Source organism: Coregonus clupeaformis, unplaced genomic scaffold (assembly GCF_020615455.1).
Source record: "Coregonus clupeaformis isolate EN_2021a unplaced genomic scaffold, ASM2061545v1 scaf0601, whole genome shotgun sequence".
Taxonomy (NCBI): Eukaryota; Metazoa; Chordata; class Actinopteri; order Salmoniformes; family Salmonidae; genus Coregonus; species Coregonus clupeaformis.
Genome location: NW_025534056.1, coordinates 39772 through 111860, shown reverse-complemented (window position 1 = coordinate 111860; position 72089 = coordinate 39772). Strand labels below are relative to the sequence as shown.

Genomic DNA, 72089 nt, shown 5'->3' with positions numbered 1-72089 from the left:
ACTGTTTCATCCTAACATCGTTGGTGCCGACGTGGATAACAATATCTCTATACTCTCTACACTCGCCAGTTTTAGCTTTAGCCAGCACCATCTTTAGATTAGCCTTAACGTCGGTAGCCCTGCCCCCTGGTAAACAGTGTATGATCGCTGGGTGATTCGTTTTAAGTCTAATACTGCGGGTAATGGAGTCGCCAATGACTAGGGTTTTCAATTTGTCAGAGCTAATGGTGGGAGCCTTCGGGCGTCTCAGACCCCGTAACGGGAGGAGTAGAGACTAGAGAAGACTCAGACTCAGACTCCGACTCGCTACATAATGGGGAAAACCGGTTGAAGGTTTCTGTCGGCTGAATGAGCGACACCGGTTGAGCATTCCAACAGTATTTCCCTCCAGAAGCCATGAGAAAGTTGTCCGGCTGCGGGGACTGTGCGGGGGGATTTATACTAACGTTACTGTCTGTACTTACTGGTGGCACAGACGCTGTTTCTTCCTTTCCTACACTGAGATTACCCTTGCCTAACGATTGCGTCTGAAGCTGGGCTTGTAGCACAGCTATTTTCGCCGTAAGGCGATCGTTCTCCTGTATATTATGAGTACAGCGACTGCAATTAGAAGACATCATGTTAATGTTACTACTTAGCTTCGGCTGTTGAAGATGTTGATGAACCATGTCCAGATAAAGCGTCCGGAGTGAAAAAGTTGAATAAGGGAAAAAAGTTGCGATGGAAAAAAGGAAAATAACGTAAAGTTGGCAGCTAAAACGCACAGGAAAATGACTCTTCTGTCTCGGGATAAACGTCCGGGGTGAAAAAGTTTAACGAAAAAAGATGAGTGAGGACAAAACTAAAAAGTTGGTAAATTTGTTGAACACAAAGATTGATTAAACGTTTATTAAAAGTAAAACGTGAATAGTTTGGCAGGTAGCCAAGTAGCAACAAACAGCACAGCAGCAGTACGGAGACAAGTCAACAACAAATTCAATCCCTTTTAGACAACTTCCTGGACAAAACATTTCACTGTAATAGTGAAGGTGTAAACTTGGCAGTAGAAAACCTGAATAGTATATTTAACCTCTCAGCTTCCCTATCAAATCTAAAAAATTCAAACAGAAAACCGGAGAAAATTAATAACAATGACAAATGGTTTGATGAAGAATGCAAAAACCTAAGAAAGAAATTGAGAAACATATCCAACCAAAAACATAGACCCAGAAAACCTGAGCCTACGCCTTCACTATGGTGAATCACTAAAACAATACAGAAATACACTATGGAAAAATAAGGAACAGCACGTCAGAAATCAGCTCAATGTAATTGAAGAATCCATAAACTCTAACCACTTCTGGGAAAATTGGAAAACACTAAACAAACAACAACACAAAGAGGTATCTATCCAAAACGGAGATGTATGGGTAAACCACTTCTCCAATCTTTTTGGCCTTATAACAAAGAACAAACAGCAAAAACATATAAATGATCAAATACAAATCTTAGAATCAACTATTAAAGACTACCAGAACCCACTGGATTCTCCAATTACATTGAATGAACTACAGTACAAAATACAAACCCTCCAACCCAAAAAGGCCTGTGGTGTTGATGGTATCCTCAATGAAGTGATAAAATATACAGACGACAAATTCCAATTGACTATACTTAAACTCTTTGACATCATCCTCAGCTCTGGCATCTTCCCCAATATTTGGAACCAAGGACTGATCACCCCAATCCACAAAAGTGGAGACAAATTTGACCCCAATAACTACCGTAGGATATACGTCAACAGCAACCTTGGGAAAATCCTCTGCATTATCATTAACAGCAGACTCGTACATTTCCTCAGAGAAAACAATGTACAGAGCAAATGTCAAATTGGCTTTTTACCAAATTACCGTACGACAGACCACGTATTCACCCTGCACACCCTAATTGACTGACAAACAAACAAAACAAAGGCAAAGTCTTCTCATGCTTTGTTGATTTCAAAAAAGCTTTTGACTCAGGGTCTGCTATACAAATTTATGGAAAGTGGTGTTGGGGGAAAAACACAACATTATAAAATCCATGTACATAAACAACAAGTGTGCGGTTAAAATAGGCAAAAAACACACACATTTCTTTCCACAGGGCCGTGGGGTGAGACAGGGATGGAGCTTAAGCTAACATGGAGTTCAAGGTCACAGGCAGCCTCTGGAACTGCCGTTCTGCTGCCAACAAGGCAGAGTTCATCTCAGCCTATGCTACCCTCCAGTCCCTCGACTTCTTGGCGCTGACGGAAACATGGATTACCACTGAAAACATTGCTACTCCTACTGCTCTCTCCTCGTCTGACCATGTGTTCTCGCATACCCCGAGAGCATCTGGTCAGCGGGGTGGTGGCACAGGAATCCTCATCTCTCCCAAGTGGACATTCTCTATTTTTCCCCTGACCCATCTGTCTATCTCCTCATTTGAATTCCATGCTGTCACAGTCACTAGCCCATTTAAGCTTAATATCCTTGTCATTTATCGCCCTCCAGGTTCCCTTGGAGAGTTCATCAATGAGCTTGACGCCTTGATAAGTTCCTTTCCTGAGGATGACTCACCCCTCACAGTTCTGGGGGACTTCAACCTCCCTACGTCTACATTTGACTCATTTCTCTCTGCCTCCTTCTTTCCACTCCTCTCCTCTTTTGACCTCACCCTCTCACCGTCCCCCTACTCACAAGGCAGGCAATACGCTTGACCTCATCTTTACTAGATGCTGTTCTTCTACTAATCTCACTGCAACTCCCCTCCATGTCTCCGACCACTACTTTGTATCCTTTTCTCTCTCGCTCTCCTCCAACACTACTCACTCTGCCCCTACTCAGATGGTAATGCGCCGTCGCAACCTTTGCTCTTTCTCTCCCGCTACTCTCTCCTCTTCCATCCTATCATCTCTTCCCTCTGCTCAATCCTTCTCCCTCCAATCTCCTGATTCTGCCTCCTCAATCCTCCTCTCCTCCCTTTCTGCATCCTTTGACTCTCTATGTCCCCTATCCTCCCGGCCGGCTCGGTCCTCCCCTCCAGCTCCGTGGCTTGATGACTCATTGCGAGCTCACAGAACAGGGCTCCGGGCAGCCGAGCGGAAATTGAGGAAAACTAGACTCCCTGCGGACCTGGCATCTTTTCACTCCCTCCTCTCTACATTTTCTTCATCTGTTTCTGCTGCTAAGGCCACTTTCTACCACTCTAAATTCCAAGCATCTGCCTCTAACCCTAGGAAGCTCTTTGCCACCTTCTCCTCCCTGCTGAATCCTCCTCCCCCTCCACCACCCTCCTCCCTCTCTGTGGATGACTTTGTCAACCATTTTGAAAAGAAGGTTGACGACATCCAATCCTCGTTTGTTAAGTCAAATGACACTGCTGGTCCTGCTCACACTGCCCTACCCTATGCTTTGACTTCTTTCTCCCCTCTCTCTCCAGATAAAATCTTGCGACTTGTGACGGCTGGCCGCCCAACAACCTGCCCGCTTGACCATATCCCCTCCTCTCTTCTCCAGACCATCTCCGGTGACCTTCTCCCTTACCTCACCTCGCTGATCAACTCATCCTTGACCGCTGGCTATGTCCCTTCCGTCTTCAAGAGAGCGAGAGTTGCACCCCTTCTCAAAAAACCAACACTCGATCCCTCTGATGTCAACAACTACAGACCAGTATCCCTTCTTTCTTTTCTCTCCAAAACTACTTTAGCCAACTCTCTTGCTATCTCTCTCAGAACGACCTTCTTGATCCAAACCAGTCAGGTTTCAAGACTGGTCATTCAACTGAGACTGCTCTTCTCTGTGTCACGGAGGCTCTCCGCACTGCTAAAGCTAACTCTCTCTCCTCTGCTCTTGTCCTTCTAGACCTGTCTGCTGTCTTTGATACTGTGAACCATCAGATCCTCCTCTCCACCCTCTCCGAGCTGGGCATCTCCGGCGCGGCTCACTCTTGGATTGCGTCCTACCTGCCCGGTCGCTCCTACCAAGTGGCGTGGCGAGAAGCTGTCTCCGCACCACGTGCTCTCACCACTGGTGTCCCCCAGGGCTCAGTTCTAGGCCCTCTCCTATTCTCGCTATACACCAAGTCACTTGGCTCTGTCATATCCTCACATGGCCTCTCCTATCATTGCTACGCAGACGACACACAACTAATCTTCTCCTTTCCCCCTTCAGATAACCAGGTGGCGAATCGCATCTCTGCATGTCTGGCAGACATATCAGTATGGATGACGGATCACCACCTCAAGCTGAACCTTGGCAAGACGGAGCTGCTCTTCCTCCCGGGGAAGGACTGCCGGTTCCATGATCTCGCCATCACGGTTGACAACTCCATTGTGTCCTCCTCCCAGAGTGCGAAGAGCCTTGGCGTGACCCTGGACAACACCCTGTCGTTCTCCGCTAACATCAAGGCGGTGACCCGATCCTGCAGGTTCATGCTCTACAACATTCAGAGAGTACGACCCTGCCTTACACAGGAAGCGGCACAGGTCCTAATCCAGGCACTTGTCATCTCCCGTCTGGATTACTGCAACTCGCTGTTGGCTGGGCTCCCTGCCTGTGTCATTAAACCCCTACAACTCATCCAGAATGCCGCAGCCCGTCTGGTGTTCAACCTTCCCAAGTTCTCTCACGTCACCCCGCTCCTCCGCACACTCCACTGGCTTCCAGTTGAAGCTCGCATCTGCTACAAGACCATGGTGCTTGCCTACGGAGCTGTGAGGGGAACGGCACCTCCGTACCTTCAGGCTCTGATCAGTCCCTACACCCAAACAAGGGCATTGCGTTCATCCACCTCTGGCCTGCTGGCTCCCCTATGTCTGCGGAAGCATAGTTCCCGCTCAGCCCATTCAAAACTGTTCGCTGCTCTGGCACCCCAATGGTGGAACAAGCTCCCTCACGACGCTAGGACAGCGGAGTCACTCACCACCTTCCGGAGACATTTGAAACCCCACCTCTTTAAGGAATACCTGGGAAAGGATAAAGTAATCCTTCTACCCCCCCCTTACCCCAAACAGAAACAGACCCCACAGAGCCCCAGGAGCGCAACACAATTAGACACAACGAAATCATGAGAAAACTAAAAGACAATTACTTGACACATCAGAAAGAATTAACAAATAAAAATGAGCAAACTAGAATTCTATTTGGCCCTAAACAGAGAGTACACAGTGACAGAATACCTGACCACTGTGACTGACCCAAACTTAAGGAAAGCTTTGACTATGTACAGACTCAGTGAGCATAGCCTTGCTATCCAGAGAAGACAGGCTATGTGCCCACTGCCCACAAAATGAGGTGGAAACTGATCTGCAATTCCTAACCTCCTGCCAAATGTCTGACCATATGTCTGACCCCCAACTCTCTACCTCTACCTCATTTTGTGGGCAGTGAGGTGGGGTAGAGAGAGGTAGAGATAGAGAGGTAGAGATAGAGATGTGGAGTAGAGATGTGGGGTAGAGAGGTTGGGGTAGAGAGAGGTAGAGATAGAGAGGTAGAGATAGAGAGGTAGAGGTAGAGATGTGGGGTAGAGAGGTGGGGGTAGAGAGAGGTAGAGATAGAGAGGTAGAGATAGAGAGGTAGAGGTAGAGATGTGGGGTAGAGATGTGGGGTAGAGAGAGGTAGATGCAGAGAGGTGGGGTAGAGGTAGAGAGATGGATAGAGGTAGAGATGTGGTGTAGAGAGAGGTGGAGTTAGAGTGGTGGGGGTAGAGAGAGGTAGGGGTGGTGTAGAGAGAGGTGGAGTTAGAGTGGTGGGGGTTGAAAGAGGTAGGGGTGGTGTAGAGAGAGGTGGAGTTAGAGTGGTGGGGGTGGAGCTCGCATCCGTTACAAGACCATGGTGCTTGCCTATGGAGCAGTGAGGGGAACGGCACCTCCGTACCTTCGGGCTCTGATCAGTCCCTACACCCAAACGAGGGCATTGCGTTCATCCACCTCTGGCCTGCTGGCTCCCCTTCCTCTGCGGAAGCATAGTTCCCGCTCAGCCCAGTCAAAACTGTTCGCTGCTCTGGCACCCCAATGGTGGAACAAGCTCCCTCACGACGCCAGGACAGCGGAGTCACTCACCACCTTCCGGAGACATTTGAAACCCCACCTCTTTAAGGAATACCTGGGATAGGATAAAGTAATCCTTCTACCCCCCCAAAAAAAATAAAATAATAAAAAAATAAAAAAATAAAGTGTAAAGTGGTTATCCCACTGGCTATAGGGTGAATGCACCAATTTGTAAGTCGCTCTGGATAAGAGCGTCTGCTAAATGACGTAAATGTGCCCTTGAGCAAGGCACTTAACCCTAATTGCTCCTGTAAGTCGCTCTGGATAAGAGCGTCTGCTAAATGACTAAAATGTAAATGTAAAATGTAGGGGTGGTGTAGATAGAGGTGGAGTTAGAGTGGTGGGGGTAGAGAGAGGTAGGGGTGGTGTAGAGAGAGGTGGAGTTAGAGTGGTGGGGGTTGAGAGAGGTAGGGGTTTAGCCAGTTTGTGTGGAAAGCAGGGTAGGGAGAGCGGAAGAGGTGCTGGAAGAGGTGGGGGTAGGGCTGTGGGGGTAGAGAGGAGAGGTAGAGAGGAGAGGTAGAGAGAGGTAGAGGTGGGGGTAGGGCGGTGGGGGGTAGAGAGGTGGAGGTAGAGAGGAGAGGTAGAGAGGTGGAGGTAGAGAGGAGAGGTAGAGAGGTGGGGGTAGAGAGGAGAGGTAGAGAGGTGGGGTAGAGAGGAGGGGGTAGGGCTGTGGGGGTAGAGAGGTGGGGGTAGAGAGGAGAGGTAGAGAGGTGGGGTAGAGAGAGGTAGAGGTGGGGTTTAGAGCCAGTCTGTGTGGAAAGCAGGGTAATTGTTTCCTGATGTCATGTTCCTGCTCTGTGCCTGCTTCTCTAAATAATGGGCCCTTTTTGTTCCAAATAATGGCTTTTCCATTCCTCTGCCCCGATCTGACTGTGGCTGGAGTACATTCTAGCAGAGAGTGTGTGTGTGTGTGTGTGTGTGTGTGTGTGTGTGTGTGTAGCAGATTAGCATGGCGCTAAAGATGCTGATCAGACTCATGTTTCAGCTGCTGCTTCAATTTTCCACTCAGTCTCCCAGTCAGACAGCCCTCTGAATGACTAAAGTCTGGAGAATTTAGAAACTGATAGGTTTCTTCTAACACAAGGCTAGCCTATCACAGTACTGCTACTGCTAGGTTACTGCTAACAAGGCTAGCCTATCACAGTACTGCTACTGCTAGGTTACTGCTAACAAGGCTAGCCTATCACAGTACTGCTACTGCTAGGTTACTGCTAACAAGGCTAGCCTATCACAGTACTGCTACTGCTAGGTTACTGCTAATAAGGCTAGCCTATCACAGTACTGCTACTGCTAGGTTACTGCTAACAAGGCTAGCCTATCACAGTACTGCTACTGCTAGGTTACTGCTAACAAGGCTAGCCTATCACAGTACTGCTACTGCTAGGTTACTGCTAACAAGGCTAGCCTATCACAGTACTGCTACTGCTAGGTTACTGCTAACAAGGCTAGCCTATCACAGTACTGCTACTGCTAGGTTACTGCTAACAAGGCTAGCCTATCACAGTATTGCTACAGTGGCTCCACCAGGTCCATTTAGATGGAATTGTTCTGAGCAGACCAGTGGCTCCACCAGGTCCATTTAGATTGTATTGTTCTGAGCAGAGCAGAGGCTCCACCAGGTCCATTTAGATTGTATTGTTCTGAGCAGACCAGTGGCTCCACCAGGTCCATTTAGATTGTATTGTTCTGAGCAGACCAGTGGCTCCACCAGGTCCATTTAGATGGAATTGCTGAGAACGTCAGGTCCATTTAGATTGTATTGTTCTGAGCAGACCAGTGGCTCCACCAGGTCCATTTAGATGGAATTGTTCTGAGCAGACCAGTGGCTCCACCAGGTCCATTTAGATTGTATTGTTCTGAGCAGACCAGAGGCTCCACCAGGTCCATTTAGATTGTATTGTTCTGAGCAGACCAGTGGCTCCACCAGGTTAGATTGTTCTGATGTTTCTCTGGGTCTGACTGAGTTCAGTCATGACTACATGACTGCGTCTCCTGGCTAGATAGTGGTTAGACCAGACCGGCGTGGGAAGAAGAAGTGAAACACATTCAGTCACTGACTCCTCAGCATCTGGGCTGTGCAATTTAGACAGACAGACACTAATTACATAGAACTCTCTAAAGCCACAAGAAGCTCAGAGCAAACTGAAGGAAACAGCAGTGACATTGAACTTGTTGATGATTCCTGACTGACGGCCATGATGCTGGGGATCAGCTCCTGTAACAGAAAAGGACAAAAGACAGACAGAAACATACAGGATACCGAGACAGAAGATGTCTGACTGAGTTCCCCAGGGAATAGGGGGCCATTCGGGATTTGGTTCCCCAGGGAATAGGGGGCCATTCGGGACCCAGCCTTGGTTCCCCAGGGAATAGGGGGCCATTCGGGACCCAGCCTTGGTTCCCCAGGGAATAGGGGGCCATTCAGGATGCAGCCTTGGTTCCCCAGGGAATAGGGTGCCATTCGGGATTTGGTTCCCCAGGGAATAGGGTGCCATTCGGGATTTGGTTCCCCAGGGAATAGGGTGCCATTCGGGATTTGGTTCCCCAGGGAATAGGGTGCCATTCGGGATTTGGTTCCCCAGGGAATAGGGGGCCATTCGGGACCCATCCTTGGTTCCCCAGGGAATAGGGGGCCATTCGGGACCCATCCTTGGTTCCCCAGGGAATAGGGTGCCATTCAGGACCCAGCCTTGGTTCCCCAGGGAATAGGGGGCCATTCGGGATTTGGTTCCCCAGGGAATAGGGGGCCATTCGGGACCCAGCCTTGGTTCCCCAGGGAATAGGGGGCCATTCGGGATTTGGTTCCCCAGGGAATAGGGTGCCATTAGGGACCCAGCCTTGTTTTTTTTTTTAGTCATTTAGCAGACGCTCTTATCCAGAGCGACTTACAGGAGCAATTAGGGTTAAGTGCCTTGCTCAAGGGCACATCGACAGATTTTTCACCTAGTTGGCTCGGGGATTAGAACCAGCGACCTTTCGGTTACTGGCACAACGTTCTTACCCACTAAGCTACCTGCCGCCCTGGTTCCCCAGGTACCTGGCGCTGGTGAGACGTCCAGTCCATCCAGTCTATTCCTTGTTTATTTAACCTTCCTCTAAAGACGGGCCACAGTAGCCAGAAGGTTTAAAACCCAGAGCAGTCTGACCTCTCACCCCCTCCACTGACCACCCCACCCCCTCCACTGACCACCCCACCCCCTCCACTGACCCTCTCACCCCCTCCACTGACCACCCCACCCCCTCCACTGACCACCCCACCCCCCTCCACTGACCACCCCACCCCCTCCACTGACCCCCCCCACTGACCACCCCACCCCCTCCACTGACCCTCCCACCCCCTCCACTGACCACCCCACCCCCTCCACTGACCACCCCACCCCCCTCCACTGACCACCCCACCCCCTCCACTGACCCCCCCCACTGACCCCACACCCGCTCCACTGACCCCCCACACACATACACACCCACACCCCCTCCACTTGTCCCCTCGTCAACACAATTTGAAGGAATGTAATGTTTTTTTCAGTGCATTTACTGGTGCATCGTCCTTGCCTGTTGTCCTGTGGCTAACACAGTTGGCTCTTAAGACGATGTCATAGACTTAACAGGCTGTTGCAGGGACAATGTGGTTCCACTGAGCTCTCTTCTCTCCACAATCCTTCTCTTATTCTTCTCTACAAAGGCTGTCTTTATCCCTGGACATCATGTCAGATATGCTCTCATTGTCCCTATAGACACCAAATCAAACAGATATCACTGTGGTTCATCACAAACGCAAATATGACCCTCAATTGAAAATAAAACAATTGAAATGATGTAATTTCCATTTATCACTGTTGCCACTATCAGTGTCTCTTATAGATGGATTAGCCGACAACGTCACAAAAAGCGATGCGCACTCTTCAATGAGGCAGAAGTCTGTGAGTTGTTGGATATTCTGGATAGCCAGATAGTTACCAACAATGACAAGAAACTGCCATGTACACAAATTGTGACTCGTTTCAGCTAGTTGTATCTTATTCTTGATACCATGTCTTGTTTTGAGGTGTTTTGACTGATTTCATGTCCATGCTAATATGGCTAAATTTCGCTAGCTAGCTAACCAACAACTGGAACAATGTATTTGAGAGACAACAAGCGCTCATTGTGCAAATATATTTATGTTGTCAATAAACATTGGAGACTAAATATAGTTGACATGTTGTTAATAATCAAAGCCAACCCCGTCTGTTTTGACACGCATCGGTTCTGTTGCAACAACCAACCCGTCTATAATGGGACATTGACCAAGAACCACAGTGGCTGTGCTGCTGTCACACTATAGGACTATAGTTTAGTCTATAGGACTATAGTTTAGTCTATAGGACTATAGTTTAGTCTATAGGACTATAGTTTAGTCTATAGGACTATAGTTAAGTCTATAGGACTATAGTTTAGTCTATAGGACTATAGTTTAGTCTATAGGACTATAGTTTAGTCTATAGGACTATAGTTAAGTCTATAGGACTATAGTTAAGTCTATAGTTTTTGTGTCTTCAGCATTTAACCCAACCCATCTGAATCAGAGAGGTGCGGGGGCCTGCCTCGCTTGTGCTTTCCTACTGGTGTCCATAGACCCAGTCGCTATTCGATAGAACGTCACTTATGCCCCTTTTTCATGACGATGCTAGCAGCCTCTTCAGCGAGTGCTAGCTAGCTAGCTACCGACAGGAACACTAAGGTAGCCAAGACCAACAACACAAACTAACAGACTATACAGGTGCAAGTAGTGAGTGGAGTTATACACGGACTGTACTAACCACAGCAGGTTGGAGGCATCTTCATTGGGGAGGACGGACTCGTGGTAATGGCTGGAGCGGAATGGTATCGAATACATCAGACACATGGTTTCCATGGTTTCCAGGTGTTTGATGCCATTCCATGGTTTCCAGGTGTTTGATGCCATTCCATGGTTTCCAGGTGTTTGATGCCATTCCATGGTTTCCAGGTGTCTGATGCCATTCCATGGTTTCCAGGTGTTTGATGCCATTCCATTTGCTCCATTCCAGACATTATTATGAGCCATCCTCCCCTCAGCAGCCTCCAGGCCTAAAGTTAATCTGTTTTAAATAATTGTCCAATGCATGCTGTCTTTAACACCAGCTAATGAGGTTATACTGAAACGCAAACAGAACACAACTAAAGAGCTTCAGCTAGGTAATGAGTGTTTTTACAGACATATCTCATGTTGCTCATGTTCAAAATACTTTACACATTTCTGATGGCTCCCCCATCCTCCCTGATGGTTGTTTAATATAGGCCTAGCCATTGTGTTCAAAGCAAACTTTATTAGGAAAGCATGAAGATATTTGTTCTCGCCTGCTTACTTAAAAGGAAAATGTACATTTTAAACAAAGTAGGCTTTGCATGAGCAGCTGTTCTGCCTTTAATTAATTTTCAATTTGACTAGCTATGACGACGCGCCATGTGATGCCCATTATCATCACGGTAGACCTAACTTTTGCGCGCCAATACAACGCAATTAAAAATAATCTTCTTATATATTCTGTATATATAACCTTAGCCTATAACATCACAAAGAAAAACAGAACTACCTAAATTAGAACATATAGGAACCTAATTGGTAAAGAATACAACCGCGTGTCTCTCACCCTCTCTCTTTACAAGTAAAACAAAAATAGTGTTTTCAATGATGCACTCAAGAAAAAAAAGTGTGTGTGTGACGTCATGTGCAGACAGCGGTCCAGTCCTGTCGAGTGGCACGCAGGACTCTGAGACGCCAGAGAGAAGGCTGCAAGTAAAGACAGAGTCACCATAACTATGCAATCAGAAAAACACACTCCTCTCCATGGACTGTAAAATGAAAATATTACACATCCTTGACTTGGATTGGAAGAAACAACACATGCGACTCTGACGACCACCTGAATAACGGAATTGACTTTTTTGGAGTTTGGGGAGGCTCACGAAATAATATTTTGGCGTTTCAAGCAACAGTTTGTATATAATCGCTGAGACAGAACGACTGTAAGTAGGAATGCATTTCTTATCTCGAACATAAAACATTTAATCTCCAACAAGTAGCCTATAGATATACACGAGATGAGTCTGTTTTTCCTTCTCCCTTGCGCACCTTCAGCTGCATCTTCAGGTGTATATGAAACCGTAGGTTGGTTGTTTTCAAAAGTCGAACTAGTACGTTACCGGCCACGTATTATCCTTCACAATCAATTCAGACACCTCTTTAACGGTAGTAACCTCCGATTTCGTGTTCCTGGTCAACGTCTATTTAATATGTCTATATCGCACGACAGGAAACCGTGCGGCTGAATCACCTTGTTGCGCCAAAGCGCCTGTGTAATGCGTGGTAAAACTGTTAACTTTTACATTAGTTCAATCTATGAATCTTCGTTTTTCCACGAAAAAAACATTACATTAGATGAAACATGGGCTTTGGAAATTGGGAATAAATGTTACCTGGGTTGATCGATTTGGGCAGCTTTTTTCACTTTTTCTTCAATGACTCCCTGGTAGGCCTATCATTCAGAATAAAACACCTGTGTTATGTATTCCTCCAGGCTCTATGCTGTCCTGTAGTTCTTACAGATTATTTCAGTCCTTTGCTTAAACATTGGCTGGGACAGATTGCTAGTCGTCAAACATTCCAGCAGTTTTTTGGCATTTCCCCAAAGCATACGCCTTAGTGTACTCTATCTCTGGCTCTGAGAGGGCTGTGTTCAATGCTGGGTGCCGGGCTGAGGTCCCAAGTCATAACAACGTTTTGGACATTTGACTAAATTACTCAGGTTTTTACACTTTGTTTTGCTTTAAATCAGAATCAGAACTACCTTTTATTCGCCAATACATGAACATGTGCCATGAATTTGATATGGTGCTGACAATGCCTTATAATAAACAGAATTTAGAAAATAGGATTTGTGAGATACTGTCGTCTAATACTTACACTACATGAGCAACATTATGTGGACACCTGCTCGTCCAACATCTCGTTCCAAAATCATGGGCATTTAATATGGAGTTATTCCCCTTTTGGTGCTATAACAGCCTCCACTCTTCTGGGAAGGCTTTCCACTAGATGTTGGAACATTGCTGCGGGGGACTTGCTTCCATTCAGCCACAAGAGCATTAGTCGAGCACTGATGTTGGGCGATTAGGCCTGGCTCACAGTCGGCATTCCAATTAATCCGAAAGGTGTTAGATGGGGTTGAGGTCAGGGCTCTGTGCAGGCCAGTCAAGTTCTCCCACACCAATTTCGACAAACCATTTCTGTATGGACCTCCCTTTGTGCACGGGGGCATTGTCATGCTGAAACAGGAAAGGGCCTTTCCCAAACTGTTGCCACAAAGTTGGAACCACAGAATTGTCTAGAATGTCATTGTATGTTGTAACTTTAAGGTTTCCCTTCACTGGAACTAAGGGGCCTAGCCCGAATGACGAAAAACTGCCCCAGACCATTATTCCTCCTCCACCAAACTTTACAGTTGGCACTATGAATTGGGGCAGGTAGCATTCTCCTGGCATCTGCCAAACCCAGATTCGTCCGTCGGACTGACAGATGATGAAGCGTGATTCATCACTCCAGAGAACGCGTTTCCACTGATCCAGAGTCCAATGGCGTTGAGCTTTACAACACACAATCCGACGCATGGCATATTCGTTTGTAGGCCAAACCGTTCGGACGCCACAAATGATTTTGTGAGAAGACTCACGGTGTGACAAACACCGCTCTAGCTCTGTCACCTTTCACCACAGATGCAGAAGGGCGCCACAGGCGGATGCGGTGTGTTGAGATGCATCCCATGCAAACAAACAGATATCTCTAGTTGAAACTGATGGATTTTGGTGGGGATTATTTTTTATTATGCTAATTAGATTTCCGCGGGGGCGCAGGACAACAACCTTAGCGGGCTAAGTGAAAAAATGTGCCCTCTGAAAATTAATCTGTAATCGGCTTTATAGACGACAGCTGGACCTAGTGGAAAACACTGCATGGGCTTCATCATGTCAACACAATGGGCATCATAGTAAGAAAGCCCTGGAAGGGGCTTCACCATGTCAACACTGTGTGGCATCATAGTAAGAAAGCCCTGGAAGGGGCTTCACCATGTCAACACTGTGTGGCATCATAGTAAGAAAGCCCTGGAAGGGGCTTCACCATGTCAACACCGTGTGGCATCATAGTAAGAAAGCCCTGGAAGGGGCTTCACCATGTCAACACTGTGTGGCATCATAGTAAGAAAGCCCTGGAAGGGGCTTCACCATGTCAACACCGTGTGGCATCATAGTAAGAAAGCCCTGGAAGGGGCTTCACTATATAGGGAACAGGGTGCCATTTGGGACTCACAACTTTGTTTTTCTCTTTTCTGAATGTGTCAAATAATGAGTAGTGATACTGATGGTTGGTGCTGTCAAACCAATCAGATTGGAAGAGCCTGCACCGGCAAGAGCCTGCACCGGCCGGTAGGTCAGGTGGAGTGTAGATCAGTAACAGGAGAGTGATGCCCTGTCCTGTCTCAGCCTCAACCCCTTTGCCCTAGCCCAGGGCTGGCTTTATGTTAATTGGACTAGTAAACATGGAAAACCCCTCACTCTGTCTGGTGTATTAAAATACACATTTCCCACATCTCCCATTTCCCACTCTCCCACACCGAATAACCTGGAGCCACAGGGCTCTTCTCACAGGCTCCATTTTCCTACGCGGGAGCATATGTTGACCTGGCTACATGTACAATAAACAGCACAGCAGCTTTCCGGCATGTTATGTTATTTCTCTAAGATATATCCATCCAACTCATACAGACAGACCTTGGCCACATTCCTGTGATATTATCTCTGGCAGTTCCCATAGCAACTCATCTATGGCTGAATCCAGTCGGGATAGGAAGTGAGGATGACTTCCACCATTTTTATTAGTTATTATTAAAAGTCTCATCAAGGGAGAATATGATTTCTATTTAAGTGTGTATTTCTGTGAATGTTGTGAACGTCAGGGTTTTGTCCCTATATAAAACGATGGAACTGACTCACTCCCTCTGCTAAGGGTCAGTCACATGTTGCAGAGCACGTCTGTTGTTGTCCAGGGTAACCATGATCTATTGGTCAGGACCAGGGCTGATGAAAACGTGCGTCATGGCTGTGTGGCAAGGGCTGATGATGATGCCTTCAGCATTAATCCTTTACCAAATAGTAGGCAAAACAAACTCATTTTCATGATTTCACTAATATCATGAAAATCAAATAGAAATTTACATTTCCCAAAGAAAATGAAGTTTACTAGCTTGTTTTGAAATAAGTAATGGTAGTGACTGGTTATAGTTATAGTAGTGGTAGTGACTGGTTATAGTTATAGTTATAGTAGTAGTAGTAGTGACTGTTTATAGTAGTGGTAGTGTCTACAGTAGTAATGGTAGTGACTGGTTATATTTATAGTAGTGGTAGTGACTGGTTATAGTAATGGTAGTGACTGGTTATAGTTATAGTAATGGTAGTGTCTACATTAGTAATGGTAGTGACTGGTTATAGTTATAGTAGTGGTAGTGACTACAGTAGTAATGGTAGTGACTGGTTATAGTTATAGTAGTGGTAGTGTCTGCAGTAGTAATGGTAGTGACTGGTTATAGTTATAGTAATGGTAGTGTCTACATTAGTAATGGTAGTGACTGGTTATAGTTATAGTAGTGGTAGTGACTGGTTATAGTTATAGTAGTGGTAGTGACTGGTTATAGTTATAGTAGTGGTAGTGACTGGTTATAGTTATAGTAATGGTAGTGACTGGTTATAGTTATAGTAGTGGTAGTGTCTGCAGTAGTAATGGTAGTGACTGGTTATAGTAGTGGTAGTGACTGGTTATAGTAGTGGTAGTGACTGGTTATAGTTATAGTAGTGGTAGTGACTGGTTATAGTAGTGGTAGTGACTGGTTATAGTTATAGTAATGGTAGTGACTGGTTATAGTTATAGTAGTGGTAGTGACTGGTTATAGTAATGGTAGTGACTGGTTATAGTTATAGTAGTGGTAGTGATTGGTTATAGTTATAGTAGTGGTAGTGACTGGTTATAGTTATAGTAATGGTAGTGACTGGTTATAGTTATAGTAGTGGTAGTGACTGGTTATAGTTATAGTAGTGGTAGTGACTGGTTATAGTTATAGTAGTGACTGGTTATAGTTATAGTAGTGGTAGTGACTGGTTATAGTTATAGTAGTGGTAGTGACTGGTTATAGTTATAGTAGTGGTAGTGACTGGTTATAGTTATAGTAGTGACTGGTTATAGTTATAGTAGTGGTAGTGACTGGTTATAGTTATAGTAATGGTAGTGTCTACATTAGTAATGGTAGTGACTGGTTATAGTTATAGTAGTGGTAGTGACTACAGTAGTAATGGTAGTGACTGGTTATAGTTATAGTAGTGGTAGTGTCTGCAGTAGTAATGGTAGTGACTGGTTATAGTTATAGTAATGGTAGTGTCTACATTAGTAATGGTAGTGACTGGTTATAGTTATAGTAGTGGTAGTGACTGGTTATAGTTATAGTAGTGGTAGTGACTGGTTATAGTTATAGTAGTGGTAGTGACTGGTTATAGTTATAGTAATGGTAGTGACTGGTTATAGTTATAGTAGTGGTAGTGTCTGCAGTAGTAATGGTAGTGACTGGTTATAGTAGTGGTAGTGACTGGTTATAGTAGTGGTAGTGACTGGTTATAGTTATAGTAGTGGTAGTGACTGGTTATAGTAGTGGTAGTGACTGGTTATAGTTATAGTAATGGTAGTGACTGGTTATAGTTATAGTAGTGGTAGTGACTGGTTATAGTAGTGGTAGTGACTGGTTATAGTAATGGTAGTGGTAGTGATTGGTTATAGTTATAGTAGTGGTAGTGACTGGTTATAGTTATAGTAATGGTAGTGACTGGTTATAGTTATAGTAATGGTAGTGACTGGTTATAGTTATAGTAGTGGTAGTGACTGGTTATAGTTATAGTAGTGGTAGTGATTGGTTATAGTTATAGTAGTGGTAGTGACTGGTTATAGTTATAGTAATGGTAGTGACTGGTTATAGTTATAGTAGTGGTAGTGACTGGTTATAGTTATAGTAGTGGTAGTGACTGGTTATAGTTATAGTAGTGACTGGTTATAGTTATAGTAGTGGTAGTGACTGGTTATAGTTATAGTAGTGGTAGTGACTGGTTATAGTAGTGGTAGTGACTGGTTATAGTAGTGGTAGTGACTGGTTATAGTTATAGTAGTGGTAGTGACTGGTTATAGTTATAGTAATGGTAGTGACTGGTTATAGTTATAGTAGTGGTAGTGACTGGTTATAGTTATAGTAGTGGTAGTGACTGGTTATAGTTATAGTAGTGGTAGTGACTGGTTATAGTTATAGTAGTGGTAGTGTCTACTTAGTAATGGTAGTGACTGGTTGTAGTTGAAAAAAGTAGGTCGATGGAAAAATGTAATGGTTGATTGATTGGATGGGGTAGCCGGAACATGGGAAAGTTGGCAAAGCTGTCATCAAGGCAAAGGGTGGCTATTTGAAGAATCTCAAATATAAAATATATTTTGATTTTTCTTTTAACACTTTTGGTTACCACATGATTCCATATGTGTTATTTCATAGTTGTGATGTCTTCACTATTATTCTACAATGTAGAAATAATGAAAAAACCTTGAATGAGTAGGTGTGTCCAAACTTCTGACTGGTACTGTGTGTGTGTGTGTGTGTGTATATATATATATATATATAGTACCAGTTTATATTTTAGATTTTTTAAAGTAGCCACCCTTTGCCTTGATGACAGCTTTGCACACTCTTGGCATTATCTCAACCAGCTTCACCTGGAGTGCTTTTCCAACAGTCTTGAAGGAGTTCCCACATATGCTGAGCATATGTTTATATTTTTCATTTTAGTCATTTAGCAGACACTCTCATCCAGTTAGTGAGTTATTTTTTTATTTAATTTTTTCATACTGGCCCCCCGTGGGAATCGAACCCACAACCCTTGCGTTGTAAGCATCCTTGCTCTACCAACTGAGCTACATGTTGGCAGCTTTTCCTTCACTCTGCGGTCCAACTCATCCCAAACCATCTCAATTGGGTTGAGGTTGGGTGATTGTGGTGTCGAAAAGAGAACACACAGAAGGCTGTTGTATAAAACACCTGTCTCTGGATTACATCTTGGAGAAGCGTCCATCCATGTATACGGGTAAGAGATTCTAGCTAGCTACATTTTCAAATAGTACACGTTTCTAATTTTGTCAGAAAGTCATTTTCCTTTCAAGTTAAAGTGTACTGTTAGCTAGCTAGCTAATGTTTGCTGGCTGGCTCGCTAGCTAACATTACGTGTATGATCTGTGTAGTAATATTATTTGAATCTCAGAGCCATTTGCATTGCTAGTTATATCCTAATGTTAGCTAGCTAACATTGAACCTGGTTGGTTAGCTGCCTGCAGATTCATGCAGGGTAGTAACGTCATGAGTTGGGATTATGGTTCATTATTTAGCTAGCTAGCTACATGTCTAAACAAAAGACTCCACTATGCAAGTAACCATTTCAACAGAATGTTAATGATGTCACTGCGACAACTGTCGATAGACGTAGCTGGTAAATTCGCTCTGGCTATCTACTCTGAATTCAGAGCACTCTCGTCTGTGTGTGCCAGAGCGCAGAATAACTGATGAATTTACGAACGCTCAATACCTGTTGAATATGGACGGTGTCAGTAAATGTTGGCAAAGAGTGCACTCTGGCACTTAAATATATGAACACACCCGCAGTGTGGTTGTTTAGCACATGGCCTTACATGTGAATCCTTAAAGAGATGGGTGGGGCTAAAGCGTAAAAGGGTGTGAACGATGCTGAATGGGTGTAAACAAAGAAGAGCTCTCCAGCAGGTACCAAAACATTCAAGTGCCATTTTCTCAAAGGTGAGGTTACAAGTTTATCAACTTTCAAAGCAGAATTACTTTCACATTGTTCCTCAACTATAGTGTATGATATTCAATTTTCTAGCTCTGAGTCTCTACTTTTATCCAATATAAAAAAACACAATTTCAAATGTTGCTACATAAGATGGAGCCGGTCGGTCACATTTTGTTACATTACAGCCTTATTCTAAAATGGATGTTTTTTTTGTTTTTTTCATCAATCTACACATAATTCCCCAAAATGACAAAGTGAAAACAGTTTTTTAGAAATGTTTGCAAATGTATATAAAAAAAACTAAACAGAAATACCTTATTTACATAAGGATTCAGACCCTTTGCTATGAGACTCGAAATTGAGCTCAGGTGCATCCTGTTTCCATTGATCATCCTTGATGTTTCTGCAACTTGATTGGAGTCCACCTGTGATAAATTCAATTGATTGGACATTATTTGGAAAGTCACACACCAGTCTATACACCAGGTCCCACAGTTGACAGTGCATGTCAGAGCAAAAACCAAGCCATGAAGTCAAAGGAATTGTCCGTAGAGCTCCGAGACAGGATTGTGTCGAGGCACAGATCTGGGGAAGGGTACCAAAACATTTCTGCAGCATTGAGGCACCTAAAGGACTCTCAGATCATCAGAAAGAAGATTCTCTGGTTTGATGAAACCAATATTGATCTCTTTGGCATGAATGCCAAGCGACAGGTCTGAAGGAAACCTGGCACCATCACTATGGTGAAGCATGGTGTTGGCAGCATCATGCTGTGGGAATGTTTTTCAGCGGCAGGGACTAGGAGACTAGTCAGGATCGAGGAAAAGATGAACGGAGCAAAGTACAGAGAGATCCTTGATGAAAACCTGCTCCAGAGCGCTCAGGACCTCAGACTGGGGCGAAGGTTTACCTTCCAACAGGACAACAACCCTAAGCACACAGCCAAGACAACGCAGGAGTGGTTTCGGTACAAGTCTCTAAATGTCCTTGAGTGGCCCAGCCAGAGCCCAGACTTGAACCTGATCGAACATCTCTGGAGAGACCTGAAAATAGTTTTGCAGCGACGCTCCCCATCCAACCTGACAGAGCTTCAGAGGATCTGCAGAGAATAAAAGTAGAAACTCCCAAAATATTGGTGTGCCAAGCTTGTAACATCACTTCCAAAGGTGATTCAACAAAGTACTGAGTAAAGGGTCTGAATACTTCTGTAAATGTGATGTTTCAGTTGTCATTTTTTTAAAACCTCTTTTTTGCTTGGTCATTGTGGGGTATTGTGAGTATACTGATAAGGGAAAGAAATTGTGTTATAGCGTCTGCAGTAGTAATGGTAGTTACTGGTTATAGTAGTGGTAGTGACTGGTTATAGTTATAGTAGTGGTAGTGTCTACAGTAGTAATGGTAGTGACTGGTTATAGTTATAGTAGTGGTAGTGAATGGTTATAGTAATGGTAGTGACTGGTTATAGTTATAGTAGTGGTAGTGACTGGTTATAGTAATGGTAGTGACTGGTTATAGTTATAGTAGTGGTAGTGACTGGTTATAGTTATAGTAGTGGTAGTGACTGGTTATAGTTATAGTAGTGACTGGTTATAGTTATAGTAGTGGTAGTGACTGGTTATAGTTATAGTAGTGGTAGTGACTGGTTATAGTAGTGGTAGTGACTGGTTATAGTAGTGGTAGTGACTGGTTATAGTTATAGTAGTGGTAGTGACTGGTTATAGTAATGGTAGTGACTGGTTATAGTTATAGTAGTGGTAGTGACTGGTTATAGTTATAGTAGTGGTAGTGACTGGTTATAGTTATAGTAGTGGTAGTGACTGGTTATAGTTATAGTAGTGGTAGTGTCTACTTAGTAATGGTAGTGACTGGTTGTAGTTGAAAAAAGTAGGTCGATGGAAAAATGTAATGGTTGATTGATTGGATGGGGTAGCCGGAACATGGGAAAGTTGGCAAAGCTGTCATCAAGGCAAAGGGTGGCTATTTGAAGAATCTCAAATATAAAATATATTTTGATTTTTCTTTTAACACTTTTGGTTACCACATGATTCCATATGTGTTATTTCATAGTTGTGATGTCTTCACTATTATTCTACAATGTAGAAATAATGAAAAAACCTTGAATGAGTAGGTGTGTCCAAACTTCTGACTGGTACTGTGTGTGTGTGTGTGTGTGTATATATATATATATATATATATAGTACCAGTTTATATTTTAGATTTTTTAAAGTAGCCACCCTTTGCCTTGATGACAGCTTTGCACACTCTTGGCATTATCTCAACCAGCTTCACCTGGAGTGCTTTTCCAACAGTCTTGAAGGAGTTCCCACATATGCTGAGCATATGTTTATATTTTTCATTTTAGTCATTTAGCAGACACTCTCATCCAGTTAGTGAGTTATTTTTTTATTTAATTTTTTCATACTGGCCCCCCGTGGGAATCGAACCCCACAACCCTTGCGTTGTAAGCATCCTTGCTCTACCAACTGAGCTACATGTTGGCAGCTTTTCCTTCACTCTGCGGTCCAACTCATCCCAAACCATCTCAATTGGGTTGAGGTTGGGTGATTGTGGTGTCGAAAAGAGAACACACAGAAGGCTGTTGTATAAAACACCTGTCTCTGGATTACATCTTGGAGAAGCGTCCATCCATGTATACGGGTAAGAGATTCTAGCTAGCTACATTTTCAAATAGTACACGTTTCTAATTTTGTCAGAAAGTCATTTTCCTTTCAAGTTAAAGTGTACTGTTAGCTAGCTAGCTAATGTTTGCTGGCTGGCTCGCTAGCTAACATTACGTGTATGATCTGTGTAGTAATATTATTTGAATCTCAGAGCCATTTGCATTGCTAGTTATATCCTAATGTTAGCTAGCTAACATTGAACCTGGTTGGTTAGCTGCCTGCAGATTCATGCAGGGTAGTAACGTCATGAGTTGGGATTATGGTTCATTATTTAGCTAGCTAGCTACATGTCTAAACAAAAGACTCCACTATGCAAGTAACCATTTCAACAGAATGTTAATGATGTCACTGCGACAACTGTCGATAGACGTAGCTGGTAAATTCGCTCTGGCTATCTACTCTGAATTCAGAGCACTCTCGTCTGTGTGTGCCAGAGCGCAGAACAACTGACAAATTTACGAACGCTCAATACCTGTTGAATATGGACGGTGTCAGTAAATGTTGGCAAAGAGTGCACTCTGGCACTTAAATATATGAACACACCCGCAGTGTGGTTGTTTAGCACATGGCCTTACATGTGAATCCTTAAAGAGATGGGTGGGGCTAAAGCGTAAAAGGGTGTGAACGATGCTGAATGGGTGTAAACAAAGAAGAGCTCTCCAGCAGGTACCAAAACATTCAAGTGCCATTTTCTCAAAGGTGAGGTTACAAGTTTATCAACTTTCAAAGCAGAATTACTTTCACATTGTTCCTCAACTATAGTGTATGATATTCAATTTTCTAGCTCTGAGTCTCTACTTTTATCCAATATAAAAAAACACAATTTCAAATGTTGCTACATAAGATGGAGCCGGTCGGTCACATTTTGTTACATTACAGCCTTATTCTAAAATGGATGTTTTTTTTGTTTTTTTCATCAATCTACACATAATTCCCCAAAATGACAAAGTGAAAACAGTTTTTTAGAAATGTTTGCAAATGTATATAAAAAAAACTAAACAGAAATACCTTATTTACATAAGGATTCAGACCCTTTGCTATGAGACTCGAAATTGAGCTCAGGTGCATCCTGTTTCCATTGATCATCCTTGATGTTTCTGCAACTTGATTGGAGTCCACCTGTGATAAATTCAATTGATTGGACATTATTTGGAAAGTCACACACCAGTCTATACACCAGGTCCCACAGTTGACAGTGCATGTCAGAGCAAAACCAAGCCATGAAGTCAAAGGAATTGTCCGTAGAGCTCCGAGACAGGATTGTGTCGAGGCACAGATCTGGGGAAGGGTACCAAAACATTTCTGCAGCATTGAGGCACCTAAAGGACTCTCAGATCATCAGAAAGAAGATTCTCTGGTTTGATGAAACCAATATTGATCTCTTTGGCATGAATGCCAAGCGACAGGTCTGAAGGAAACCTGGCACCATCACTATGGTGAAGCATGGTGTTGGCAGCATCATGCTGTGGGAATGTTTTTCAGCGGCAGGGACTAGGAGACTAGTCAGGATCGAGGAAAAGATGAACGGAGCAAAGTACAGAGAGATCCTTGATGAAAACCTGCTCCAGAGCGCTCAGGACCTCAGACTGGGGCGAAGGTTTACCTTCCAACAGGACAACAACCCTAAGCACACAGCCAAGACAACGCAGGAGTGGTTTCGGTACAAGTCTCTAAATGTCCTTGAGTGGCCCAGCCAGAGCCCAGACTTGAACCTGATCGAACATCTCTGGAGAGACCTGAAAATAGTTTTGCAGCGACGCTCCCCATCCAACCTGACAGAGCTTCAGAGGATCTGCAGAGAATAAAAGTAGAAACTCCCAAAATATTGGTGTGCCAAGCTTGTAACATCACTTCCAAAGGTGATTCAACAAAGTACTGAGTAAAGGGTCTGAATACTTCTGTAAATGTGATGTTTCAGTTGTCATTTTTTTAAAACCTCTTTTTGCTTGGTCATTGTGGGGTATTGTGAGTATACTGATAAGGGAAAGAAATTGTGTTATAGCGTCTGCAGTAGTAATGGTAGTTACTGGTTATAGTAGTGGTAGTGACTGGTTATAGTTATAGTAGTGGTAGTGTCTACAGTAGTAATGGTAGTGACTGGTTATAGTTATAGTAGTGGTAGTGAATGGTTATAGTAATGGTAGTGACTGGTTATAGTTATAGTAGTGGTAGTGACTGGTTGTAGTTATAGTAGTGGTAGTGACTGGTTATAGTTATAGTAATGGTAGTGACTGGTTATAGTTATAGTAGTGGTAGTGTCTACAGTAGTAATGGTAGTGACTGGTTATAGTTATAGTAGTGGTAGTGAATGGTTATAGTAATGGTAGTGACTGGTTATAGTTATAGTAGTGGTAGTGACTGGTTATAGTTATAGTAGTGGTAGTGACTGGTTATAGTTATAGTAGTGGTAGTGTCTACAGTAGTAATGGTAGTGACTGGTTATAGTTATAGTAATGGTAGTGACTGGTTATAGTTATAGTAGTGGTAGTGTCTACAGTAGTAATGGTAGTGACTGGTTATAGTTATAGTAGTGGTAGTGACTGGTTATAGTTATAGTAATGGTAGTGACTGGTTATAGTTATAGTAGTGGTAGTGACTGGTTATAGTTATAGTAGTGGTAGTGTCTACAGTAGTAATGGTAGTGACTGGTTATAGTTATACTAGTGGTAGTGACTGGTTATAGTTATAGTAATGGTAGTGACTGGTTATAGTTATACTAGTGGTAGTGACTGGTTATAGTAGTGGTAGTGACTGGTTATAGTTATAGTAGTAGTAGTAGTGACTGGTTATAGTTATAGTAGTGGTAGTGACTGGTTATAGTTATAGTAGTGGTAGTGACTGGTTATAGTAATGGTAGTGACTGGTTATAGTTATATTAGTGGTAGTGTCTACAGTAGTAATGGTAGTGACTGGTTATAGTTATACTAGTGGTAGTGACTGGTTATAGTTATAGTAGTGGTAGTGACTGGTTATAGTAGTGATAGTGACTGGTTATAGTTATAGTAGTGGTAGTGACTGGTTATAGTAATGGTAGTGACTGGTTATAGTTATAGTAGTGGTAGTGACTGGTTAAAGTTATAGTAGTGGTAGTGTTTACAGTAGTAATGGTAGTGACTGGTTATAGTTATACTAGTGGTAGTGACTGGTTATAGTTATAGTAGTGGTAGTGACTGGTTATAGTTATAGTAATGGTAGTGACTGGTTATAGCTATAGTAATGGTAGTGACTGGTTATAGTAGTGGTAGTGACTGGTTATAGTTATAGTAGTAGTAGTAGTGACTGGTTATAGTTATAGTAGTGGTAGTGACTGGTTATAGTTATAGTAGTGGTAGTGACTGGTTATAGTTATAGTAGTGGTATTGACTGGTTATAGTTATAGTAGTGGTAGTGACTGTTGATTCAGGGGGGTGAATACATATCTAATCAAGATATATTAGTGTTTTATTTTTCATAATTGTTTCATAAATGTTAATAGATTTCTTCCACTTTGACATTACAGAGCATATTGTTTAGATTGTTGACAAAGAAATGACAAATCCATTTTAATCCCACTTTGTAACACAACAAAATGTGGAAAAAGTCCAGAGGTGTGAATACTTTCTGAAGGGACTGCTGCTACTCTGTTATTATATCATGTACATATTACTTCAACTACCTCAACTAGCCGGTGCCCCCGCATATTGACTCTGCACCGATACCCCTCTGTATATATAGCCTCCCTACTGTTATTTTGTTTTACTTCTGTTCTTTTTTTTCTCAACACTTTTTTGTTGTTTTATTTTACTTTTTTATTAAAAATAAATGCATTGTTGGTTAAGGGCTGTAAGTAAGCATTTCACTGTAATGTCTGCACCTGTTGTATTCGGCGCATGTGGCCAATAAAATTTGATTTGATTTAAGTTAAAATGACATTTTGATCATGAGGTTTTTGTGATGGACAAAACAGACATTTTGACAGTGTGACTAACAGATATCTCTCTAGGTTATATTATCACGCAGCAGTATTGAAAACATGACTTTTCCGTCTCGGCAGTTTTTCTGAGCTTTAAAACACAAAAGAGGAACCCAGCCTGCAGAGCAGCGGACTGGTTGAGTAAACACACACAGGCAGGCTCTCACAGACCGACACACACACACACAACACACACACACACACAACACACACACAGTGTATGTCCAGCGTAGTCAGCTCTCACAGACCACACACACAGACATACAGTACACTAGTTGAGTAAACACACATATGGTACACACACGGTTCACACACACACACACACACACACATATGACACACACACACACAACACACACACACACACAACACACACACAGTGTATGTCCAGCGTAGTCAGGCCTCTCCAGGATAGCGTGAGTCAGAGCTCTAGAGTTGAATTGGCCGATTCTCTTCTCCCCAACACCCTGGCAGGAAGTATTGGGCCTCTGGGCTGTGCACGTGCACGGGCACGTGTGTGAGAGAGCCTGGAGCCTTAACGTGGGTCTTGTAATCAAATCCTTATTGTTTACACACAGCACAGCAATGTGGATGGGTGTGTGTGTGTGTGTGTGTGTGTGTGTGTGTGTGTGTGTGTGTGTGTGTGTGTGTGTGTTTGTGGATGGTCATCTTATTTTTCAGATATGTTCACATTCCATTCCTTACAGTATCTCTATAGCGTGCAGCGTGACACAGCAATAATTAAACTATACTGAACAAAAATATAAATGCAACATGTAAAGTGTTGGTCCCATGTTTCATGAGATTAAATAAAAGATCCCAGAAATGTTGCCAATTGCACGCTCCCTCAAAACTTGAGACATCTGTAACAAAACTGTTATTTTAGAGTGGCAACAACCAAATCACCCGTAGGGCCCCCAAAAGGCTAGGGCCGGCCCTGCGTGTGTATTGAGCTGTTTGATGTGACTGTGTTGAAGTGAAGGGAGGACAAAAGCTTTCTATGCTTAACTGTGTGCAGACAGCCCTCTCCCCCCCCCCCTCTCTCTCCATCAGTGGGATAAAAGGACCAGGCTGTGTGCAGACAGCCCTCCCCCCCTCTCTCTCCATCAGTGGGATAAAAGGACCAGGCTGTGTGCATCCCAAATGGCACTCCATACCCTACATAGTGCACTACTTCTCACCAGATACACATGGCCCATTTGGGACACACACATCTGTCTTCTCTTGAAGACAGGACCACCCTGGATCACCCTGTGTCTAGTACCGATGAGGTCACAGCCTGCCCATTATCCAGTCACTCCAGAAGGAGACAGAATAAAGGAACTCCTATCTGGTTGGACTTACAATGAAGGAGACAGAATAAAGGAACTCCTATCTGGTTGGACTTACAATGAAGGAGACAGAATAAAGGAACTCCTATCTGGTTGGACTTACAATGAAGGAGACAGAATAAAGGAACTCCTATCTGGTTGGACTTACAATGAAGGAGGCAGAATAAAGGAACTCCTATCTGGTTGGACTTACAATGAAGGAGTCAGAATAAAGGAACTCCTATCTGGTTGGACTTACAATGAAGGAGTCAGAATAAAGGAACTCCTATCTGGTTGGACTTACAATGAAGGAGACAGAATAAAGGAACTCCTATCTGGTTGGACTTACAATGAAGGAGACAGAATAAAGGAACTCCTATCTGGTTGGACTTACAATGAAGGAGACAGAATAAAGGAACTCCTATCTGGTTGGACTTACAATGAAGGAGACAGAATAAAGGAACTCCTATCTGGTTGGACTTACAATGAAGGAGACAGAATAAAGGAACTCCTATCTGGTTGGACTTACAATGAAGGAGTCAGAATAAAGGAACTCCTATCTGGTTGGACTTACAATGAAGGAGACAGAATAAAGGAACTCCTATCTGGTTGGACTTACAATGAAGGAGACAGAATAAAGGAACTCCTATCTGGTTGGACTTACAATGAAGGAGACAGAATAAAGGAACTCCTATCTGGTTGGACTTACAATGAAGGAGACAGAATAAAGGAACTCCTATCTGGTTGGACTTACAATGAAGGAGACAGAATAAAGGAACTCCTATCTGGTTGGACTTACAATGAAGGAGACAGAATAAAGGAACTCCCTATCTGGTTGGACTTACAATGAAGGAGACAGAATAAAGGAACTCCTATCTGGTTGGACTTACAATGAAGGAGACAGAATAAAGGAACTCCTATCTGGTTGGACTTACAATGAAGGAGACAGAATAAAGGAACTCCTATCTGGTTGGACTTACAATGAAGGAGACAGAATAAAGGAACTCCTATCTGGTTGGACTTACAATGAAGGAGACAGAATAAAGGAACTCCTATCTGGTTGGACTTACAATGAAGGAGACAGAATAAAGGAACTCATATCTGGTTGGACTTACAATGAAGGAGTCAGAATAAAGGAACTCCTATCTGGTTGGACTTACAATGAAGGAGACAGAATAAAGGAACTCCTATCTGGTTGGACTTACAATGAAGGAGACAGAATAAAGGAACTCCTATCTGGTTGGACTTACAATGAAGGAGACAGAATAAAGGAACTCCTATCTGGACTTACAATGAAGGTACAGTAAAATGCGTCAAGGAGGACAGTATTCCATGAGAATCAACGGATGCGTCCCAAATGACACCGTCCGTAGATAGTGTACTACTTTTGACTATGCCACAGGGAATAGGGTGCCATTTGGGACTCACAACCTCCATCCGCCCAGCAGGAGGTATTACATGGATAATACATATGACTGGAGGAGGAGAAGAGGTTTGTCAGTCATTAAGAAACTGACTGTAAAAATTGTTAAATCCCTGTGGATTGATGAGGAATTTAAAAATCGTATGGTTGAGAGGGATGAGGCAAAAGGAATGGCAAATATGTCTGGCTGCACAACCGATTGGCAAACGTACTGCAAATTGAGAAATCATTTGACTAATCTGAATAAAAAGAAGAAGAAACTACACTATAAAACAAAGATAAATGACATGAAGAATGATAGTAAAAAGCTTTGGAGCCCCTTCAATGAAATTTTGGGAAAAAAGGCAAACTCAGCTCCATCATTCATTGAATCAGAAGGCTCATTCATCACAAAACCCACTGATATTGAGGACTACTATAATGATTTTCTAATTGGCAAGATTAGCAAACTTAGGCATGACATGCCAGCAACAAACGCTGACACTACGCATCCAAGTATACAGTGGGGGAAAAAAGTATTTAGTCAGCCACCAATTGTGCAAGTTCTCCCACTTAAAAAGATGAGAGAGGCCTGTAATTTTCATCATAGGTACACGTCAACTATGACAGACAAATTGAGGAAAAAAAATCCAGAAAATCACATTGTAGGATTTTTAATGAATGTATTTGCAAATTATGGTGGAAAATAAGTATTTGGTCACCTACAAACAAGCAAGATTTATGGCTCTCACAGACCTGTAACTTCTTCTTTAAGAGGCTCCTCTGTCCTCCACTCGTTACCTGTATTAATGGCACCTGTTTGAACTTGTTATCAGTATAAAAGACACCTGTCCACAACCTCAAACAGTCACACTCCAAACTCCACTATGGCCAAGACCAAAGAGCTGTCAAAGGACACCAGAAACAAAATTGTAGACCTGCACCAGGCTGGGAAGACTGAATCTGCAATAGGTAAGCAGCTTGGTTTGAAGAAATCAACTGTGGGAGCAATTATTAGGAAATGGAAGACATACAAGACCACTGATAATCTCCCTCGATCTGGGGCTCCATGCAAGATCTCACCCCGTGGGGTCAAAATGATCACAAGAACGGTGAGCAAAAATCCCAGAACCACACAGGGGGACCTAGTGAATGACCTGCGAGAGCTGGGACCAAAGTAACAAAGCCTACCATCAGTAACACACTACGCCGCCAGGGACTCAAATCCTGCAGTGCAAGACGTGTCCCCCTGCTTAAGCCAGTACATGTCCAGGCCCATCTGAAGTTTGCTAGTGTGCATTTGGATGATCCAGAAGAGGATTGGGAGAATGTCATATGGTCAGATGAAACCAAAATAGAACTTTTTGGTAAAAACTCAACTCGTCGTGTTTGGAGGACAAAGAATGCTGAGGTGCATCCAAAGAACACCATACCTACTGTGAAGCATGGGGGTGGAAACATCATGCTTTGGGGCTGTTTTTCTGCAAAGGGACCAGGACGACTGATCCTTGTAAAGGAAAGAATGAATGGGGCCATGTATCGTGAGATTTTGAGTGAAAACCTCCTTCCATCAGCAAGGGCATTGAAGATGAAACGTGGCTGGGTCTTTCAGCATGACAATGATCCCAAACACACCGCCCGGGCAACGAAGGAGTGGCTTCGTAAGAAGCATTTCAAGGTCCTGGAGTGGCCTAGCCAGTCTCCAGATCTCAACCCCATAGAAAATCTTTGGAGGGAGTTGAAAGTGTGTTGCCCAGCGACAGCCCCAAAACATCAGTGCTCTAGAGGAGATCTGCATGGAGGAATGGGCCAAAATACCAGCAACAGTGTGTGAAAACCTTGTGAAGACTTACAGAAAATGTTTGACATGTGTCATTGCCAGCAAAGGGTATATAACAAAGTATTGAGAAACTTTTGTTATTGACCAAATATTTATTTTCCAGGCCTCTCTCATATTTTTAAGTGGGAGAACTTGCACAATTGGTGGCTGACTAAATACTTTTTTCCCCCACTGTATCTGACCAAATTAGGAAAGACAACCGTTGTAATTTTGAATTCCGTAAAGTAAAATGATTGTCTATCAACAATGACAAGCCACCGGGGTCTGCCAACTTGGATAGAAAACTACTAAGGATAATAGCGGACGATATTACCACTCCTATTTGCCATATTTTCCATTTAAGCCTACTAGAGTGTGTGCCCCCAGGCCTGGAGGGAAGCAAAAGTCATTCCGCTACCCAAGAATAGTAAAGCCCCCTTTACTGGCTCAAATAGCCGACCAATCAGCCTGTTACCAAACCTTAGTAAACTTTTGGAAAAAATTGTGTTTTAACATATACAATGCTATTTTACAGTAAACACATTGACAACAAACTTTCAGCATGCTTATAGGGAAGGACTTTCAACAAGCACAGCACTTACACAAATGGCTTGATGATACAAATATTTATGGGGGCTGTTTTGTTAGACTTCAGTGTGGCTTTTGACATTATCAATCATATTCTGCTGCTGGAAAAACGTATGTGTTATGGCTTTACACCCCCTGCTATATTGTGGATGAAGAGTTACCTGTCTAACAGAACCCAGAGGGTGTTCTTTAATGGAAGCCTCTCTAAGATAATCCAGGTAGAATCAGGAATTCCCCAGGGCAGCTCTCTAGGCCCATTACGTTTTTCAATCTTTACTAATGACATGCCACTGGCTTTGAGTAAAGTCAGTGTGTCTATGTATGCGGATGACTCAACACTATACATGTCAGCTACTACAGCGACTGAAATGACTGCAACACTTAACAAAGAGCTGCAGTTAGTTTCAGAGTGGGTGGCAAGGAATAAGTTAGTCCTAAATATTTCTAAAACTAAAAGCATTGTATTTGGGACAAATCATTCACTAAACCCTAAACCTCAACTAAATCTTTGAATACATAATGTGGAAATTGAGCAGGTTGAGGTGACTAACCATGGATTGTGAATTGTCATGGTCAAAACATATTGATACAACAGTAGCTAAGATGGGGAGAAGTCTGTCCATAATAAAGCGCTGCTCTACCTTCTTAACAGCACTATCAACAAGGCAGGTCCTACAGGCCCTAGTTTTGTCGCCACAAAAAGGGACCTCGGAAAATTGTAATTAGCTCAGAACAGGGCAGCACGGCTGGCCCTTGGATGTGCACAGAGAGCTAACATTCATAATATGCATGTCAATCTCTCTTGGCTCAAAGTGGAGGAGAGATTGACTTCATCACTGCTTGTGTTTGTGAGAGGTGTTGACATGTTGAAAGCACCAAGCTGTCTGTGTGAACATCTGGCACACAGCTCAGACACCCATGCATACCCCACAAGACATGCCACCGGAGATCTCTTCATAGTCCCCAAAAACAGAACAGACTATGGGAGGCGCACAGTACTACATAGAGCCATGAAAACATGGAACTCTGTTCCACATCAAGTAACTGAAGCAAGCAGTAAAATTAGATTTTAAAAAACAGATAAAAAGACTGTGAAGCAGCACAAACATAGACACACACGATAACACACACACACAGATTTTGTTTTGTAGTTATGTGGTAGTGGTGGAGTGTGTGCCGCCCTATGGGACTCCAAATCACAGCCGGTTGTGATCCAGCCTGGAATCGAACCAGGGGGTCTGTAGTGACGCCTCAAGCACTGAGATGCCTTAGACCGCTGCGCCACTCGGGAGCCCAAGGTCTGATAGAGTCTGGTAGAGTCTGATAGGGTCTGATAGGGTCTGATAGAGTCTGATAGGATTTGATAGAGTCTGATAGAGTCTGATAGGATTTGATAGAGTCTGATAGAGTTTGATAGAGTCTGATAGTTTAATGGGGTCTGATAAAGTCTGATAGGGTCTAATAGGGTCTGATAAAGTCTGATAGTCTGATAGTCTAATAGAGTCTGATAAAGTCTGGCCATGCGCCGGATACAAGAGGTGTAGACCTTACAGTGAAATGCTTACTTACAAGCCCATACCCAGCAACGCAGTTTTAAGAAAAATATGTGTTAAGTAAAAAATAATAATAATTAAAGAGCAGCAGTAAAATAACAATAGCAAGGCTATACACAAAAGTAATACAATACAATAAAATAACAATAACAAGGCTATATACAGGGGGTACCGGTACGGAGTCAATGTGGGGGGTACAGGTTAGTCCAGGTAATTGAGGTAATATACACACTACCGTTCAAAAGTTTGGGGTCACTTTGAAATGTCCTTGTTTTTCGAAAGAAAAGTATTTTATTTTTTGTCCATTTAAAATAACATCAAATTGATCAGAAATACAGTGTAGACATTGTTAATGGCTATTGTAGCTGGAAACGGCTGATTTGAATGGAATACCTACATAGGCGGACAGAAGCCCTGTGTTCCAATGGCACGTTGGGTTTGCTAATCCAAGTTTATCATTTTAAAAGGCTAATTGATCATTAGAAAACCCTTTTGCAATTATGTTAGCACAGCTGAAAACTGTTTTGCTGATTAAAGAAGTAATAAAACTGGCCTTCTTGAGACTAGTTAAGTATCTGGAGCATCAGCAATAGTGGATTTGATTTACAGAATCAAAATGGCCTGAAACAAAGAACTTTCTTCTCAAACTCGTCAGTCTATTCTTGTTCTGAGAAATGAAGGCTATTCCATGTGAGAAATTGCCAAGAAACTGAAGATCTCGTACAACGCTGTGTACTACTCCCCTCACAGAACAGCGCAAACTGGCTCAAACCAGAATAGAAAGAGGAGTGGGAGGCCCCGGTGCACAACTGAGCAAGAGGACAAATACATTAGTGTCTAGTTTGAGAAGCATCACAGGTCCTCAACTGGCAGCTTCATTAAATAGTACCCACAAAACACCCTTCTCAACGTCAACAGTGAAGAGGTGACTCTGGGATGCTGACCTTCTAGGCAGAGTTGCAAAGAAAAAGCCATATCTCAGACTGGCCAATAAAAAGAAAAGATTAAGATGGGCAAAAGAACACAGACACTGGACAGAGGAAGATTGGAAAAAAGTGTTATGGACAGACGAATCGAAGTTTGAGGTGTTCGGATCACAAAGAAGAACATTTGTGAGACGCAGACCAAATGAAAAGATGCTGGAGGAGTGCTTGATGCCATCTGTCAAGCATGGTGGAGGCAATGTGATGGTCTGGGGGTGCTTTGGTGGTGGTAAAGTGGGAGATTTGTACAGGGTAAAAGGGATCTTGAAGAAGGAAGGCTATCACTCCATTTTGCAATACCATGCCATACCCTGTGGATGGCGCTTGATTGGAGCCAATTCCTCCTAGAACAGGACAATGACCCAAAGCGCAGCTCCAAATTATGCAATAACTATTTAGGGAAGAATCAGTCAGCTGGTATTCTGTCTATAATGGAGTGGCCAGCACAGTCACCGGATCTCAACCCTATTGAGCTGTTGTGGGAGCAGCTTGACCGTATGGTACGTAAGAAGTGCCCATCAAGTCAATCCAACTTGTGGGAGGTGCTTCAGTAAGCATGGGGTGAAATCTCTTCAGATTACCTCAACAAATTGACAACTAGAATGCCAAAGGTCTGCAAGGCTGTAATTGCTGCAAATGGAGGATTCTTTGACGAAAGCAAAGTTTGAAGAACACAATTATTTATTAAATTAAAAATCATTATTTCTAACCTTGTCAATGACTCCATTTCCTATTCATTTAGCTATATTTCCTATTCAAACTCATTTCATGTATGTTTTCATGGAAAACAAGGACATTTCTAAGTGACCCCAAACTTTTGAACTGTAGTGTACATTTTATGGACACAGTCAATTTTACAATAAACTTTCCAACCCCACCACCCCTTCCCTACTTGGAGTAAACTAGTGAACAACAATGCTTAGACCTCTACTTCCAGCTTATACTTACTATTTACATTTTATGGACACAGTCAATTTTACAATAAACTTTCCAACCCCACCACCCCTTCCCTACTTGGAGTAAACTAGTGAACAACAATGCTTAGACCTCTACTTCCAGCTTATACTTATAATTTTACAATAATTCTATTTTGTTTGTTTTTACTCCTGAACCTCCCTTACCCTCAACCACTCCAATCATTGTCACGATGTCCATCCGGTTTGCTTCTATATGCCATATCTTTCTAACTGTGCTCTTTCACAAAAGCTCTCAACCTATAACCTATATACTTATTATGGACACAGTATGCTTTACATTAGTTATCCTGTTGTTATTAGTTGTTGTTAGTTGTTATTAGTCCCATCCTTCAGCTCCATTCAACACCTCCCATCTACAGTGGGGAAAAAAAGTATTTAGTCAGCCACCAATTGTGCAAGTTCTCCCACTTAAAAAGATGAGAGAGGCCTGTAATTTTCATCATAGGTACACGTCAACTATGACAGACAAATTGAGAAAAGAAATTCCAGAAAACGACATTGTAGGATTTTTAATGAATTTATTTGCAAATTATGGTGGAAAATAAGTATTTGGTCACCTACAAACAAGCAAGATTTCTGGCTCTCACAGACCTGTAACTTCTTCTTTAAGAGGCTCCTCTGTCCTCCACTCGTTACCTGTATTAATGGCACCTGTTTGAACTTGTTATCAGTATAAAAGACACCTGTCCACAACCTCAAACAGTCACACTCCAAACTCCACTATGGCCAAGACCAAAGAGCTGTCAAAGGACACCAGAAACAAAATTGTAGACCTGCACCAGGCTGGGAAGACTGAATCTGCAATAGGTAAGCAGCTTGGTTTGAAGAAATCAACTGTGGGAGCAATTATTAGGAAATGGAAGACATACAAGACCACTGATAATCTCCCTCGATCTGGGGCTCCACGCAAGATCTCACCCTGTGGGGTCAAAATGATCACAAGAACGGTGAGCAAAAATCCCAGAACCACACGGGGGGACCTAGTGAATGACCTGCAGAGAGCTGGGACCAAAGTAACAAAGCCTACCATCAGTAACACACTACGCCGCCAGGGACTCAAATCCTGCAGTGCAAGACGTGTCCCCCTGCTTAAGCCAGTACATGTCCAGGCCCGTCTGAAGTTTGCTAGAGTGCATTTGGATGATCCAGAAGAGGATTGGGAGAATGTCATATGGTCAGATGAAACCAAAATAGAACTTTTTGGTAAAAACTCAACTCGTTGTGTTTGGAGGACAAAGAATGCTGAGTTGCATCCAAAGAACACCATACCTACTGTGAAGCATGGGGGTGGAAACATCATGCTTTGGGGCTGTTTTTCTGCAAAGGGACCAGGACGACTGATCCGTGTAAAGGAAAGAATGAATGGGGCCATGTATCGTGAGATTTTGAGTGAAAACCTCCTTCCATCAGCAAGGGCATTGAAGATGAAACGTGGCTGGGTCTTTCAGCATGACAATGATCCCAAACACACCGCCTGGGCAACGAAGGAGTGGCTTCGTAAGAAGCATTTCAAGGTCCTGGAGTGGCCTAGCCAGTCTCCAGATCTCAACCCCATAGAAAATCTTTGGAGGGAGTTGAAAGTCTGTGTTGCCCAGCGACAGCCCCAAAACATCACTGCTCTAGAGGAGATCTGCATGGAGGAATGGGCCAAAATACCAGCAACAGTGTGTGAAAACCTTGTGAAGACTTACAGAAAACGTTTGACCTGTGTCATTGCCAACAAAGGGTATATAACAAAGTATTGAGAAACTTTTGTTATTGACCAAATACTTATTTTCCACCATAATTTGCAAATAAATTCATTAAAAATCCTATAATGTGATTTTCTGGATTTTTTTTCCTCATTTTGTCTGTCATAGTTGACGTGTACCTATGATGAAAATTACAGGCCTCTCTCATCTTTTTAAGTAGGAGAACTTGCACAATTGGTGGCTGACTAAATACTTTTTTCCCCACTGGATCTCTTAACACCATCCATATTGGATTTCTATTAACCATATATTTTTCAACTGTACTGTAATCTTTCACAAAAGTTCTGAACCCTTCTATTCTCATTTTTTCTACAGATTGTAAATTGAAAATAAATAATTTTGCTAAAAGTATTATTATATTATTGATCAATTGACTTTTCAGATCACCCAGTAGTGCTATCTGCAGGGTTAGCTCTAGGTAAATATTGCAATCCTTCAGCTATTCCTGGACCTGTAACCAACAACAAGTTACAAATGGACAGTACCAAAACAAATGATCTAATGATTCTGTCTCTTCGCAGCAAAACCTGCAGAGCTGGGAAGATTGTATCCCCCATATAAATAACATTGTATTGGTAGCAAGAATTTTGTATAATAATTTGTATACAAAATAAAATATTATAAGTTTTGAATCTCGCGTCGTTTTGCATATCAGTTCATAAACACTATGCTATGGGATCGGTACGTCAAAAATCTCTTCCCAACTATTTTGCAATCTATATGGGACGGCTGTCAATCCTTTGGTCCTTAAATGAAACTGGTATACTTTTTTATTTATCACAATTTTCTTTAACCAATGATGGTCTTTAATGCAGGGCCGACAGACAAGTTCCTTACTTTCTCCCCCTTCCACTTTCCTCTTCCATTTTTGCGGTAATGCTGCAATTATTTGGTTGTAATTTTGGGTAGAGCAGACATTTCCAAATGTTTTTGTTAGCTGCATCTGCGACATAACTCCACCAGTCCTACCTATTTTATAATTTACGAAGATTATACCTTTTTTAAACATATTTTCAAAAAATAATGTTTTTTTTAATCAATTAGTATATTTGAGTTTAACCACAATATTTGTTGTATTATTTGTTCTGTCGTTTCTGGAGGAGTAAATTGAAATTGCAATCAACTTTCTATGGCTTGTTTTAGAAATAGTGATATTTGGGAGATTATTTCCTTTTCAAATAACTGAAAGTGAGAGGTTGTAATCTGAATAAAGGGAAAAAGGCCATTCTTGAACATGGGGTGAGACAATCTTACTAATTTGAACCAGTTTGGATTTAAGTATAACTTTTGTATGACTGAAGCTTTTAGTGATAGGTCTAATGCTTTAATATTGAATAATTTCTATCCTCCGAATTCCTATTCATTAATTTTGTCTGGCTTGCCGTTCCAAATAAAATGAAATGTTTTTTCTTATATAATTTTTAAAAACAGTTCGCTAGGCGTAGGCAAGACCATAACCAAATAGGTAAACTGGGACAATACTAAAAAGTTAATCAGGGTGATTTTCCCACAAATAGAGAGGTATTTACCTTTCCATGGTAGCAAGATCTTATCTATTTTTGCTAACTTTCTGTTAAACGTTATTGGCGTGAGATCATTTATTTAATTTGGGATATGTATTCCGAGTATATCCACATCACCATTAGACCATTTTATTGGTAAACTACATGGTCATGTAAAAATTGTATTTTTTTGTGATCCAATACGTAATATAGTAAATGTATCTTCATTTGGTTGTAATCCAGAGAGGTTAGAAAATGTATCTAGAATTTCTATGAGGCTGTGGAGGGATTCAAGTTGTGGATTTAAAAGAAAACATTAATCATCAGCATACAATGACACCTTTGTTTTTAAGCCCCAGATTTCTAATCTCTTGATATTATTGTTGGATCTGATTTTAATAGCTAACATTTCGATGGCCATAATAAATAGATATGCCGATAGTGGACAACCTTGTTTCACTCCTCTTGACAGTTTAAAACTTTCGGAGAAATAACCATTTTAATATTTTACACCTAGGGTTGCTATACATGATTTTAATCCATTTTATAACAGATTCTCCAAAATTGAAATGCTCCAGGCATTTATATATCAACTCCAGTCGTACTTTATCAAATGCCTTTTCAAAGTTTGCTATGAATAGCAGGCCTGGTTTCCCTGATTTTTCATAGTGTTCTATTGTTTCCAATACTTGCCTTATATTATCTCCAATGTATCGTCCATGTAAAAAACCTGTCTGATTAGAATGAATAATGTCCGACAATACTTTTTGATTCTATGCGCTATACATTTTGCTAGAATTTTTGCATCACAACACTGAAGTGTAAGGGGCCGCCAATTTTTTTTAATGGACTGGATCTTTATATTTCCCACTTGTATCCTGTTTCAGTAATAAGGAAATTAGACCTTCTTCTTGAGTGTGATAATCTACCATTTACATAGGAGTGGTTAAAACATGCTAATAATGGTCCTCTGAGTATATCAAAAAAGGTTTGGTATACCTCAACTGGTAAGCCATTCAACCCTGGAGTTTTCCCGGACTTAAAGTCTTTAATTGCATCCAGAAGTTCCTCCTCTGTAATTTCACCTTCACATGAGTCTTTCTGTATGGCTGTTAATTTTAAATAATCAATAAATAAATAAAATAGCTTCAGTTAGAGGAGATGGAGGCGACTGAAACGAAAACATATGCTTAAAGTACTTTGCTTCCTCCTTCAAAATATCATTTGGTGAAACATGGGTGACTGTCATTTGTAACCAGTTTCAGTAAATTCATTTTGGTAACATTTCTATGTTGAAGATTAAAAAACAATTTGGTGCATTTTTCTCCATATTCCATCCAGTTTGCTTTATTTTTTATAATATATTACACTTGATCTTTCTTGAATAAGTTTCTCCATTTCTTTTTGTTTTTCCTCTAATTTATTCTGAGCCTCTATGTTACAGATTTTATTGCTATCTATCTGTTCTGTAAGACCTTCTATTTCCTTTGTTAGTATGGACTGTTTTGACCTAAATTGCTTTTGTTTTTGAGATGAGTACTGAATTGCATGGCCTCTAAAGGCACATTTAAAAGTGTCCCATACTATAAGGAGATTTGCTGTACCTATGTTATGTTGGAAAAAAACAGTTAAAAATTCCTCTATCCTAGTTAAAAACAAGTTATCATCCAATAGGCTTTGATAAAATGTCCAATATCCTCGCCCACATGGAATTTGTAAAAGTAATGTATATGCCAATTATATGATGGTCCGACTGCATTCTGTCCCCTATCAACACTTTTTAAACGACTTGCTTGATTGAGTCTCCGCCATACAGTTGAAGTCGGAAGTTTACATTCACCTTAGCCAAATACATTTAAACTCAGTTTTTTCACAATTCCTGACATTTAATCTTAGGTCAGTTAGCATCACCACTTTATTTTAAGAATGTGAAATGTCAGAATAATAGTAGAGAGAAATATTTATTTAAGCTTTTATTTATTTCATCACATTCCCAGTGGGTCAGAAGTTTACATACACTCAGTTAGTATTTGGTAGCATTGCCTTTAAATTGTTTAACTTGGGTCAAACATTTCGGGTAGCCTTCCACAAGCTTCCCACAATAAGTTGGGTGAATTTTGGCCCATTCCTCCTGACAGAGCTGGTTTAACTGAGTCAAGGCCTCCTTGCTCGCAAACACTTTTTCAGTTCTGCCCACACATTTTCTATATGATTGAGGTCAGGGCTTTGTGATGGCCACTCCAATACCTTGACTTTGTTGTCCTTAAGCCATTTTGCCACAACTTTGGAAGTATTCTTGGGGTCATTGTCCATTTGGAAGAGCTATTTGCGACCAAGCTTTAACTTCCTGACTGATGTCTTGAGATGTTGCTTTAATATATCCACATAATTTTCCTTCCTCATGATGCCATCTATTTTGTGAAGTGCACCAGTCCCTCCTGCAGCAAAGCACCCTCACAGCATGATGCTGCCACCCTGGTCTTGTAGTAGATGCGAGCCTCAACTGGAAGCCAGTGGAGTGTGCGGAGGAGCAGGGTGACATGAGAGAACTTGGGAAGGTTGAACACCAGACGGGCTGCAGCGTTCTAGATAAGTTGTAGGGGTTTAATGGCACAGGCAGGGAGCCCAGCCAACAGCGAGTTGCAGTAATCCAGACGGGAGATGACAAGTGCCTGGATTAGGACCTGTGCTGCTTTCTGTGTAAGGTAGGGTCGTACTCTGCGAATGTTGTAGAGCATGAACCTGCAGGATCGGGTCACCGCTTTGATGTTAGTGGAGAACGACAGGGTGTTGTCCAGGGTCACGCCAAGGTTCTTTCCACTCTGGGAGGTGGAAACATTATGCTTTGGGGGTGTTTTTCTGCTAAGGGGACAGGACAACTTCATCGCATCAAAGGGACGATGGACGGGGCCATATACCGTCAAATCTTGGGTGAGAACCTCCTTCCCTCAGCCAGGGCATTGAAAATGGGTCGTGGATGGATATTCCAGCATGACAATGACCCAAAACACACGGCCAAGGCAACAAAGGAGTGGCTCAAGAAGAAGCACATTAAGGTCCTGGAGTGGCCTAGCCAGCCTCCAGACCTTAATCCCATAGAAAATCTGTGGAGGGAGCTGAAGGTTCGAGTTGCCATACGTCAACCTCGAAACCTTAATAACTTGGAGAAGATCTGCAAAGAGGAGTGGGACAAAATCCCTCCTGAGATGTGTGCAAACCTGGTGGGCAACTACAAGAAACGTCTGACCTCTGTGATTGCCAACAAGGGTTTTGCCACCAAGTACTAAGTCAATGTTTTGCAGAGGGGTCAAATACTTATTTCCCTCATTAAAATGCAAATCAATTCATAACATTTTTGACATGTGTTTTTCTGGGTTTTGTTGTTGTTATTCTGTCTCTCACTGTTCAAATAAACCTACCATTAAAATTATAGACTGATCATGTCTTTGTCAGTGGGCAAACGTACAAAATCAGCAGGGGATCAAATACTTTTTTCCCTCACTGTATATGTAAATATCGGTACATTTTATTGCCCTAAAACAAATGCAATATAGACAAATAACAATTAAATGAAATACCCATATGAAATAAATAGCTATTCATGATCTTCAAGAAAACTGCCGAAAAAAGATCTGGTAAACCTCGAAGCACACACAATTCTAAAATTCTCCGGTAGAATGCCCTGCTTTTATTTCGTCACACTCACAACCGTAAGCTATTTTCTGTAATTTGCTCGCCATTAACTTGTAAATAATGATCTTGTTGTGAGTTTATTTTCCTTTAATAACGAATACAAATTAGCTAAAGTTAAGACGTTGTCAGCTGCATGATATGGTCATTATTTGAACTGGCTAGCCGGCTAACTTAACATTAGCTAGCTAGCTAACAAGCTAGAAACGAACCAAAACATTGTTTAGAAAGTTGCTTTTAGATGCCTGTTTTGCTAGATTGACATATACTAAATTCATTTTTAAACAGATGGGTTTATTGGTGTTAAAATACACCAGTTATGCTATTTTGGACCACCAGGCTGCTGATGTCATGCAGACTGTTGTTTTTGTCTTTATACTTTTTCATAACGGCATGTTTGATGTCGGACGACAATAGAATGTTCATGTTACTGCGACAACTGTCTACAGACATGTCCATAGACGTAGTATAAACCAGCCTTTAGTCTTAATCTGTGGTTGTTTAGTACACTACCGTACTCACTGTTTAGCACATGGCCTCACATGTGAATCCTTAAAGAGATGGGTGGGGCAAAGGCTTAAGAGGGTGTGAACGATGCTGAAGGGGTGTAGACAAAGAAGAGCTCTCCAGTAGGTGTACCAAAACATTAATGTCGACTCCATTGCTTCCCACAGTTGTGTCAAGTTGGCTGGATGTCCTTTGGGTTGTGTACCCTTCTTGATTCACAGGAAACTGTTCAGTGGGAAAAACCCAGCAGCGTTGCAGTTCTTGACAAACTCAAACCGCTGAGCCTGGCAATACAACCATATCCTGTTCGAAGGCACTTAAATATTTTGTCTTGCCCATTCACCCTCTGAATGGCACACATACACAATCCATGTCTCAATTTTCTCAAGGCTTAAAAATCCTTCTTTGATCCTAATGTTTAGTACACATATATATTTCAAATACATAGATCTAATATTTGAAATGAATATATCTAAATACATTTACTACTCATATGTGCATATATTTAATAAGTATGTATTCCTCACATATTTGATTTTGGCGTTTTTAAATATGTTTTAAGATGATTATTTTTAACGTGTAAATATATTTACACGTATTACTTATCCATATTTCATACGTGTGCTATTCATATATTTACATGTATTTGTTTGAAAATGAAACTTGTTCTAAGTATCGCCCTTTCTTAAAAAAATACATTCTGGTTCCTCTTTCACTTCCACTCTCTCCTCTTTTAACTCTCTCCCCCAGCTACCTTGAACTCAGCGCTACGGAGGAAGGGAGGGAGGAGGCTCAGACAAATAAGACGCATGGAGGGAGGGGCAAGCTCTCAGTGGGGAGAATAAACTTTGATTTTATTTGATATATTGTGACGGTAATATGAATAACAACATGACCTGCACAGAAGTCAAATTAGGATATAACGTTAGGCCATGGATCCTTAAGGTTTTTCAGCATGGGACCCAAATGAGAAATTCTGTGTTTTCCTGGGACCCAAGCTTATGAAAACATGCAACTATAGTAAATATCGGTAAATTGTATTGCCCTTATGCCTAAAACAAATGCAATATAGACGAATAACAATGAAATGAAATACCCATATAAATAGCTATTCATGTTTATTTTTCCCCATTAAAAACACTCTTACATATCTATCTAGGTTGGAACTGTTGCTGTTAAAATACAATAAATCATTTTTATTCTGAACTGGAATAAACTGATTGATAACATCACACAGATGTAGACCAGAAAACACACACACACACACACACACAATACACACACACACAGTCCTAATGAGAGGTGTGCGGCTGGTTTAAGTTTTCAACAAGCAGGTCTATTCTGTTCTCAGTTGTTGACAGTGCAACCCTGAGGTCATGCTCAGCATGGAGTCTGTTTCTGTACTTGTTTTTTAAGTATGCCAGAGTTGAGAACCCTGACTCGCATAGGTATGTGGTGCCAAACTGGATCAGAACATCTACTGCTTTCTCAGTCAGGCAGGAGAACGCTTCCTGCTGTAGATGAGCAACCCAGAACTGTGTGAGTGTGTTAACCTCAAAAAGCATCTTGCTTCAGTCAGTTTATTCCAGTTCAGAATAAAACATTATACTTGTATTTTAACAGCATCAGTTCCAACCTATACTTGTTTTCAACAATAATTTCTACAGTAAGGTTGCATGATCATGTTTCATCGAACCAGGGGGTCTGTAGTGACGCCTCAAGCACTGAGATGCAGTGCCTTAGACCGCTGCGCCACTCGGGAGCCCATATTAACAGGAGCTATTATCCTACAGTACCTAACTATATATACACAACCAGTCAAAGGTTTGGACACACCTACTCATTCCAGAGTTTTTCTTAATTTGTACAATTTTCTACATTGTAGAATAATAGTGAAGACATCAAAACTATGAAATAACACATATGGAATCATGTAGTAACCCAAAAAGTGTTCAACACTCAAAAATATATTTTAGATTTTAAAGATTATTCAAACTAGCCATCCTTTGCCTTGATGACAGCTTTGATCCATATGTGTTATTTCATAGTTTTGATATCTTCACTATTATTCCACAATGTAGAAAATAGTACAAATAAAGTAATTCTCCAATGTATGTACAATGATATAATCCACAGACGTTTGGTACATTAGGGGAGGAGTAGGAGTTTGAAAGCCCTAAAAAGGCACAGCTACCTAGCTAGCTACATGTCTAAACAAAAGGCACAGCTACCTAGCTAGCTACATGTCTAAACAAAAGGCACAGCTACCTAGCTAGCTACCTAGCTAGCTACATGTCTAAACAAAAGGCACAGCTACCTAGCTAGCTACATGTCTAAACAAAAGGCACAGTTACCAAGCTAGCTACATGTCTAAACAAAAGGCACAGCTACCTAGCTAGCTACCTAGCTAGCTACATGTCTAAACAAAAGGCACAGCTACCTAGCTAGCTACCTAGCTAGCTACATGTCTAAACAAAAGGCACAGCTACCTAGCTAGCTACCTAGCTAGCTACATGTCTAAACAAAAGGCACAGCTACCTAGCTAGCTACATGTCTAAACAAAAGGCACAGCTACCTAGCTAGCTACATGTCTAAACAAAAGGCACAGCTACCTAGCTAGCTACATGTCTAAACAAAAGGCACAGCTACCTAGCTAGCTACATGTCTAAACAAAAGGCACAGCTACCCAGCTAGCTACATGTCTAAACAAAAGGCACAGCTACCTAGCTAGCTACATGTCTAAACAAAAGGCACAGCTACCTAGCTAGCTACATGTCTAAACAAAAGGCACAGCTACCCAGCTAGCTACATGTCTAAACAAAAGGCACAGCTACCCAGCTAGCTACATGTCTAAACAAAAGGCACAGCTACCTAGCTAGCTACATGTCTAAACACAAGACTCCACTTCGGCCGGATTATTACATGAACCATCAAATTAGCCAGGTGTGTCAGGGGTGTGGCCAGGTGTGTCTGGTTGTGTGGCCAGTTGGGTCTGGGGGTGTGGCCAGGTGTGTCTGGGGGTGTGGCCAGGTGGGTCTGGGGGTGTGTCTATTGTTAGCCAGGTGTGTCTATTGTATGTGTACATGTCTAGTCAACAGTGACCCTTCCACTTAGCTAGATGTGGCTTGGTTATAGCATTTCCATCACATGACCCATCAATTTAGACAACTGTGTCGGGTAAGCATCATCTAATAATGATAAAATATTTATAAAATATTTTTACCTGGACACTTTCTGTTTTTGATATTGCTACTATGCAAATATGCAAGTAACCATTTCACGGTACTGTTTACACCTTCTGTATCCTGTGCATGTGACAAATACACTTAGATTTTATTTGATATAGCGTGTGTTTACCACATGGCCTCACATGTGATTCTTTAAAGAGATGGGTGGGGCTAAGGCTTAAGAGGGTGTGAACGATGCTGAATGGGTGTAGACAAAGAAGAGCTCTCCAGTAGGTGTACCAAAACATTCAAGGGCCATTTTCTAAAAAGTGGGGTTACAAGTTTATCAACATTCAACGGAGAATTACTTTCCCGTTGTTCCTCAACTGCAGTGTACGAAATACAATTGTCTAGTTCTGAGTCTCTACTTTTATCCAATGTAAAAAACACAATTTCAAATTTTGCAACATAAGACCGAATCAAGGCAGTCGGTCATGTTTTCATTAAATAAACATAAATCACTATCTTAGAAAAAGCCCATTAAAAATCTGTACAAGGTAAAGAAGAACATTAAATGTCTGAACTTAAGCAGGAATATGATATTTTACTTTTTGAAGAGAGTCAACAACTACAGGTTAATAAACTCAAACTACTTGAAGGCAAATAAACCTGGTAAACACCTCACAAAACAAATACACACCAAACCAGTTATAATTTTAAAAGATAAGGATGAAAATGCTTTAATTAGAAACAACAACGTGACTAATTACCATTTTAAACGTTTCTAGGAAAATCTATATAAATCAGAATTAAACAACAGTTGGACTGATCCTACAGCCTTCTTAGACTGAACAACCCCTGAAGCAATTATCAGCAGACAAAAAATAATCACTAAAAACAGAGATCACCCCAAAATAAATATTAGACACTAGTAAAACTCTGACAGGGAGAAAAGCATCGGGAATGGACAGATTTCTGATTTGGTATTTATTATCCGCTGCAAAAGCATCAGCTACTCTTCCTGGGGTCCACATCAAACATGACATAATACATAGTACAGAACATTATTAGTCAAGGACTGAAATGCATACATTTTAAACGTCACACAGCCTACATATCTGTACATACACACAATATCTAGGTCTAATACATAGTACAGTGCAAATTACAATATATAAAATGGCTGTGTTTCTTCATAGTCCCCTTTGTGCAGTAAGGAGTTCTTTTATCAGGTTTTTTAATCTGGTTTTATTGCTAGCTTGAGTTAACTGGGGTGGCAGAGAGTTCCATGTAGTCATGGCTCTATTTAATACTGTGTGTTTCCCAGCCTTTGTTCTGGACCTGGGGACTGTGAAGAGACCTCTGGTTGCATGTCTTGTGTTGTACCGATGAGTGTATGAACTGTGTGCCAACTTCTTGAACAGACAGTTCGGTACCTTCAACACATCAATATCTCGCACAAAGACCGAAAGTGATGCAGTAAATCTCTCCTCAACTTTGAGCCAGGAGAGATTGACATGCATGTTACTGACACTGTCCCTCTTTTGACCACACAGCTGGGCAGCAGTCCAGGTGCAACAAAACTAGGGTCTGTAGGACCTGTCTGGTCGACTGAGATGTCAAGAAGGCAGAGCAACGCCATGACAGACCTCTTCCCATTTTAGAAACCATTGAGTCTAAATGATTTGACCATGACAGCTTGCTATCTAGGGTTACACCCATCAGTTTAGTCTCCTCAACTTGCTCAATTGACACAGTATTCAACAATAGATCTAAATGAGGTTTAGCGTTGAGTGAGTGATTTGTCCCAAATATTATGCTTTTTGTTTTTGAGGTATTTAGCACCAGCTTATTGCTAGTTACCCATTCTAAAACTGGCTGGAGCTCTATGTTAAGGGTGTCAGTTATTTATTTTACTGTTGCAGCCAACGTGTATACTGTTGAGTTGTCAGTGTACATAGACACACAGGCTTTATTCAAGGTCAGTGGAAACACAGAAAACAATAATGGCCCTAGCCGGCTACCCTGCGGTACACCAAACTCAATTGAATTTGCATGAGAGAGGCTTCCATTAACGAAAACCCTCTGTGTTCTATTAGATAGGTAACTCTCAATAATCCCTCTGTTCTATTAGATAGGTAACTCTCAATAAACCCTCTGTTCTATTAGATAGGTAACTCTCTATAAACCCTCTGTTCTATTAGATAGGTAACTCTCAATAAACCCTCTGTGTTCTATTAGATAGGTAACTCTCAATAAACCCTCTGTTCTATTAGATAGGTAACTCTCAATAAACCCTCTGTGTTCTATTAGATAGGTAACTCTCAATAAACCCTCTGTGTTCTATTAGATAGGTAACTCTCAATAAACCCTCTGTGTTCTATTAGATAGGTAACTCTCTATAAACCCTCTGTTCTATTAGATAGGTAACTCTCTATAAACCCTCTGTTCTATTAGATAGGTAACTCTCTATAAACCCTCTGTTCTATTAGATAGGTAACTCTCAATAAACCCTCTGTGTTCTATTAGATAGGTAACTCTCAATAAACCATCTGTGTTCTATTGGATAGGTAACTCTCAATAAACCCTCTGTTCTATTAGATAGGTAACTCTCTATAAACCCTCGGTTCTATTAGATAGGTAACTCTCAATAAACCCTCTGTTCTATTAGATAGGTAACTCTCAATAAACCCTCTGTTCTATTAGATAGGTAACTCTCAATAAACCCTCTGTTCTATTAGATAGGTAACTCTCAATAAACCCTCTGTGTTCTATTAGATAGGTAACTCTCAATAAACCCTCTGTTCTATTAGATAGGTAACTCTCAATAAACCCTCTGTTCTATTAGATAGGTAACTCTCTATAAACCCTCTGTTCTATTAGATAGATAACTCTCTATAAACCCTCTGTTCTATTAGATAGGTAACTCTCAATAAACCCTCTGTTCTATTAGATAGGTAACTCTCAATAAACCCTCTGTTCTATTAGATAGGTAACTCTCTATAAACCCTCTGTTCTATTAGATAGGTAACTCTCAATAAACCCTCTGTTCTATTAGATAGGTAACTCTCAATAAACCCTCTGTGTTCTATTAGATAGGTAACTCTCAATAAACCCTCTGTTCTATTAGATAGGTAACTCTCTATAAACCCTCTGTTCTATTAGATAGGTAACTCTCAATAAACCCTCTGTTCTATTAGATAGGTAACTCTCAATAAACCCTCTGTTCTATTAGATAGGTAACTCTCAATAAACCCTCTGTTCTATTAGATAGGTAACTCTCTATCTATAATAAAGCAGAGGATGCAAATCCATTACACTTAAGTTCTTCAGCAATAGGTTATGATCAATGACATCAAAAGCTACGCTGAAGTCTAACAGAACAGCTCCCACAATCGTCTTACTATCAATGTAAAAAAAAAAAAATGTATTAACCCACCCCCCCACCCCCGACAATAATAGTAGAGAGAATGATTTATTTCAGCTTTTATTTCTTTCATCACATTCCCAGTGGGTCAGAAGTTTACATACACTCAATTAGTATTTGGTAGCATTGCCTTTAAATTGTTTAACTTGGGTCAAATGTTTCGGGTAGCCTTCCACAAGCTTCCCACAATAAGTTGGGTGAATTTTGGCCCATTCCTCCTGACAGAGCTGGTGTAACTGAGTCAGGTTTGTAGGCCTCCTTGCTCGCACACGCACTTTCAGTTCTGCCCACACATGTTCTATAGGATTGAGGTCAGTGCTTTGTGATGGCCACTCCAATACTTTGACTTTGTTGTCCTTAAGCCATTTTGCCACAACTTTGGAAGTATGCTCGGGGTCATTGTCCATTTGGAAGACCCATTTGCGACCAAGCTTTAACTTCCTGACTGATGTCTTGAGATGTTACTTCAATATATCCACATACTTTTCCTTCCTCATGATGCCATCTATTTTGTGAAGTGCACCAGTCCCTCCTGCAGCAAAGCACCCCCACAGCATGATGCTGCCACCCCTGTGCTTCACGGTTGGGATGGTGTTCTTCGGCTTGCAAGCACCCCCTTTTTCCTCCAAACATAACGATGGTAATTATGGCCAAACAGTTCTATTTTTGTTTCATCAGACCAGAGGACATTTCTCCAGAAAGTACTATCTTTGTGGTCTGGCTTTTTTATGGTGGTTTTGGAGCAGTGGCTTCTTCCTTGCTGAGCGGCCTTTGTAGTTATGTCGATATAGGACTCATTTTACTGTGGATATAGATACTTTTGTACCTGTTTCCTCCAGCATCTTCACAAGGTCCTTTGCTGTTGTTCTGGGATTGATTTGCACTTTTCGCACCAAAGTACGTTCATCTCTAGGAGACAGAACGCGTCTCCTTCCTGAGCGGTATGACGGCTGCATGGTCCCATGGTGTTTATACTTGCGTACTATTGTTTGTACAGATGAACTTGGTACCTTCAGGCATTTGAAAATTGCTCCAAAGGATGAACCAGACTTGTGGAGGTCTACAATAATTTTTCTGAGGTCTTGGCTGATTTCTTTTGATTTTCCCATGATGTTAAGCAAAGAGGCACTGAGTTTGAAGGTAGGCCTTGAAATACATCCACAGGTACACCTCCAATTGACTCAAATTATGTCAATTAGCCTATCAGAAGCTTCTAAAGCCATGACATCATTTTCTGGAATTTTACAAGCTGTTTAAAGGCACATTCAACTTAGTGTATGTAAACTTCTGACACACTGGAATTGTGATACAATGAATTATAAGTTTACGGAGCTGTGAGGGGAACGGCACCTCCGTACCTTCAGGCTCTGATCAGTCCCTACACCCAAACGAGGGCATTGCGTTCATCCACCTCTGGCCTGCTGGCCCCCCTACCTCTGCGGAAGCACAGTTCCCGCTAAGCCCAGTCAAAACTGTTCGCTGCTCTGGCACCCCAATGGTGGAACAAGCTCCCTCACAACGCCAGGACAGCGGAGTCACTCACCACCTTCCGGAGACACTTGAAACCCCACCTCTTTAAGGAATACCTGGGATAGGATAAAGTAATCCTTCTACCCCCCCTTACCCCACCCCCCCAAAAAATAAATAAAAATAATAATAAATATATATACATATTGTAAAGTGGTTATCCCATTGGCTATAAGGTGAATGCACCAATTTGTAAGTCGCTCTTGATAAGAGCGTCTGCTAAATGACGTAAATGTAAATGTAAATAATCTGTCTGTAAACAATTGTTGCAAAAATTACTTGTATCATGCACAAAGTAGATGTCCTAACCGACTTGCCAAAACTATAGTTTGTTAACAAGACATTTGTGGAGTGGTTGAAAAACAAGTTTTAATGATTCCAACCTAAGTGTATGTAAACTTTCGACTTCAACTGTACATGGTACTTTTCTATACAGCAATCACACAACAATAATACATTACTGAACATAAACTCTATAATCCCACCCCTCAGACACTCTCTGACCGATCACCATAGAACACCCTCGTTTGGTTTCCATGTGCCATATATTTTTCAATTGTGCTGTGATATTTACATGCATTTGAACCTTTCTAATTGCATAGTATCATTATATGAATTATTTACTATCAATTTCTTTCAGTCATTTGTGTCAGTGCTGAGCATGTTGAGTGCCCTTCCCTGTAAGCATTCTCAAAGTCTGTTGTTATTTTTATTTTTTTTGTAAAATAACTTTGTATTTGATCAAATACAATTTTTCCCAAAAGTTTGCTAAGCATCAGTAACAGGCTTATTGGTCAGCTGTTTGAAACATTAAAGGGTGCTCTGCTATTCTTGGGTAGCGGAATGACCTTCGCCTCCCTCCATGTCTGAGGGCACACACCATCTTATAGGCTTAAATTGAAGATGTGGCTGACAGGAGTCACAATGTATTCCGCTACCAACCTCAGCAATTTACCATCCGAAAAGGCTTTCAACCATCTTGAATGGCCTTTTCTATTCAAAATGTTGGAAGCTTTCAGTTTTCCAACTGAAATAATAAATGTAATAAAAATATTTATATAAATGTCCTGAAGCAAAAATATACACCAATAATAAATTATCTGATTAAATTGCTTTAGAAAGGGGGCACAAGACAGGGATGTCCCCTTGCCCCAAACGTAACAGCTATCAGCATTGGTAATCATGAATATCAACTTATAAACTTATTTGCAGATGATCTCCTGATATACCTGACCAATACTGAAAACCCAATGTCCGCCTTGCTATAAATATTTTCAGAAAACTCTAAAATCTCAGGATATAAAATGAATGTGGAAAAAACAGAAATAATGTCAATAGGAAATATATAAATAATAAGTCATTATCTACATTATCAATCCTTTAAGTGGGCCACAACACATATCAAATACTTAGTTTAATAAATGACAACAAATATATAAAGATAACTTTATCCCATTTACTCAACAACATGAAAGCAGATCTAATTAAATGGAGTCATCCCATAAATATTACTGGTAAAATAAACCTCTTCAGAATGGCATGACTCCCAAAGTTTTTATATTTATTCTTGGTAATACCGAAGACATTCTTTAAAAAGTATACTTGGTCATAACAGACTTTATTTGGGCAAATAAAACTCATAGAATAAAAAGGAAAGTTTTACGTCTTCCTAAGTCTGAGGGGTGGTTTTAACCTTCCAGACTTGGAATTGTATCAACTCGCCACCCAAGGCTTTTACTGGCGACATTTGTGACTAGTTTCAGGAAACGAGGCATATGGCGCGCGTCATTACTTCCTACGAGCGCCGTTTGAACTGTGGTTTCCCTGTATTTTATTTACAGGGCATTCGGAAAGTATTCAGACCCCTTCCCTTTTTCCATATTTTGTTACATTACAGCCTTATTCTAAAATAGATTTTTTTTAAAGACATCCTCATTAATCACCCCATAATGACAAAGCAAAAACAGGTTTTTAGTAATTTTTGCAAATGTATTAAAAATTGAAAACACGAATACCTTATTTACATAAGTATTCAGACCCCTTGCTATGACTTATACCATGCTAACATGATATCGGAGTGAGAATGACTAACAAAATCAATGGGGGCCCCTTGGAGGTCAGGGGCCCTGGGTTGGTATTACTACTAACCCTGTCTACCTAACAACCCTACTGACTCCCTCTAATCCCTGTCTCCTCTCCTCCAGACCCCCCTAGGAAGCCTCCATGATGGAGGAGGAACAGTGCTACTACAATGAGACCATTGCCTTCTTCTACAACCGCAGTGGAAAGTACCTGGCTACAGAGTGGAATACCGTCAGTAAGCTGGTGATGGGGCTGGGCATCACAGTATGCATCTTCATCATGCTGGCTAACCTGCTGGTCATGGTGGCCATCTACGTCAACCGCCGCTTCCACTTCCCCATTTACTACCTGATGGCCAACTTGGCCGCCGCCGACTTCTTAGCCGGCCTGGCGTACTTCTACCTGATGTTCAACACGGGCCCGAACACGCGGCGCCTCACGGTCTCCACGTGGCTGCTCCGCCAGGGTCTCATCGACACGTCCCTCACGGCGTCCGTGTGTAACCTCCTCGCCATCGCCATCGAGCGCCACATCACCGTGTTCCGCATGCAGCTGCACACGCGCATGTCCAACCGGCGTGTCTTCGTGGTGATAGTAGTCATCTGGACCATGTCTATCGTCATGGGAGCCATCCCGTCGGTGGGGTGGAACTGTATCTGTGACATCAGCACGTGTTCTAGCATGGCGCCGCTCTACTGTAACTCCTACCTGGTGTTCTGGGCCGTGTTCAACCTGGTCACCTTCCTGGTCATGGTGGTGCTGTACGCTCACATCTTTATGTACGTGAGGCAGAGGACCATGAGGATGAGCAGACACAGCTCCGGACCACGTAGGAACAGAGACACCATGATGAGCCTGCTGAAGACTGTCGTCATCGTATTGGGTAAGAACCTTCGACCACCTTCACAACATACGCTATATGTTAGATACGGGTACTGGGTAGGTTAAGATTAGGACCACGTAGGAACAGAGACACCATGATGAGCCTGCTGAACACTGTCATCATCCTTACCCTTAACATCCCATAATAACGTAACACAGTATCCCTGTAAGACTGTGGTCATGAACCTGGGGTAAGGACTAGGGATGTTGTCGTGACCGTATTACCGCCACACCGGTAGTCATCAGTCATGACCGCAGTAAAATTCCATGTGACCGTTGAGTCACGGTGATCTCCTCTTATGCACTCTGGACATGCTTTGGTAGAACCCAACTCGCAAATGATCATCAGGTCCTAATGGCCTGGTACTCAGGGCTCTATTGTCCCTCTCACCATCAGGTCCCTAATGGCCTGGTACTCAGGGCTCTATTGTCCCTCTCACCATCAGGTCCTAATGGCCTGGTACTCAGGGCTCTATTGTCCCTCTACCCATCAGGTCACTAATGGCCTGGTACTCAGGGCTCTATTGTCCCTCTACCCATCAGGTCCTAATGGCCTGGTACTCAGGGCTCTATTGTCCCTCTACCCATCAGGTCACTAATGGCCTGGTACTCAGGGCTCTATTGTCCCTCTAACCATCAGGTCCTAATGGCCTGGTACTCAGGGCTCTATTGTCCCTCTAACCATCAGGTCCTAATGGCCTGGTACTCAGGGCTCTATTGTCCCTCTCACCATCAGGTCCCTAATGGCCTGGTACTCAGGGCTCTATTGTCCCTCTAACCATCAGGTCCTAATGGCCTGGTACTCAGGGCTCTATTGTCCCTCTCACCATCAGGTCCCTAATGGCCTGGTACTCAGGGCTCTATTGTCCCTCTCACCATCAGGTCCCTAATGGCCTGGTACTCAGGGCTCTATTGTCCCTCTCACCATCAGGTCCCTAATGGCCTGGTACTCAGGGCTCTATTGTCCCTCTCACCATCAGGTCCCTAATGGCCTGGTACTCAGGGCTCTATTGTCCCTCTCACCATCAGGTCCCTAATGGCCTGGTACTCAGGGCTCTATTGTCCCTCTACCCATCAGGTCCTAATGGCCTGGTACTCAGGGCTCTATTGTCCCTCTAACCATCAGGTCCTAATGGCCTGGTACTCAGGGCTCTATTGTCCCTCTAACCATCAGGTCCTAATGGCCTGGTACTCAGGGCTCTATTGTCCCTCTAACCATTCTGACATCAATGCAGTCGAAAATCACATCAAACACTTATTATCAAAACAGTATTGTGCTTTAAAACTCACTTCACTGTGATTGATCAATTTGAAAAAATAAGTTCAACAACAGATTGATTGGAAAACATGGTTGTTGTGGATGTTCTTTCAAAGCCTGGCACAAAGAAATGGCCAGTGCTTTTTAAGGTGATGATTAATACAAAACCCCTACATATTACAGCTTATGTATAGTTATAGGACTATAAATGAGCCCAAGCCCCCCCCTCCAAAAAAAACAAACAACAACAAAACAACAACAACAATTGAATTAACATAGTTACTAACTAAATAAATAAACACTAACTGTAATACTAACTGAGCGTCTGCTAAATGACTAAAATGTAAATACTGATTGTGCCTTTGTACAATACATAGCCTACCACATATTACACACATCAGAAAAACATTTTAAAATATACTGATTTAAGATATCTTTGGTACATAATTGGTCTAGCCTAAATTAAACAAATTCAGATATAGCCTACAATTATAGTGCATTTGTATTTAACTTTGAATAGCCTAGTAATAGGGCATTGTTTATATTTTCATAATTAATAGGCTGACACATGACCTTTTAGCTACAGAATATCTCACCACCGTGCGTTTCCATCTCCTCCCCTCTCTCCTTCATTCCTTTCTCCAGCACGCAGAGAGATGTGCTGTCAACAGTTGAATGAAATATGTGTCCTTGTGAAAACATGTTACTATTGATGTTCCCAAACAGATTTCACTTGGTTTCCCAAATTAACCACTGGGTAGCTGGAGGAACAGGGTTGGAGAGCCCATGGCACACAGAGTACTGGGTAGCTGGAGGAGCAGGGTTGGAGAGCCCATGGCATACAGAGTACTGGGTAGCTGGAGGAACAGGGTTGGAGAGCCCATGGCGTACAGAGTACTGGGTAGCTGGAGGAGCAGGGTTGGAGAGCCCATGGCATACAGAGTACTGGGTAGCTGGAGGAACAGGGTTGGAGAGCCCATGGCATACAGAGTACTGGGTAGCTGGAGGAGCAGGGTTGGAGAGCCCATGGCGTACAGAGTACTGGGTAGCTGGAGGAACAGGGTTGGAGAGCCCATGGCGTACAGAGTACTGGGTAGCTGGAGGAACAGGGTTGGAGAGCCCATGGTATACAGAGTTTAGACGGAATATCACCTGTTGCGCAACGAAATAACCGGACTAGCCTACCCAACATGATTGAAACGAACTGGCGGGAAGGTGGCCTCCATTCACTATTCGAGTGCGTACAGATAACGTCTTTTTTCCCCTACCCTGTTCCTGCCCATTGATAGTATAATTTCTAAATCAAAATTATACTGGACAAAAATATAAACACAACATGTAAAGTGTTGGTCCCATGTTTCATGAGCTGAAATAAAAGTTCCATACACACAAAAAACATATTTCGCTCAAATTTAGTGCACCATTTTTTTTACATCCCTGTTAGTGAGCATTTCCCCTTTGCCAAGATAATCCATCCACCTGACAGGTGTGACATATCAAGAAGCTGATTAAACAGCATGATCATTACACAGTGGCACCTTGTGCTGGGACAATAAAAGGCCACTCTAAAATGTGCAGTTTTGTCATACAACACAATGCCACAGATGTCTCAAGTTTTGAGGGAGTGTGCAATTGGCATGCTGACTGCAGGAATGTCCGCCAGAGCTGTTGCCAGAGAATTGAATGTTCATTTCTCTACCATATGCCAGCTCCAACATCGTTTTAGAGAAGTTAGCAGTACGTCCAACCGGCCTCACAAGCGCAGTCCATGTGTATGTTGTTGTGTGGGCGACCATTTTGTTGATGTCAACGTTGTGAACAGAGTGCCCCCTGGTGGCGTGGGGTTATGGTATGGACAGGCATAAGCTACGGACAACAAATACAATTGCATTTTGTCAATGGCAATTTGAATGCACAGAGATCCTGAGGCCCATTGTCTTGCCATTCATCTGCCGCCATCATCTCATGTTTCAGCATGATAATGCACGGCCCCATGTTGAAAGGATCTGTACACAATTCCTGGAAGCTGAAAATGTCCCAGTTCTTCCATGGCCTGCATACTCACCAGACATGTCACCCATTGAGCATGTTTGGGATGCTCTGGATCGACGTGTACGACAGCGTCTTCCAGTTCCCACCAATATCCAGTAACTTCGCTCAGCCATTGAAGAGTGGGACAACATTCCACAGGCCACAATCAATAGCCTGATCAACTCTATGCAAAGGAGATGTGTCACTCTGCATGAGGCAAATGGTGGTCACACCAGATACCGACTGGTTTTGTGATCCACTTCCCTACTTTTTTTAAAGGTATCTGTGACCAACAGATGCATATCTGTATTCCGAGTCATGTGTAATCCATAGATTAGGCCCTAATGAATTTATTTCAGTTGACTGATTTCCTTATATGAACTTTAACACACTCAAATCTTTAAAATGGTTGCATGTTGCGTTTATAGTTTTGTTCAGTGTAATTTTACATATTAGTAAAGACAAGATTACATTTGGAATAGTCTGATGGGTGAAAATATGATCACTTGATGAGAGAACAGCGTCCTGAGGCAAGGAACCAAGCGCAAGCTTTTTAAAATATTTTATTTATTTTTTATATAGTTTCTCAAATCATCAATCAATCAATCAATCAATTTTATTTTATATAGCCCTTCTTACATCAGCTAATATCTCGAAGTGCTGTACAGAAACCCAGCCTAAAACCCCAAACAGCTAGTAATGCAGGTGTAGAAGCACGGTGGCTAGGAAAAACTCCCTAGAAAGGCGAAAACCTAGGAAGAAACCTAGAGAGGAACCAGGCTATGAGGGGTGGCCAGTCCTCTTCTGGCTGTGCCGGGTGGAGATTATAACAGAACCATGCCAAGATGTTCAAAAATGTTCATAAGTGACAAGCATGGTCAAATAATAATCAGGAATAAATCTCAGTTGGCTTTTCATAGCCGATCATTAAGAGTTGAAAACAGCAGGTCTGGGACAGGTAGGGGTTCCATAACCGCAGGCAGAACAGTTGAAACTGGAATAGCAGCAAGGCCAGGCGGACTGGGGACAGCAAGGAGTCACCACGGCCGGTAGTCCCGACGTATGGTCCTAGGGCTCAGGTCTCTCAGTTGGCTTTTTCATAGCCGATCATTAAGAGTTGAAAACAGCAGGTCTGGGACAGGTAGGGGTTTCGTAACCGCAGGCAGAACAGTTGAAACTGGAATAGCAGCAAGGCCAGGCGGACTGGGGACAGCAAGGTGTCATCATGCCCGGTAGTCCTGACGTATGGTCCTAGGGCTCAGGTTCTCAGAGAGAAAGAGAGAACGAGAGAATTAGAGAGAGCATACTTAAATTCACACAGGACACTGGATAAGACAGGAGAAGTACTCCAGGTATAACCAACTAACCCCAGCCCCCCGACACATAAACTACTGCTGCATAAATACTGGAGGCTGAGACAGGAGCGGTCCGGAGACACTGTGGCCCCATCCGAAGAAACCCCGGACAGGGCCAAACAGGAAGGATATAACCCCACCCACTCTGCCAAAGCACAGCCCCCCGCACCACTAGAGGGATATCCTCAACCACCAACTTACAATCCTGAGACAAGGCCGAGTATATCCCACAGAGGTCTCCACCACAGCACAAACCAAGGGGGGCGCCAACCCAGACAGGAAGATCACGTCAGTAACTCAACCCACTCAAGTGACGCACCCCTCCCAGGGACGGCATGAAAGAGCACCAGCAAGCCAGTGACTCAGCCCCTGCAACAGGGTTAGAGGCAGAGAACCCCAGTGGAGAGGGGAACCGGCCCGGCAGAGACAGCAAGGGCTGTTCGTTGCTCCAGAGCCTTTCCGTTCACCTTCACACTCCTGGGCCAGACTACACTCAATCATATGACCTACTGAAGAGATAAGTCTTCAGTAAAGACTTAAAGGTTGAGACCGAGTCTGCGTCTCTCACATGGGTAGGCAGACTGTTCCATAAAAATGGAGATCTATAGGAGAAAGCCCTGCCTCCCGCTGTTTGCTTAGAAATTCTAGGGACAATTAGGAGGCCTGCGTCTTGTGACCGTAGCGTACGTATTGGTATGTACGGCAGGACCAACTCGGAAAGATAGGTAGGAGCAAGCCCATGTAACGCTTTATAGGTTAACAGTAAAACCTTGAAATCAGCCCTTGCCTTAACAGGAAGCCAGTGTAGGGAAGCTAGCACTGGAGTAATATGATCAAATTTCTTGGTTCAACATAGGAGGGCCAAGCACAGGAAGCAGCTCCTTCAGCAGTTTAGTAGGAATAGGATCCAGTATGCAGCTTGAAGGTTTAGAGGCCATGATTATTTTCATCATTGTGTCAAGAGATATAGTACTAAAACACTTAAGTGTCTCTCCCGATCCCAGGCCCTCGCAGAGCTGTGGCAGATCCAGGACAGCTAAGCCCTGGAGGAATACGCAGATTCAAAGAGGAGTCCGTAATTTGCTTTCTAATGGTCATGATCTTTTCCTCAAAGAAGTTCATGAATTTATTACTGCTGAAGTGAAAGCCATCCTCTCTTGGGGAATGCTGCTTTTTAGTTAGCTTTGCAACAGTATAAAAAAAGAAATTTTGGATTATTCTTATTTTCCTCGATTAAGTTGGAAAAGTAGGATGATCGAGCAACAGTGAGGGCTCTTCGGTACTGCACGGTACTGTCTTTCCAAGCTAGTCGGAAGACTTCCAGTTTGGTGTGGCGCCATTTCCGTTCTAATTTCCTGGAAGCTTGCTTCAAAGCTCGGGTATTTTCTGTATACCAGGGAGCTAGTTTCTTATGACAAATGTTTTTCGTTTTTAGGGGTGCAACTGCATCTAGGGTATTGCGCAAGGTTAAATTGAGTTCCTCAGTTAAGTGGTTAACTGATTTCTGTACTTACTGGTGGCACAGACGCTGTTTCTTCCTTTCCTACACTGAAATTACCCTTGCCTAACGATTGCGTCTGAAGCTGGGCTTGTAGCACAGCTATTCTCGCCGTAAGGCGATCGTTCTCCTGTATATTATGAGTACAGCGACTGCAATTAGAAGACATCATGTTAATGTTACTACTTAGCTTCGGCTGTTGAAGATGTTGACGAACCATGTCCAGATAAAGCGTCCGGAGTGAAAAAGTTGAATAAGGGAAAAAAGTTGCGATGGAAAAAAGGAAAATAAAGTAAAATTGGCAGCTAAAACGCACAGGAAAATGACTCTTCTGTCTCGGGATAAAACGTCCGGGGTGAAAAAGTTTAACGAAAAAAGATGAGTGAGGACAAAACTAAAAAGTTGGTAAATTTGTTGAACACAGAGATTGATTAAACGTTTATTAAAAGTAAAACGTGAATAGTTTGGCAGGTAGCCAAGTAGCAACAAACAGCACAGCAGCACGGAGACAATGCGGAAGCGAGACGGAAGTGGCTATGAGACGGAAGTGGCAATAGCCTGTAGTCGCATCATGCAGCCCACATATCTTTTGATTTCTAAGACATTCTAAGGTTTGTATCATTCACAACTAAAGTAGCCAAATAACTCTAAATCTAACTTATAAGACCTGTTTCAAATTATAATTTTTATGCTCAACATAGCCACTTCATATGCGCAATCGTTCCGGAATGGGAAAAATATCCTTTCTATTTTATTCAGCTAAGTTCAGTTATATTCTTCTTACTATAAAATCATGTAATATAAAATAATGGAACAGGACTTATAAGCATATCTTGTCAGCTTAACGAACAACCCTACAGCCTATGGCATGGAGCACAGCCAGATAACATACAGTAGGATCTTGTCAGCTTAACGAACAACCCTACATACAGCCTATGGCATAGAGCATAGCCAGATAACATACAGTAGGCCAACTCATTCTGTTCTTCTGAAAAACATTTTCTTCATATTATAAAATGTTTCTTTAGAAGTGCCTGAAAATAAATCATGGATTTATTGTGATGGTGTGTATTACATTTATATATTAGACATTTTTAAATGTTGATGTTCCAAAGGTGCCCATCAGAGGCGTGTGTGCTGATTGGATGCTTGGAGGCCAGGAGATGCTAAACGTGTTTACGTTAATTAACGGTCAATTACCGTGAGACCGGCAGTCTTTTGCATGACAAGAACTGTCTGATAACATTTCATGACCGCCACAGCCCTAGTAAGGACCTCTACTCACTATATATATATATATATATATATATATACACCTCGCTAAAAACCACCTCACTCCCAATTTCCCCTTCCTCTACTTCGTGGTATTGATTTTAGTCCAGATAATGTATTGTTTGAGTTGTAGATTACACATGTATGCATGTATATCTCAGTGGTTATTGTGGTAGTGATTGTCCAGTTCTATTGGAACGCCTGACACCATAGCAGCCCTGCTGCCAGAATAGTCCCAGTCTCTGCATAATGTCACATTGCTGAAGCACCAGAACCAGTCTTTACGGCAGTACAGGTCATAGGTCATAGCAAAAGCCCAGGCATGAACCCCAGTACAGCAAAGACCAGACCTAGTGCTGCTACAGCAGAGACCAGACCTAGTGCTGCTACAGCAGAGACCAGACCTAGTGCTGCTACAGCAGAGACCTAGTGCTGCTACAGCAGAGACCAGACCTAGTGCTGCTACAGCAGAGACCAGGCCTAGTGCTGCTACAGCAGAGACCAGACCTAGTGCTGCTACAGCAGAGACCAGACCTAGTGCTGCTACAGCAGAGACCAGACCTAGTGCTGCTACAGCAGAGACCTAGTGCTGCTACAGCAGATACCAGACCTAGTGCTGCTACAGTAGAGACCAGACCTAGTGCTGCTACAGCAGAGACCTAGTGCTGCTACAGCAGAGACCTAGTGCTGCTACAGCAGAGACCAGACCTAGTGCTGCTACAGCAGAGACCTAGTGCTGCTACAGCAGAGACCAGACCTAGTGCTGCTACAGCAGAGACCAGACCTAGTGCTGCTACAGCAGAGACCAGACCTAGTGCTGCTACAGCAGAGACCAGACCTAGTGCTGCTACAGCAGAGACCTAGTGCTGCTACAGCAGAGACCAGACCTAGTGCTGCTACAGTAGAGACCTGCTGCTAGAGACCTAGTGCTGCTACAGCAGAGACCAGACCTAGTGCTGCTACAGCAGAGACCTAGTGCTGCTACAGCAGAGACCAGACCTAGTGCTGCTACAGCAGAGACCAGACCTAGTGCTGCTACAGCAGAGACCAGACCTAGTGCTGCTACAGCAGAGACCTAGTGCTGCCACAGCAGAGACCTAGTGCTGCTACAGCAGAGACCCCCCGAGACCTAGTGCTGCTACAGCAGAGACCAGACCTAGTGCTGCTACAGCAGAGACCTAGTGCTGCTACAGCAGAGACCTAGTGCTGCTACAGCAGAGACCAGACCTAGTGCTGCTACAGCAGAGACCAGACCTAGTGCTGCTACAGCAGAGACCAGACCTAGTGCTGCTACAGCAGAGACCAGACCTAGTGCTGCTACAGCAGAGACCAGACCTAGTGCTGCTACAGCAGAGACCTAGTGCTGCTACAGCAGAGACCTAGTGCTGCTACAGCAGAGACCTAGTGCTGCTACAGCAGAGACCTAGTGCTGCTACAGCAGAGACCAGACCTAGTGCTGCTACAGCAGAGACCAGACCTAGTGCTGCTACAGCAGAGACCAGACCTAGTGCTGCTACAGCAGAGACCAGACCTAGTGCTGCTACAGCAGAGACCAGACCTAGTGCTGCTACAGCAGAGACCTAGTGCTGCTACAGCAGAGACCTAGTGCTGCTACAGCAGAGACCAGACCTAGTGCTGCTACAGCAGAGACCAGACCTAGTGCTGCTACAGCAGAGACCAGACCTAGTGCTGCTACAGCAGAGACCTAGTGCTGCTACAGCAGAGACCAGACCTAGTGCTGCTACAGTAGAGACCTAGTGCTGCTACAGCAGAGACCTAGTGCTGCTACAGCAGAGACCAGACCTAGTGCTGCTACAGCAGAGACCTAGTGCTGCTACAGCAGAGACCAGACCTAGTGCTGCTACAGCAGAGACCAGACCTAGTGCTGCTACAGCAGAGACCAGACCTAGTGCTGCTACAGCAGAGACCTAGTGCTGCTACAGCAGAGACCTAGTGCTGCTACAGCAGAGACCTAGTGCTGCTACAGCAGAGACCTAGTGCTGCTACAGCAGAGACCAGACCTAGTGCTGCTACAGCAGAGACCAGACCTAGTGCTGCTACAGCAGAGACCTAGTGCTGCTACAGCAGAGACCAGACCTAGTGCTGCTACAGCAGAGACCAGACCTAGTGCTGCTACAGCAGAGACCAGACCTAGTGCTGCTACAGCAGAGACCGGACCTAGTGCTGCTACAGCAGAGACCAGACCTAGTGCTGCTACAGCAGAGACCTAGTGCTGCTACAGCAGAGACCTAGTGCTGCTACAGCAGAGACCTAGTGCTGCTACAGCAGAGACCTAGTGCTGCTACAGCAGAGACCTAGTGCTGCTACAGCAGAGACCTAGTGCTGCTACAGCAGAGACCAGACCTAGTGCTGCTACAGCAGAGACCAGACCTAGTGCTGCTACAGCAGAGACCAGACCTAGTGCTGCTACAGCAGAGACCAGACCTAGTGCTGCTACAGCAGAGACCAGACCTAGTGCTGCTACAGCAGAGACCTAGTGCTGCTACAGCAGAGACCAGACCTAGTGCTGCTACAGCAGAGACCAGACCTAGTGCTGTCAGATTTATCGCAATCAACCAACACTACAATTTGTTTTTTTAAATGACATAGAGCTTAGTTAGATAAAGTTAGATAAATTGACCATCAGGTGCAATAGTGATATTTATTCTATTTTGTGGAATGAGTTGTGAGATTCTCAGTATCAAAAAATATCACTTCTCAAATCTATTGTTTGCTTCAGCTGCCTACCATTTATGAATGGTGTGTATATTTCTGAGGAAGCACGGTGGGTGGATTTGAAGTTTTCTCTCTTCAGCTCTGAAATGGGTTTAGTTTAATAGTCGGAGGGAAACGTAACATATTTCCAAGTACCACATCTGGACAGCAGATGAGGAAAACAGATTCCAGCTTTCGGGATGCTGTAAAATAAGGTATTCCTGATTTCTCCTGGGAACTTCTATCAGAGAAAAGAGCAGGAACCCTAGCTAGCTGTAACCCTCTGCCCAGGGCTTAATAAACACAATCTGTGCACCCCAAATGCTACCCTATTCTGTAAATAGTGCAAAACATTTGACCAGGGCTCTGAAGTGCAATGCAAAGGGAAAAGGTTGCCATTTGGGACGAAGCTATAATACCCAGGCACATCCACATCCAGATTCAGCTGTCACTTCTTATTGGCTAAGGAAGACCAGTGTTGCCAATATCCAATCAGGTGTGTGTGTGTGTGTGTGTGTGTGTGGTGTGTGTGTGTGTGTGTGTGTGTGTGTGTGTGTGTGTGTGTGTGTGTGTGTGTGTGTGTGTGTGTGTGTGTGCGTGGTGTGTGGTGTGTGTGTGTGTGTGTGTGTGTGCGTGGTGTGTGTGTGTGTGTGTGTGCGTGTGTGTGTGTGTGTGTGTGTGCGTGGTGTGTGTGGTGTTTGTGTGTGTGTGTGTGACAATCAGAGCTTTATTGGTACCATGTGTTTCCCAGCAGATCCTAAAGATGACAGAGATGGGGCTATGGGACCTGGCCTGATAGCAAACTAGCACACAAAAACACATGCTAGCAGGCACGGACACTCACACTAACACTCACTCATCGGAGAGGCAACGTCCTTGGTGGAAATCTTTAAGTTGAGCTTAAACACAACCAACCTGAAGCTGTTGATGTACCTTGTAAGCTAACGTATCTAGCTAGCCCTCCTGTCAGGTATCTAGCTGAATGTACCTAGCAAGCTAACGTAGCTAGCTAGCCCTCCTGTCAGGTTCTAGCTGAATGTACCTAGCAAGCTAACGTAGCTAGCTAGCACTCCTTAACAAAGAGCTGCAGTTAGTTTCAGAGTGGGTGGCAAGGAATAAAATAAAAAGTTAGTCCTAAATATTTCTGAAACTAAAAGCATTGAATTTGGGACAAATCATTCACTAAACTTAATCTTGTAATAAATAATGTGGAAATTGACCAAGTTGAGTTAACTAAACTGCTTGGAGTAACCCTGGATTGTAAACTGTCAGGGTCAAAACATTTTGATACAAAAGTAGCTAGGATGGGGAGAAGTCTGTCCATAATAAAGTGCTGCTCTGCCTTCTTAACAGCACTATCAACAAGGCAGGTCCTACAGGCCCTAGTTTTGTTGCACCTGGACTACTGTTCAGACGTGTGGTCAGGTGCCTCAAAGAGGGACTCAGGAAAATTGCAGTTGGCTCAGAACAGGGCAGCACGGCTGGCCCTTGGATGTACACAGAGAGCTAGCATTCATAATATGGCTCAAAGTGGAGGAGATTGACTTCATCACTGCTTGTGTTTGTGAGAGGTGTTGACATGTTGAATGCATCAAGCTGTTTGTTTGAACTACTAGCACACAGCTCAGACATCCATGCATACTCCACAAGACATGCCACCAGAGGTCTCTTCACAGTCCCCGAGTCCAGAACAGACTATGGGAGGAGCACAGTACTACATAGAGCCATGACTACATGGAACTCTATTCCACATCAGGTAACTGATGCAAGCAGTATAATCAGATTTACAGATACAAAACAGATAGACATAGACAGATGCATACACACACACAATAACATACGCTCTATACACACACACATGGATTTTATGTTGTAGATATGTGGTAGTAGAGTAGGGGCCTGAATGTATTTTAATGTTTTTAAAATTGTATAACTGCCTTAATTTTGCTGGACCCCAGGAAGAGCTAATGGGGATCCATAATAAATACTAATGAATACAAATACTCTCATTCACTCACTCACTCACTCAATCACTCACTCACTCACTCACTCACTCACTCACTCACTCACTCACTCACTCACTCACTCACAGTCTATGACTGTAACCTGAATCTGATCGATGACCCTTGTTAACATGTTTCTGTAATGACACCAAATGTAATGTCTTGTGACAGTTTCAGATTACTGAATAACCCTGTCTAATTTACTATTATGTCATTCTGTCACGCGCACACAGGGAGGGAGGGAGGGAGGGGGAGGGAGGGGGAGGGGGAGAGAGGAGAGAGAGAGGGAGGGAGGGAGGGAGGGAGAGGGAGGGAGGGAGGGAAGGGAGGGAGGGAGGGAGGGAGGGAGGAGGGAGGGAGGGAGGGAGGAGGGAGGGGAGGGAGGGAGGGAGGGAGAGGAGAGGGGGGGAGGGAGGAAGGGAGGGAGGGAGAGAGGGAGGAAGGGAGGGAGGGAGGGAGGGAGGGAGGGAGGGAGGAGGGAGGGGAGAGGGAGGGAGGAGAGGGAGGGGAGGGGGGAGAGGGAGGGAGGGAGGGGGGAGAGGGAGGGAGGGAGAGGGGGGAGAGGGAGGGAGAGACAGAAAATAATTAATTCTGTTCTGGTATCAGACACACTGCATTTGAAACAATGCGTTGCGTGTCTGCCATGTGAACTGAGAACAAATGACTGGCTGCGTCACAAATGGCCCCAGGGCCCCATAGGGCTCCCTACATAATGGCCCCAGGGCCCTTAGGGCTCCCTACATAATGGCCCCAGGGCCCCCCAGGGCTCCCTACATAATGGGCCCAGGGCCCCTAGGGCTCCCTACATAATGGCCCCAGGGCCCATAGGGCTCCCTACATAATGGCCCCAGGGCTCCCTACATAATGGCCCCAGGGCCCCCTAGGGCTCCCTACATAATGGCCCCAGGGCCCATAGGGCTCCCTACATAATGGCCCCAGGGCCCATAGGGCTCCCTACATAATGGCCCCAGGGCCCCCTAGGGCTCCCTACATAATGGCCCCAGGACCCATAGGGCTCCCTACATAATGGCCCCAGGGCCCATAGGGCTCCCTACATAATGGCCCCAGGGCCCCATAGGGCTCCCTACATAATGGCCCCAGGGCCCATATGGCTCCCTACATAATGGCCCCAGGGCCCATAGGGCTCCCTACATAATGGCCCCAGGGCCCCCTAGGGCTCCCTACATAATGGCCCCAGGGCCCATAGGGCTCCCTACATAATGGCCCCAGGACCCATAGGGCTCCCTAGATAATGGCCCCATAGGGCTCCCTACATAATGGCCCCAGGGCCCATAGGGCTCCCTACATAATGGCCCCAGGGCCCATAGGGCTCCCTACATAATGGCCCCAGTGCCCATAGGGCTCCCTACATAATGACCCCAGGGCCCCATAGGGCACCCTACATAATGGCCCTAGGGCTCCCTACATAATGGCCCCAGAGCCCATAAGGCTCCCTACATAATGACACCAGGGCCCCCTAGGGCTCCCTACATAATGGCCCCAGGGCCCATAGGGCTCCCTACATAATGGCCCTAGGGCTCCCTACATAATGGCCCCAGGGCCCATAGGGCTCCCTACATAATGGCCCCAGGGCCCCCTAGGGCTCCCTACATAATGGCCCCAGGGCCCCCCAGGGCTCCCTACATAATGGCCCCAGGGCCCCCTAGGGCTCCCTACATAATGGCCCCAGGGCCCATAGGGCTCCCTACATAATGGCCCCAGGGCCCATAGGGCTCCCTACATAATGGCCCCAGGGCCCATAGGGCTCCCTACATAATGGCCCCAGGGCTCCCTATTTCACTACCTGTACCCACAACACTATGTTTAAACTCCATTACATCCTCAACCCTTTTGTCTCCTGAGTGGCGCAGTGGTCTAAGGCACTGCATCGCAGTGCTAACTGTGCCACTAGAGATCCTGGTTCGAATCCAGGCTCTGTCGCAGCCGGCCGTGACCGGGAGACTCATGGGCGGCGCACAATTGGCCCAGCGTCGTCCAGGGTAGGGGAGGGAATGGCCGGCAGGGATGTAGCTCAGTTGATAGAGCATGGCATTTGCAATGCCAGGGTTATGGGTTCGATTCCCACGGGGGGCCAGTATAAAAAAAAAAAAATGTATTCACTAACTGTAAGTCGCTCTGGATAAGAGCGTCTGCTAAATTACTAAAATGTAAATGTAAATGTAAAATGTTGTTGGTAGAAATTGTTGCAGGAAGGACAGTCATTTTTTTGCAGATTTATTAGATCTTTATAGAACTTTTTTTTTTATTGAGTAGATCATGGAGTGTAAGGATTGATACATACTCATCTTTTGCATTGGACTTTACGGCGTTTCCTTAATCTAGACATGGTAAGCGTTTGCTGTGAGCTGCAGTGGGTTCGAAAATACAGCCTGCACCCCTCCTCCCGAAAACGAGCTCAGCCAGTGAAATGACAAGCACACACAAGAAACACACCAGAATCCCACACCAGTACGGTAAACAGAGAGGAAGCAGAGGACTTGTTCTCTGTATGGATCCTGGCTACATGTACGCTATACGGTAAACAGAGAGGAAGCAGAGGACTTGTTCTCTGTATGGATCCTGGCTACATGTACGCTATACGGTAAACAGAGAGGAAGCAGAGGACTTGTTCTCTGTATGGATCCTGGCTACATGTACGCTATACGGTAAACAGAGAGGAAGCAGAGGACTTGTTCTCTGTATGGATCCTGGCTACATGTACGCTATACGGTAAACAGAGAGGAAGCAGAGGACTTGTTCTCTGTATGGATCCTGGCTACATGTACGCTATACGGTAAACAGAGAGGAAGCAGAGGACTTGTTCTCTGTATGGATCCTGGCTACATGTACGCTATACGGTAAACAGAGAGGAAGCAGAGGACTTGTTCTCTGTATGGATCCTGGCTACATGTACGCTATACGGTAAACAGAGAGGAAGCAGAGGACTTGTTCTCTGTATGGATCCTGGCTACATGTACGCTATACGGTAAACAGAGAGGAAGCAGAGGACTTGTTCTCTGTATGGATCCCTGGCTACATGTACGCTATACGGTAAACAGAGAGGAAGCAGAGGACTTGTTCTCTGTATGGATCCTGGCTACATGTACGCTATACGGTAAACAGAGAGGAAGCAGAGGACTTGTTCTCTGTATGGATCCTGGCTACATGTACGCTATACGGTAAACAGAGAGGAAGCAGAGGACTTGTTCTCTGTATGGATCCTGGCTACATGTACGCTATACGGTAAACAGAGAGGAAGCAGAGGACTTGTTCTCTGTATGGATCCTGGCTACATGTACGCTATACGGTAAACAGAGAGGAAGCAGAGGACTTGTTCTCTGTATGGATCCTGGCTACATGTCTGCTGTACGGTAAACAGAGAGGAAGCAGAGGACTTGTTCTCTGTATGGATCCTGGCTACATGTACGCTATACGGTAAACAGAGAGGAAGCAGAGGACTTGTTCTCTGTATGGATCCTGGCTACATGTACGCTATCACGGTAAACAGAGAGGAAGCAGAGGACTTGTTCTCTGTATGGATCCTGGCTACATGTACGCTATACGGTAAACAGAGAGGAAGCAGAGGACTTGTTCTCTGTATGGATCCTGGCTACATGTACGCTATACGGTAAACAGAGAGGAAGCAGAGGACTTGTTCTCTGTATGGATCCTGGCTACATGTACGCTATACGGTAAACAGAGAGGAAGCAGAGGACTTGTTCTCTGTATGGATCCTGGCTACATGTACGCTATACCAACCCTGGTCCTCCAGTAACCCCAGCAGCCCAACCCTGGTCCTCCAGTAACCCCAGCAGCCCAACCCTGGTCCTCCAGTAACCCCAGCAGCCCAACCCTGGTCCTCCAGCAACCCCAGCAGCACAACCCGGGTCCTCCAGTAACCCCAGCAGCCCAACCCTGGTCCTCCAGTAACCCCAGCAGCACAACCCTGGTCCTCCAGTAACCCCAGCAGCCCAACCCTGGTCCTCCAGTACCCCCAACAGCACAACCCTGGTCCTCCAGTAACCCCAGCAGCCCAACCCGGGTCCTCCAGTAACCCCAGCAGCACAACCCTGGTCCTCCAGTAACCCCAGCAGCCCAACCCGGGTCCTCCAGTAACCCCAGCAGCCCAACCCTGGTCCTCCAGTAACCCCAGCAGCCCAACCCTGGTCCTCCAGTAACCCCAGCAGCCCAACCCTGGTCCTCCAGCAACCCCAGCAGCACAACTCGGGTCCTCCAGTAACCCCAGCAGCCCAACCCTGGTCCTCCAGTAACCCCAGCAGCCCAACCCCTGGTCCTCCAGTAACCCCAGCAGCCCAACCCTGGTCCTCCAGCAACCCCAGCAGCACAACCCGGGTCCTCCAGTAACCCCAGCAGCCCAACCCTGGTCCTCCAGTAACCCCAGCAGCACAACCCTGGTCCTCCAGTAACCCCAGCAGCCCAACCCGGGTCCTCCAGTAACCCCAGCAGCCCAACCCTGGTCCTCCAGTAACCCCAGCAGCCCAACCCGGGTCCTCCAGTAACCCCAGCAGCCCAACCCTGGTCCTCCAGTAACCCCAGCAGCCCAACCCGGGTCCTCCAGTAACCCCAGCAGCCCAACCCTGGTCCTCCAGTAACCCCAGCAACACATGTTTTCATTGTAGCCCTGGAAAAGCACACCTGATTCAACTTGTCAAATTGTGGGGCAGTATGCCAAACCACCGGTCAACAAGTTAGGGAGAGGCCGGTAGCAGTAACATTCACTCACCACACTAAGGCTGAGAGGGTCCGGCTGAGAGGGTTCGGCTGAGCGGGTTCGGCTGAGAGGGTTCGGCTGAGAGGGTTCTTAGAGGGTTCGGCTGAGAGGGTTCGGCTGAGAGGGTCCGGCTGAGAGGGTCCGGCTGAGAGGGAAGTCTTTAGTATTTTAGTGTTCCTTCTTCCAAATGTATTTTCTACTGATTGTGTCTTTAATGACTGGAATATGTGGTAGTTTATAATGGTATAATATTTATATATATATATATATACTTTTTTATTATTATTATTTATTTATTTATTATTATTTGTAGTATAGTTTTAGTAGTAATGAACCTATTTAGTATTTGTTGTCACAGCAGTCAGATAGTGTAATAAAGTATATTGGTAACCTAATTAAAACAGAAGCATGCCTTTACATGGGCTGACCCTGACTGTGTGTTGCTGTAATCACAGAATAAACAACCTAGCTGCTGATAGCAGCACACATAAAGAGGTTCTCCACACTCCGGTAAACCCATATATTACAAGTTCCTCCTAGCCAGAGAATGAGTTAGTTAGTGTGGTTGTTTCTCAAATGGCACCCTATGTCCTATGTAGTGCACTACTTTAGACCAGAGATTGGCACCCTATTCCCTATGTAGTACACTACTTTAGACCAGAGAATGGCACCCTATTCCCTATGTAGTACACTACTTTAGACCAGAGAATGGCACCCTATTCCCTATGTAGTACACTACTTTAGACCAGAGAATGGCACCCTATTCCCTATGTAGTACACTACTTTAGACCAGAGAATGGCACCCTATTCCCTATGTAGTACACTACTTTAGACCAGAGAATGGCACCCTATTCCCTATGTAGTACACTACTTTAGACCAGAGAATGGCACCCTATTCCCTATGTAGTACACTACTTTAGACCAGAGAATGGCACCCTATTCCCTATGTAGTACTGACCAGGGCACATTGAGCTTTGGTCAAACGTAGTGTACTATATAAGGAATAGGGTGTAAATTGGGATGTACCCAATGAGTATTTTGTGCCAGCAGACCTGATATCTACATAATATTACAACATAAACTATAATACTAGATAATATATAATAATACATTTTTTGTTATTTAACAGTTGTGGAATGTTGATAAAACTTGGATTACTGGGATCTCATGGTCCTCTGTCTGGACCCATAATGTATTGATGGCCCCTGGAGTTGTAAACCCCTTATCTAAGCCATAATCCTAGATAGCAACACTCCTACGGTACTTCAGACAACAAATACCCAGGTCAAAGCACCATTTATTGACATGTATTCTACCTGAAATTACAAAATGAGTCCAAAATGTACACTACCGGTCAAAAGTTTTAGAACACCTACTCATTCAAGGGTTTTTCTTTATTTTTTACTATTTTCTACATTGTAGAATAATAATGAAGACATCAACACTATGAAATAACACATATGGAATCATGTAGTAACCAAAAAATATTTTAGATTTTAGATTCTTCAAATAGCCACCCTATGCGTTGATGACAGCTTTGCACACTCTTGGCATTCGCTCAACTAGCTTCACCTGGAATGCTTTTCCAATAGTCTTGAAGGAGTTCCCACATATGCTGAGCACTTGTTGGCTGCTTTTCCTTCACTCTGCCGTCCAACTCATCCCAAACCATCTCAATTTGGTTGAGGTTGGGGGATTGTGGAGGCCAGGTCATCTGATGCAGCACTCCATCACTCTCCTTCTTGGTAAAATAGCCCTTATACAGCCTGGAGGTGTGTTGGGTCATTGTCCTGTTTTTAAAAAACAAATGATAGTCCCACTAAGCCCAAACCAGATGGGATGGCGTATTGCTGCAGAATGCTGTGGTAGCCATGCTGGTTAAGTGTGCCTTGAATTCTAAATAAATCACAGACAGTGTCACCAGCAAAGCACCCCCACACCATAACACCTCCTCCTCCATGCTTTACGGTGGGAACCACACATGCGGAGATCATCCGTTCACCCCACACCGTGTCTCACAAAGACACAGCAGTTGGAACCAAAAATCTCAAATTTTGACTCCAGACCAAAGGACACACCGGTCAAATGTCCATTGCTTGTGTTTCTTGGCCCAAGCAAGTCTCTTCTTCTTATTGGTATCCTTTAGTAGTGGTTTCTTTGCAGCAATTCGACCATGAAGGCCTGATTCACACAGTCTCCTCTGAACAGTTGATGTTGAGATGTCTGTTACTTGAACTCTGTGAAGCATTTATTTGGGCTGCAATTTCTGAGGCTGGTAACTCTAATGTACTTATCTGCAGCAGAGGTAACTCTTGGTTTTCCATTCCTGTGGCGGTCCTCATGAGAGCCAGTTTCATCATAGCGCTTGATGGTTTTTGCGACGTCACTTGAAGAAACTTTCAAAGTTCTTGAAATGTTCCGTATTGACTGACCTTCATGT

At 43.4% G+C, this 72089-nt stretch overlaps 1 protein-coding gene across 1 annotated transcript; it reads left to right on the top strand.

The window, feature by feature from the left end:
* Positions 1-11799: 11799 nt before the first annotated feature.
* Positions 11800-52786, top strand: LOC121583619 (lysophosphatidic acid receptor 1; the record flags this gene model as incomplete). Its single annotated transcript, XM_045216083.1, has 2 exons — positions 11800-12079; positions 52026-52786. A coding segment is annotated over exon 2 (742 nt), but the record flags the coding sequence as incomplete, so codon positions are not given.
* Between the last annotated feature and the right edge of the window lie 19303 nt (positions 52787-72089).